This window comes from Eulemur rufifrons, chromosome 15, assembly GCF_041146395.1.
Source record: "Eulemur rufifrons isolate Redbay chromosome 15, OSU_ERuf_1, whole genome shotgun sequence".
Lineage (NCBI taxonomy): Eukaryota > Metazoa > Chordata > Mammalia > Primates > Lemuridae > Eulemur > Eulemur rufifrons.
This window is the reverse complement of record NC_090997.1, coordinates 9,886,924-9,957,610: the sequence shown is the minus strand read 5'-3', so window position 1 is coordinate 9,957,610 and position 70,687 is coordinate 9,886,924. Positions and strand designations below refer to the sequence as shown.

Sequence of the window (70,687 nt, the reverse complement as noted above, 5' to 3'; positions counted from 1 at the left end):
GAAGGCATCACCAGATGGTGCCAGCTCTGCCTATGACAAGGGTAAAAGTTGCCAAATTTGGGGAAAGAAGAGAGCGTGAGAGTGAGACACATTTCTGAGTCTGGGATTCGTGTCATAAAATCGTTGCAATTTTAAAGATGATTAATGTCCGCGCTGACACAGGAGAAACTGAGGCAAAGAGTGGGGGCGTGCCTTAGTTGAGGTTGATGAGAAGGTCAGTGGGGTCTTTTGCCTTGAACAGAGAAAGTAGAAATACAGTGTTGGAGAACGAATAAATAGTATGATGAGGGAATATAGGGCCGTGTTATAAGGAACGCCCAGGCTGGGCGGGGGAGGGTGGGGACACAGCCATGTCCTCGGGGAGGTCTAATTTAAAGGAGAGGCAGGGCAGATATTGCTTTTGTCATTTGTCCCCCGCCCTGATAATCCTGTGTCTTCCTTCTGCGCTGGCTCACTCTGTCTTGCCTTTAATAGATTGCAGTCTCCCAGAGGACAGAAAGGAAGTATTTACTCAGAGTCTGTATAGAGCTCAGAACAGCAGGTGCTCCATAAATATTTATAACCACTAATGATTTAGCACAATAAATAAACTTAACCTCCGTTACAGAAGCCTGGTAAACACAGTGTGCAGCAGCTGTGCTGGCAGGGCCATGGGTGGGCGGGATGCTGCTGGGGAAGGAGTTACCAAAATGCCTACAGTAATCAGAGAGGACTGGGCAGGGGACCCCTTCTCCTCTGTGGCTCCCACAGAGGGTGGCAGAGAGAACCCCTGAGCAGGGCTGCATGGGCCCCAGCCAGTTCTGCCTTAGAAGACTCCTTCCTTCCTTAGAAAAAAAACCTGTCATCACTGCTGGCCACCTTTTTCCCGGGCAAGGAGGCATCCTGCACCCAACTACAGCCTAACCCTGGATTCGGTGCAGCTGGGCTGCAGGGAGATTAGATTATCACAGCTCTGCTTGCATTAATTCCTACCTAACCTAGAACAGAATTTCCTAAACCAGTAGCGAGGTCCCCTGGGGGTGCTGAGTTCCATGAATATGTTTTACATTTTAGCTTCTTATTTCAGTAGCAATCTAAAATTCATTTTTTTTTTTTTTTTAACCAAAGCTGCTCCTTGAGAACAGCCAGTTGCAACTTAAAGACAGTGAGCAGAATAAGAACTATCATGGAGAACGCTGTTTTGAGGTTTTACTATGTGCTCAGCCCTGCTTAAGGTTTTTTTATTTTTATAGGATTGAGTCCGTTAATCCTCACTCTGTGAGATTATCCAATTTTACAGATGAGGAAACCGAGGTATTGAGAGGTCAAGTGACTTGCCAAGGTCACAGGGCCGGGAAGAGGCAAGCGGGGATCCCAGCTGAGGTGAGTCTTCATGTAGGAGGTGGCTGGACCGGTGGCCGCCTTGCCGCTAAGTCAGACTTCCTAAGAAATCACTTCTCAAGCCAGAGCCCCCGAAGAAGCTTCCTTTCAAAGGTTTCTGTCGTTGTCCACCTGTCTCTCCACTCACAACACCTGCAATCTTTGTTTTTCCTTCTAGAATATCCTCATGAAGAAACTAGCCCTCCCTGCTGCAATTCTACCACCTGTCAAGGCCACAGTCAGCACCACTCCTCCAAAAAGCGTTCCCTTTGCCTTTGGTGGCGGGAGGGAGGGAAGTCTTTTGCAGAATTCCCACGGCATTTTGTCACTTTCTTTTTTCTCTACCTTGAGATCAGTGTCTTCTGTGAAGGGGGTCACATCCTAGCGTACCTGGGCTGGGATGACAGCTCTGACTTTTGTTGTAAGTTGTTGAGCAAGTTATGTAAGCTTCCTGAGCCTCAATTTCTCCACCTGTAAAATGGGTAGAGAGTATTGCATTATTGAATGGTTCAGATGAAATAGCATTCGTAAAGTGCCGGACACACCGTGGACACCTCCTTCCCCCACTGGATTGTAGTTATCCAAGTATGTGTTGTAAGCTCCTCCTGAGAAGAAGGGACAGGTCCCATCCAGCTCTGTCCCCCAACCCCGTGACCTGCACGCCCATACGCAGCAGCGCTCGACAGAGGCCTGACTGAGTAGTCGCGTCACGGTTGCTGGGCAAAGCCCGTTGCCATGTCTGTGGGGGTAGCGGGGGGCAGAGGGGCTGCAGGAGGGAGGGATTCACTGCCATGGTCCAGACCTTGACTCCAGAGAAAGTCTCCAGGGAGGAGGCCAAAGGCAAAAAAAAAAAAAAAAAGATGAAGAAGACAGGGGCAGAGGGAATGGGAGAGGCAGCAAATTGAAAAGGACAAAAGCAGCTCTGTTTAGACTCAAGGACCCAGAGGGAGACAAACTCTGTCCTCCCCAACACTTGAAGGGGCCGGGGTTGGGGGGCCAGTGTGCTGCGGTGATCCCAGTCTTCACTGCCCCCCTCCCCAGATTTCATCCACACGGGGCTAGAAAGAAACTTGAATTGGTCACCCTCCAGCCACATTGCCCAAATGGGGAAACCGAAGCACCAAGAGAAGTGGCTTGTTGAGGCTGAAGGAGGTCCAAGGCCGGTTCAGGGCAGGGACCCGGCAGACAGAACTGTCCCACGTGGTATCAGCGAGGGTGAGAGCCAGGAGGCCCCTTCCAATCTGAGGACAGAGGTATCGGGATGCAGAGAGCATATCTCAGGATAATGGAGCCTGGTGTTTGCAATAAAAATTTAAATGTGCTGTCCTGGTGGCAGGGCGGCTTTTATCTGATCGGCCTGCCTGCCTTAGAAGGCTGGGTCCTGCAAATGGGAAACCAAATTGAATTCGTATTTACTGCTCCTGAGTCTGTGGGGTTTATTGTTTCCAGTGGATTAGTCTGTCTCCTTCTCTCCCATCCTTTCCTTCTCCCCTCCTCCTTCTCTTTCTTGTACTTCTAAGTGTTGATCCAACAACTCACTGGGAAAGTTGACAAGGACGAAGGCTCTCTGTCTGTGCTGGTTATTTTTCATGTGTTTTCTCCTCCAGATAAAGTCTCCGGCTTCCTCTGTCCTGCTCTGAGCCCTGCAGGCCCACCTGTGTGGACCCCTGCCTGCGGGCCTCTCACCCGCTGGCCTCTGGTTGGGTCTGGCTGCTGGGGTGAGAGGGCGGGTGAGAGCGACACGCTTATTCCGCGCCCGGCTCCCTCCTGGGCTGTAGTCGTCCACGGCTTGTGTCTGTCTACCCAGGGTCACAACTCCTGTTGGCAACTCTTCTCCCAGGACAGTCACCCGGGCTGGGTTCTTGAAATTAACATCTGTCCTTGCCCCTCCAGGCCTGGGGGTGAAAGGATGAAAGGCTCCCCTCCGTTGCCAGCCCCTGGGTACGACACCACCCTTCTTAGTTCCCCTAACGCTGCCACACCTCTATGAATAGTCCCTTCTTTCCGTTTCCTTTGGTTCTGTCTTCTGTTTCCTCCCAGGACCCTGACTGACCATGTGTCTCTGCCCCTTTCTCCCAGAACTGGGGGCCACGGAGAGCAATGTAACATGGGAGCAGCCGGGGGCTTCCGTGCCGTTGCCTTTGCTAAGGGGGAGGGCAGATCAGGGACTCAAGCTGCCTGAGGCATTTGCAGTCTGTGCATGGGCTAGAGACGGGACGTTGGCCTAGCACCCCTCTGCCCACCGAGGCCCTGGCAGTCCTGCCCCATATCCCGTGCTGCCCCTTTGGGGCCGCTGGGGAACACCACGTGAGAGGGAAGCCTGCTGTGAGGTCCCACACATAGGCCTTTCCCTACTGTGGCTTTTTTCTATGACTTCTGTCTGCTGGGGGAATCTGGGGGGGCTCAAAAACAGCAGAGGTAGCCCCGGCTGAAAAACCCTCTTGCCTTTGTGTGTCTTGGTTTCCCACAATTCCAGGTTGGCCAGCAAGTGAGGATTCTGTTCCGAGGCCGAGGCAAGACCAGACCCTGGGGGTACAACGTGGGATTGCTCTGCCTGTAACCCTGTTCCCCACGGTGGCAGCCCCCCGCATGCCACCCATGAACTGGCAAAATGAAACATGCAAATAAACACCCTCCGGGAAGGAAATTTGATTTTCTAAATTTTTTTTTGTTTTAATAATCAGAGGTGTTATTAGGAGCCCAAGATTAAATATGCCATGCTCAGGTCCTACCAACCGCATCATAGCTGGGCAGGGTGATAACCACAAGCCTGCGTACTGAGACTTGTCCTCAGAGCAGTGGGAGGATGTGATTCTCATGATGCTCAGCCTGGGCCTGCCCTGCAGGGGCCCAGCATTGCTCCACAAGAGGGGCTTCCAGCCAGGCCCCCACCAGGCCCCCTGCAGTGAGAGAGGGGGCTCTGGGGAAACAGCAGGGCATTGCTAACATCAGCCGCAGACCTGGGAGGCAGAACTTCAGGCTGATTCTGGGTATAAAGAAAGAAGACATGGCCCCATCCTCAGGGAGCCCCAGTCTGCGGGGGGACACGGCCCTGTCCTCGGGGAGCCCCAGTCTGAGGGGGGACACGGCCCCGTCCTCGGGGAGCCCCAGTCTGCGGAGAGAAATACAACCCCAGCCTCCACTGACTTTCAAGCCTGGTGTCAGGGTCGGATGTCAGCCCATCATTACCGTCTTGCCACAGTGAAGTTTACTGCTACCCAGACTTTGCCAAGCCCCTCTCCTGGGTGGCTTGAAAAAGAAAAGTCAATTTTAATTTCAACTCCTGCCCCCTGTAATGAGGACAGTAAATCACAGGGTGAGCACCCAGCAGCAAATGGAAATGAGTTTGGGATTAACTGCCTCTTCGCATTGTCCACCCCACTGCTCCGTCATCAGCCCCGTCCCGGAGAGGCCCGGCCCTGGCGCTCCCTCGAGTGTGGGGACTCGGGAAGGGCCAGGGGGCACCTGGAGGGCGGGGTGCAGGAGAGTCCGCGAACGGGGTGCTCTGTGGTTTCCAGGAAGGGAAGAACGTGTGGGGTTGAGACAGCACGGCCTGGGCCTGACGCTTCGATCGCTGGGGAAGACTTTGGGCAAGTGAGAAAGGCCTGGAAACGCCCCGGCCACGGGAAATGCATCCCTGTGTGTCCACTTCCTCCGCCCTCCCCCTCCGAGGGGAGAAGGGAGGGAGTGGTCCGCCCGGCTCCCCGCAGCCGGGTCCTTGCTGGAGAACTGGAGATGCTTGAAATAGGAGCAGGGTGGGGGAGGTCTGGAGAAAGATTCGGGAAAGTCAGGACTGAATCAAAGCTAAAGTCTCGCAGTGTGACACCAGGGCTCCCCCCGACACTCACACCTGAGGGCTGGGGTGGGGCTGACAGGTGGGAGCACGGGGGACATCCAAGGCCTAGATCACCCCATGTGGCCTTCTAGATCCTTAAGAGCAGCCTTCTTCTGTAAAATTTAGATTTTAAGACTGCACGTAAGGATCTAGAAGGCCACATGGGGCCTTAAGGCTGCAGGCTCCCCACCCCTGGGCTAGACTGACGCTGAGAGCTGCCAGCCCGTGGGCTGTCTGTGTCCCCAAAGCAGGGACAGATCCCAGGCAGCCACGGAGATGAATGCATTTGGAGCTGACAACACGGCAGCAAAATAGCATTTGTTTCCATCAAAGCTGAACAAACAAGCCATGCTCCCTCTCCCTCCTCGTCAGCCTCGCTCACATCCAGGCCCCACTGGTGACACCCGGCCCCCACCCGCACAGCCCTGAGTCGGGAGGCACCCCGCTCACCCCTCGCTCACCTCCGTTCCGCGACACCCCTCCGGCAGTCGCACACGCCTGCTGCCACACACACACCGCTCCATTCACGTTCCCACCTCCGCGGTCACACGCCTCGCCCCACCCGTGCAGGGCCTCCCTCCATTCAGACACAGACACGCGTCACACATTGGCTCACACGTGTCTCCAGACAGCAGACGGCTGGTGCCCGACAGCCCAGGTTGTGAACGTGTTGGGTAGACGACGTTTTCCATGAAACTATTACGGCCAGTCGTTTGCATGCGAACCGACGGCTCCTTCCTGGGAGAAGTGGCCAGCGTCGCTGGTCATTGAGGAGAATGCGGGTGGTTTTCATCTCGCTGTTCATTCCCTGCATCTCACATTTCCACGGTGGCCCAGCCTCCGTTGGCACCTTACGTAATGACAGTTATAATTAAGAAGTTTGCCTGGGGCTGGATTTCCCAGAAGCGGAACAGTGATTTGAAACAGGACTGGAGTGTAAGTGGTTGATCTGGGGGATGATCGCAGGGAACGAGGTAAGGGAAGTGGGGAAAGGAGATGAGGAAGGGAAGGAGGCCCGTTAGGGTGTGTTCAGGAGCAGGGGACTACGAAGGGAAACTGAGGCTCAGCCTCACTGGGGGCCTCTAAGAGACCGTGTAGGATGTACCTCAGCATTGTCCTCCCTCCTAGGGGGTGAGGAAGCTGAGGTATTTGTCCTCCATCTCCCTCCTTGGCACTGGAGGGGGACTGCTCTCCGGGGCCATTGATTCCGCAGCTCGGCTGGCCCGCCCTGCAGGGGCGAGCCTGCTCTTGGAGCGAATCAAAGGGCACAGGGCGTCAGACGCGCCAAGGGCTGTGACTGCTCATGCTAGAGCACTAATTCATTGATTCATTCACTCACTCATTCCCTCCTCAAACGTATCCCGGGTGCCCACTTAGTGCCAGGGACTGGGTCTGCTACTGCCAGTTCAGAAACGAACGATATACAGTCCCTGCCAAGAAGGGGTTCCCGGGTGAATGGGGGTAGAAGGCAGACAAACAGGTAATTATACAGCAACACAATCAACGCTATCATGGATGCGTTAACACGGAGGCATAATGCTGTCATTGAGAACAGAGATGAGGAAGCAGTTCTGAGCTTAATAACTTACTTACGATAACAATTGCTTATCTTGCACAATAGAAGTTTAAACAGAGCCTAAATGGGCTCATTCTGCCCTTTTGATGTTTTAGACATCATCCTCCCCGCCTTCTTTCCTGTCGTCTGTGCCACCAAAGACTGCTCTTTTACCCAGTTTATGAAGAAGTTTGGGGCTTCGGGATGTGGTTCTTGTCCCCATGGCTCTGTTTGGAGACAGCACCGGGAACGCTCTTGCCCATCCTGCGTGGGTGTCTTTCTGCAGCAAGCAGACTAGAGCCATTTGAGGACAGGGGGCTCCTCTGGGGATTCTTTCTCTCGCTCTCTCCCCCTCCCTCCACAATCCCCATCAAATTATAAGCTGTGACTCCAAAGTCAAAATAGTAGTTCCCTGAGATCAAAGGCTCCCCTGCCAGATCGGAGCTCTCCGGGGTCAAGTGCTGTCTCCTTCCCCAAAACGGACTCATTGAGCTTGTCCCCCTTTGCCTCTTCTCAAGGTTCTAGAAGGATCCTTAGGGTGGCTTTGGGGAAGGGGTTTGGGAAATCAGCTGCCTGATGCGAACTTGTTTTCCTCATCCTTAGAAGAAGCCCCGGACTGTCACTTCCTGAGGGTCTGTGGGCACCATGCAGGGAGGTGGATGTAGTGGACACGGGGCTGGGCAGGGATGGAGGCTTTGCGCTGGAGCTGGCCCGGCACTGGCGGCAGAGTCACCCCCTGGCAACTCCCCCACCAGAGAAGCAGCCCCACCCCTACCCAGTGGAAGCCAAGTTTCCCTCCCCACCCCCACCACCCAGGGCTCACCTTGAGCGTTATGATTTGGGGGAGCAGCCACGCTCCCGCTCCCTCCGCTCCCTCCGGGTGGGGAAGTCTGGAAAGAAAGCTGCTTCTCCCTGGCAGATCCCGCCCCCTCCCACTCTTATTGATTCACACTTCCCAGCCCAGAGCACCCTGGAGGGGCCATTTCCTTTCACCTGAAGCAGAGACAGGCATCTGACTTGATTTACAGGCTCCAGGGGCGGGTGGCTCTGTGGCTGGTTGCTAAGGTGTATTTTAAATGGAAATCAGGGTGGAGAGATATCACATATATCGTGCCAGCCATCTGCTAAATGTTGCTTCTTCTGTCTGGAACAGCTCGAGGTGGTTCTGACAGGGAGGCAGAGCCCAGGGGTGGGGGAGAGGGGAGGGAGGAAGGCCTGGCTGGGAGGAAAGTCTGTGGTCTGTCCTCTTTGAGCCAAGGAATAGAACATTTCCTTTTCTGCCATGTCCATTATTTTCCCACTCTCTCCGCATCTTTCCTTTTCCCTTTTGTTTTAAATATAAAATCCCATCTGGAGATTCTGATTACAAACCAACAGCCTAGTTCCACAACTCTATGTTTATTGGCAGTACATATTTATGAGTGTGTGTGTGTGTTTGTGCATTTGTGTGTGTGTGCGCATGTGTGTGACTCTCCACCATCAGGGCCTGGCAGGTGGGTCTTTCTAAGCCAATTAGGCCTCTGCTTCTGAGAATACCAGCGTTCCCTCCAGCCCGTCCCCAAGCAGGAAACACACGTGCCCAAATGTAGTTGAACAGCTGGGTCGTCACCAGTTACTAAGCAATCCTGTAGTGGAAGCAGCCAGTTTCTCTGTGCACACACAGGCTCCTGGAAGCCTCTGGAGGGGACATCTCTACTCTGAGCATGGCCTGGAGCCAAAGAATCCTCAGTTTAAATTGTGGCTCTTCCCAGAGCAGCTAGAGGAGTTTGGGCAGGCCCAAACCTCTTTGAACCTTACTTCCTAGTAGTTCAAATGGGGATAACGATACTCAGGGCTACAAGGGATGGTGGGACAGGCTGCTCACTGCACAAGGTTGCTCAGTTAAAGATCCTACAAATGTCCAGCAGGGATACCTCTTTCTACCTGCACAAGGGCACCTTGTGCACTAATGGCAGAACTTACCTTGCAGAGTTGTGAAGACCACATGGAGAAATCCAATCAAGGGAGGGAGGCCATACTGTTCCTATTCTGGGTAAACACCTAAGACTGGGCTGGATCTCTGGGACACTGTAGACTTGGGGGGGAGGGAGTGTGTTTCTCTTCCTCTCCCTACTCTCCTGTTTCTGCCTCTCTTTGCAAGCCCCTCTCCCTCCTTCCCCCTCCCCAGTGCAGCCTTGCAGACATTCTGAGCAGACAAGCTCTGGCTCCTGTGCAGATGGACTCCTCCTTTGAAGGCTGATTCTGACATTTGATAGCAGCATCCATCTCACGGCCTGGCTTCTGATCCCCGCATACCTCTCCGCTTTGCCCACAAGTAGCCCCTGGCCCTCCCACTCACTTTCATTTGTCCCTTTGCTCCTGGTCCTGGACCTCTTCCAACTGCCACCTCTCCGTGTTGCCCTCCACCGCCCACGCTGCCCTTAGATAGTGGGAGGATCTAGGCCTGGGGCTCCTCCTTCCAGCGTTTGTCTGAATTCCTGACAAAAAGAAAGCCCCTCACCCCTGATATGCAATCATTACACCTATTCATCCTGTCCTCTTGTCTCCCTCCCAACTTGGGGTTTAAGCCGCCTTTTGTTTGGCTGTTAGAATAATATATAAAGTGACAGTCCTCAGAATACAATTTTAATTAAGATTCAATAGTCACTTCTCTGTCAGTAATCTTCTATGCTGATTACTTAAAATATATTTACCCAGCTCTATTATGTCACAGATTTGAATTCATTAGACGTTTGTTAATCCTCAACAAACTTTTTCTTTTAAAATGTGGTTCGTTTAGCATAATTTACAAGGACGCAACCGTTTGAAACCATGGGCCCCGTGCCTCTGAGGCTCCAGGGTGTGCGTCCCAAAGTGTCCAGGCCTTCCCTGCTGGCTGCCACCACTGCTGCTCTCCACCCGAGGGCACAGAGGGCAGGCGACAGAGCCCAGGGTGGAAGAGCCGGAAGGACAATGCAGGCAGCCCATCCACACTGCACCTATGCGGTCCACACGGGCCAGCCTCCCAGGACAGAGTGGGTGGGGGAGGGTGGAGAGAGGATCTGGAGAGACAGAGGGAAGGCGGCCCACACATGGGTAGCCTTGGCCCTGGACCCGGGTGTGCCCGACTTGAGAATGTTGGGCAGTGCTGCGTGGCCTTAGCACACTGCAGCGTTTACTGGCAAAAGTGCATAAGGAAGATGGCCTTTCTCATGGGGCCATAGAACACTACCCCCCACAGACATGCACGCATAACCACCTCCTGCTTAATTAGCAAGGGACGTCCGTGGGTGTGGCTGTCCCCCTGCACCTGTGGGCACGGGGGTACCACTGAACTCTATCTGAGCAGTCACAGTGGCCAGTCACTCTGGACTATGATGAGTCATGGGAGGTGTAGCTGGAAAGTCCGAGAGGGCTCAGTGCAGATGGAGAAGATTCCCGCTGTCTCTATTAGGCCCGAGCTAAGCAGGGACCTAGACGGCCAGAACAGGTTTGAGCGCAGAGCAAGGTGGAAGGTGGAAAGATCCCATATATCCATACCTGGGACCAGGTGGGTCCGGGTTTAGGGTGGGCTGGTCCACCTCAGGTAGGGGCTTGGTGGGAACCAGACTGGCAGGGTGGGCGTTGGTCACGGGGTACTCAGAGCAGAACTGTGTGGGACTGGGCACAGTGGCAGAGGCTTTGCAGGAGGGTGCCTGTAAGGGAGAAGACGAAAAGAAAAAAATATCCTCTAGAACAGAGCTCAGCAAACTTTTTCTGTAAAGGACAAGATAGTAAATATTTTAGGCTTTGCTGGCCACATGTCATCTGAGGTGACTACTCTCCTCTGCCATTGTAGCACAAAAGAAGCTACAGGCAAGTAAGTGAATGAGCATAGCTGTGTTCTAATAAAACTTTATTTACAAAACCAGGTGGCAGGTTAGATTTGGTCTGTGAGCTACACGGTTCACAACACTGTCCAATACGGTAGCCAATAGCCCCCTATGTCCACTGAACACTTGAAATGTGCTCTCAGTACAGAATAGACACCAGATTTTGAAGGCTTCATGCAAATAAAAGAATGTTAAACATCTCATTAATAATTGTATTAATGATGTGTTGAAATAATATTTTGGATATGCAGGTTAAGTAAAATAAGTTATCAAAATTAATTTTACCTGTTTCTTTTTACTTTTTTTTTTAATATGGCCACTAGAAAATTTTAAATTACATTATGGCTCACATTATGTTTCTACTGGACAATGATGCTCTCTCCAGATAAAATATAGGATAAGTCTTTGGCTCTTGAAGGGTCTTGAGTAGGAGATTTAAAGAGACACAATAATGGAGTTCAACTGTGTATAATAAAGTATATGTTTGAAATAGGTTTTAAAATACACTACATATCTTTTTTTTTATCAGTTAGTTGTTTTGTCTGCATCTGTGTTCCTCAAACTGGGAGCTATGGAGCCCTACTTTCTCAAGATGTTAATAATTGTTGCTCAAAAAAGGGTGTATTCATAGTAAAAACAATGGGACTAATGCAAAATTAAATGTTAACCCAATGTCTTTACCTCAGCAGAATTTTCCAACTCTTCTAAACTTGCTAATGTGTATAGAGATTTTGTAAGAGTGGGGAGCACTTCCCCCAACTTATGAGCATTAGAAGCCATTTTTGCAGAACCTTAATTAGTCCTCCCAGAAGGCGATTTGAGAAAAGCTGGTCTGCACGGGGCTACACAACCAGTGTGCACGATTTTCCAAAAGTCCAACTCAATTGGTTGTTTTTAGCATTACATAAATAAAACCACATTGAGTAGAACATGGAATAGTGAGAAAACCATAAGATTTGGAAGGACAAAGACCTAAGTCAAATTTCTATTCCTTCCTTCCCTGGTCATTCATGCAAAAGCACCTACTGTGTTCTAGGCAGTGTTTTAGGCCTTGGGCATATATTGGTGAGTAAAAATAAGTCCCTTCCTCTTAGGGCTTTATTACCAGAGCAAAAAAAAAAAAAAAAAAAAGATAAACAAGACAAGGAGATAAAATATAGAGTAAGTTAGATAGGGATAAGTTCCAAGGAGAAAATAGAATGCAGAGAAGAGGGCCACGCAGAACAGGGGATTGTGGGAGAGGGGGTCTGGGAAGGCCTTGGTGAGAAGGTGACTTTTGAGCAAGGACCAAAAGGAGGCTCTGAGGCCATGAGCATGTCCCCATCTGTGTGCAAAGATAGCTCCTTCCTTGTGCAGGGTGTTCCTAAAGCCCACATGAGACGATGTGTGCGAGGGTCCAGAGGGCACCTAGTAAGTGCTCAGAAGTTCGTTCCTTTGCCTCCTGTCCTGCCCATTCTTCATTTACAAAGCTCTCAGAGAGTCATGAATGATGTGGACTCTCCTTAGTGAAGAATTCATCCAAAACCAGCTCCCCACTAACCTTGGCATTTCTCAGGGCCAATTCTCTTCTTGTTCACAACCTTGTTCTTAAGGAATGCTGGTCCTATTAAATTTCATGCTAAGCCTAAACCAATTAAGAAGGTAAAACTGTGCTTCAAAATACTGTTAGAACATCCTTTTCAAATACAATAATTATTGGATGATAATAATGGCATGGTACCATCCATCCAACCCTCCATCCATTTAACAAATAGTTATTGAGCATCCAGCATGTTCCAGGCACTGAGCTAGATGCTTGGGATAGCAATTAATAAAACAGGCAGAAGTAGCTGCCCTCATGGAGCTGACATGCTAGTAGGGGAGACAGGAAACAGCCAATAAACATCATAAATGAGTAAATTAAGTAGTATGTTAGAAGGTTATAAGAACTGGGGGAGAAGGAAACATGGAACTGAAGTGGAGGGGTTGGTGGAAGAGATTAGAGCTGGCATGAGCACAGGCCACTCCCTGCCACCCACTAAGGCGAGTGGTGAGTGTGAGGGAGGAAGCTCTAGGTGAGGACATTAGGAAGTCTCCTCTTGACCCTGATCTTGTGTCCCTCCCTTTCAGGCACCACGGCCTGAGTGACCAGACCATGGAGACCCTGCTTGGTGGCCTGCTGGCGTTTGGCATGGCGTTTGCCGTGGTTGACGCCTGCCCCAAGTACTGTGTCTGCCAGAACCTGTCTGAGTCACTGGGGACCCTGTGCCCCTCCAAGGGGCTGCTCTTCGTGCCGCCTGACATCGACCGGCGGACAGTGGAGCTGCGCCTGGGCGGTAACTTCATCATCCACATCAGCCGCCAGGACTTCGCCAACATGACGGGGCTGGTGGACCTGACCCTGTCCCGGAACACCATCAGCCACATCCAGCCCTTCTCCTTCCTGGACCTCGAGAGCCTCCGCTCCCTGCACCTCGACAGCAACCGGCTGCCCAGCCTCGGGGAGGACACCCTCCGGGGCCTGGTCAACCTGCAGCACCTCATCGTGAACAACAACCAGCTGGGTGGCATCGCCGACGAGGCCTTCGAGGACTTCCTGCTTACGCTGGAGGACCTGGACCTCTCCTACAACAACCTCCACGGCCTGCCCTGGGACTCCGTGCGGCGCATGGTCAACCTCCACCAGCTGAGCCTGGACCACAACCTGCTGGACCACATCGCCGAGGGCACCTTTGCCGACCTGCAGAAACTGGCTCGCCTGGATCTCACCTCCAACCGGCTGCAGAAGCTGCCCCCAGATCCCATCTTTGCCCGCTCCCAGGCTTCTGCTCTGACGGCCACGCCCTTTGCCCCGCCCTTGTCCTTTAGTTTTGGGGGGAACCCTTTGCACTGTAATTGCGAGCTGCTTTGGCTGCGGAGGCTCGAGCGGGACGATGACCTGGAGACCTGTGGCTCCCCTGGGGGCCTCAAGGGTCGCTACTTCTGGCACGTGCGTGAGGAGGAGTTTGTGTGCGAGCCACCTCTCATCACCCAGCACACGCACAAGCTGCTGGTTCTGGAGGGCCAGGCGGCCACGCTCAAGTGCAAAGCCATCGGAGACCCCAGCCCCCTTATCCACTGGGTAGCCCCCGATGACAGGCTGGTGGGGAACTCCTCAAGGACTGCTGTCTATGACAATGGCACCCTGGACATCCTCATCACCACATCTCAGGACAGTGGTGCCTTCACCTGCATTGCTGCCAACGCTGCCGGGGAGGCCACGGCCACGGTGGAGGTCTCCATCGTCCAGCTGCCACACCTCAGCAACAGCACCAGCCGCACTGCACCCCCCAAGTCCCGCCTCTCGGACATCACCGGCTCCAGCAAGACCGGCCGGGGAGGTGGAGGCAGTGGGGGTGGGGAGCCTCCCAAAAGCCCCCCCGAACGGGCTGTGCTTGTGTCCGACGTGACCACCACATCAGCTCTGGTCAAGTGGTCGGTCAGCAAGTCCGCGCCCCGAGTGAAGATGTACCAGCTGCAGTACAACTGCTCTGACGATGAGGTACTGATTTACAGGTGAGCGAGCCGCTGTGGCAAGGGCAGGGGGGCGCCTGGCTGGGGAAGGAGCAGGTGACAGGCAGGTTTTGGAGCTCTTCCCTCCTATGCCCCTCTACCCTAAAGGTGCCTGTGGGGATCCTGGGGCACACTGAGCCATCTGTGCAGGTAAGAGGGGACGGGAGGAACATCAGCCACAGGTTAAGAAGAAAAGAAGCCACACCTGGGCGGCCTGAAGAGCTGTGTGTGTAGAAGCACTGTGCCTCCCAGGTGGGTGGCTGTGGGAGATGGTCGTGTAGCTAACGGCCTCCTAATTTTCTGTTCTGAGCCACGTTCTCACGTAAGAACAAGGAATAGCCCTCCTGGCCAAAGGATCTGACTCCTCCAAGGAGGAACGCGTTTGGCCTTCACCTGGACTCTGATGCAGTCGTGGTGAAGGCTTTGAGGTCAGAAAGAGAGGGATTCACATCGTAGCTTTGCCACTTGCTAGTCATTTAATTCTCCTGGCCTGCCTCAGTTTCCTCATCTATGAAATGGGGATAATTCATACCTAATTTAGGGTACTTGGTTGCAGGTAATTGAATCAAATTGGCTTAAAACAAAACCAAAAACAAAAACAAAAAAAAAAAAAAAAGAAAAGAACAAGGGAGAGTGTGCTGGCTCATGTCACTGAAAGTCTGGAATCTGCTTCAGGCTCAGCTGGATCAAAGGTCCCTAGGAGCGTCCTGTATTCTCCCAGTTTCTTACCTCCCTAAGGTCTGTCTTCCTCAGGGTTGGCTTTACCCTCAGGAGTCTCTGTCTGGGAGACCTCTGCTGGGTCCTCCAGGCAGCCCTAGAGCCCACTTAGAGCTCTAGTGAGAGAAGAGAATCCGTTTCCCACTTGAACTCTGATTGAGTCAGACCAGCTTGGGTCTGAGAGGTAGGGTCATCCTGTCCACCTGTGCTGACCTCCCAGGCCCTCAGTCTCTTTATCTGGAAGTGGAGACAATGATGTTGATTTTGAAAAGTTGCTGTGAAAATCAAGGGGTCATTTCCTAGGTCTGGTGGGAAGAGAGGTTGAGGGTGGAAAGCTTCAGTAGAATTGCATAAGTCACTCAGAGGGAGGAAGGAGGTCACAGGGTGACAGCGTCCCAGGGGGCCAGGGTGGTGATTGCAGACATGTTCCCTTCCCACGCTGGCCCCAGTTTATATGGAGCATGAGGGACACGGCCTAGAATCTTACCGCTCAAAGAACCCTGGTGTCCTCTGAAATCCCGTGTGTTTTATGGTATGCACGTAGCATGATTATTCAGAGAAGTGGTTCCACAGGCTTCACCAGGCAGCCAGAGGGTCCTTAGTGCAAGAGAGGTCAAGAACGCTTGGTCCATCACTGAGGTTTCCACTAGCTCTGACTTTCTGAGTTGAGGAGTCTCTGGATGGGAAGCCGTGGGGAGGAGGGCACATGAGGAGGAAGAGGGTCGGTGTGAGCGAGGGTGGGCTCGCCATGGACACTGCCGTGGGGCTGGGAGCTCCCTTCCCTGGCAGGTCTGGAGAGCACTGTCCCCTCTCAGGATGGAGAGAGAGCGACATCGGAAATTAAACACATGCGTATATGCACGTAAATAGAAGTATGTAGATAGAGATAAATAATTAAACTTAAATACACATAAACGTGTATTTCTCATTATAGAAGTCATAGTCTTCGAGAAAATTATAAAGAGAGAAACAAAAATCACCTGTAATCCCACCATTCAGAGTTAATCAGAGGCATTTGGAGAGTGCCTCTCAGTTTTATATCGATTCAAAACGATATTTATGATCAGCCTATTGTATACTTTTGTATCTTAATTCTTTCCACTCAACATTACAGCTTGCTCAGTTCTCAGGGTGTTAAAATATTTTTTGTTTAGCTGTACTGTAATTTATTTACCCAATCTTCTCCTGCCGGACATTCATGTGGTTTCCTATTTTTCAATATTAAAAGTAACAGTGATGGATATTTTTGTACATAAATATATTTGTGGAACTTCAGTGATTTTAGCATATTTCCCTACAAGGTGAATTACCGGTTTATGAGTAAATTATAATCTTTATACGTGGCATATAAATATTTATTTACCCTCTCACTAGTGGAAGTGCCCATTTGGACCACACTTTTTGTCAATCCTGAATATATAATTACTTTCATCTCTGCCAATTCTAGAGGTGAAAAATGGCACTTGTTTTAATTTGCATTTCTTTGATAACTTGTGAGGTTGACCTTTTGAAAATAAGTATGTTTCTTCACTTGCGAATGTATTATGTGGTCTTGACTTTGATAAAAATTGTAAGAGTGAGAAGCTACAGGCTCTGAGGCTCGCACAGGCGTGGGGCGCGGGGAGACGCAGCCTGCGAGGGGACAGACGCCGGCATCAAGGGGGCCACACGCGAAAGTCGTCAGCGTGCGCCACTCCCAGGGGTCTCAAAAGCACGGGGAGGGGCAGCGAGGGCTGGGGATGTGCTCTGGCCGTCAGCCAAGGCGGGAACTGAAACTGCTTTTGTTTGGCGATTGAGAACCCGGAGATGCTAGATTTATAAATATATAAATAAAACAGCAGCATCAGAAACCTCACAATAAAAAAATGCAGCTAACAATGGTGACTTCCTCTTAGAGCTGGCCATGAAAACTAGAAGAGCTACAGCACGGAAAATTCTTCAGATAGTGTGGGCACTAGTAAGCACTCGAGGAACGTGGGTTATTGCCATCAGCGGTCGTGGCAGCAGTAGCCAGAGTAACAGTCGTATAAAGTAAGACCCTTACCTTGTCCACCATCCTGGGGAAGGAAACAGAAGGTGAAGATTAGATATCTAATTCAGTCTTTACTGCAAGAAGACAAATTTCCAAAATTGTACGGAACAAGGTAAGCCTGAGTCTGCAGCCGTGAATAGTAACAGCAATCACTATTGTTGCAAGCCTACTGTGCGTTTTACAGGCGATACCTCATTGAATCCTTCTGGACATAAAAGGCCAAGAGAATTTTTTTTAAAACCTCTCCCAAGGTCACACAGCCAGTTAGAGGCCGGGCTGTGATTTGAACCCAGGCCTCTGGCTTCAGCACCCAGTCTCAGCCACGGTGGTCATGCCACCCACTGTCCTAAAAGGCAACATGGCTTGAGAGAAATAGGAGACGCTAAGAAAGACCCTGGGGTTTTAGAGAACGACTTGCCCCCGTCAGAAAGAAGAGATGGCAGGGGGCCCGCGGTCCCCTGCTGCACTCAGATTTTAGCAGGGAGGGAGGTGTGCAAGAGAGGGGAGGAAAGGCCTGGATCTGAAGGCGAATATTAAAGAGGAGCACGTGCCGTACAAAGAGAGCGAAAGGCAGCTTTTTTAGCTTTAGCTTAAGTTCACGGCCAGAGAGAAAACGCTGGTTGGGAATGAGGCTGCAGTGAGAGTTAGACGAGAGGCGGAGCCTGCGACCTCGCCTCTGTCTTCTGGCAAGGCCGGGGCAGCAGCAGCTGCAGTGGCAGGAGCGGTGACGGCACAAACCCGGGGCGACTCCTGCTGGGCACCGCTCTGAGGGTTTTATGTGTACTGACTCGTTTCCTTCTCACGAAGCCCGAGGAGGCAAAAACTATCATTCCCCTGTACATGTCAGAGACTCGCCCAGGGCATTCCACAGCGGGTAAGTGGCAGAGACGGACTCCGAATCCGGGCAGCTCGTATGTTTGCCCAGAGCCTCCGCCTGGGAAGGACAAGGCCAATCCCGCGGAGAAGGATGCTGAAGCCCGACAGACGTGCCTCGCAGTTCCATACATGAGTTCGGGTCCCCAGGCCCCGGTGGGTCCCACATAGGTCAGTAAGGACTAAGGAAACAGGTAGAGAAGGTTTGCAAGCCTGTGGTGGTGATCCTGGGGTAGTATAGACAGAGAGACGCCCAACATGGGAAAAGGCCAGATATTCTGCTTTTCAAAGAATAAACTTCATAATGCTTAGTGTGCTATGCTGGACACGGAATCCCTGTGAAATTCTAGAAAGACTTTCTCAACATGGGTGGCTGTGAGCCCGTGGGAAAGAATGCCGACCCACTGTGGGTTCAGTAAGGGCAAACGCTGCCTAACTATGAAGCCATGTCTTCAGGAGAGGCTGAGGACCCGTAGTCTCAACCTTTTATCTGCCCACGTGTCATTCACGAGGGCAGCACTCCTCAGGGACATCCCTCCTTGCCCGGTGATTCTCTACTTGACCCCCCACCATCTCCATGGCGGAAGTGGACCAGCATCTCTGGGGTGACAGCGACACTTGGAAAATGTCCTAGGAGTTTCCACTGGCTGTGAGTCACTACCATGAACAGAACATGTCACAATTGCATAGGACACTTGACAAACCCTCATGCTGTCTTGGAGACAAAAATGGAGAAATGTAGATTGATGAAGTGGACTAGAAACTGGCCAAATCACCAAGTTAATTGATAAATTGATGTGAGCATGCTAGAAAGCCTTTGGCTTCTGCCTCAATGTCTGTCCCCATTTCTGTAGGGTTCAGTGTGTTTTCTACCCGACGTGGATAACCACGTTGAAAGTGTGCTTGGCAAATTGCCATGTCCACAGATCTGTCTGTCTGTCTGTCTGTCTATCTGTTTATCTTCATTGTGGTTCAAGGAATCAATTGTAAGTGCACAAGTTCAAGGTGAGGAAAATATGGCTTGACTAGAATTTTGTGTGCAAAGGCTCAGAGTTGTGGTTGATCTCAAGAACATCACAGCCACGAAGTGACGGAGCTATTGAAAGGCTCCTGTAGTTTTTAGTTGTGTTAACAGAAGTATAGTGCTCAGAGCAAAGGAGGTTATGGTTCTACTGAGTCACTAAAACTGGTCAGAGCAGAGCTGTAATATGTTTAACCCAGTCTTGGTACTCATGTTTACAAACTGCAGTGTATCCAGAGGGCAGTTGATGAGAATGGGATTCTGGGAGTGCATGTGAGATGGGTAAAGTTTATCCTGGAGATGAGAAGACCTAGAAAAGAAGTCCTAGCACCTTCAACTTATTCAAAGAGTTTGTGGGTGGAGAGAGAGAAACACACACACTCACACTCACGTGTTGAAGAAGGCATCGGCCCATTACAGGAACAAAATTCCAACAGCAATAGCTTTATATACCTCTTTCATTGCTCTCCATCTGGCTGTGAAATGATCTGGCTTCGTATCTATCTTCCTCTCCAGCACGTGGTGTTCACGTGTATTGATCTCCATGGGCCTAGCACTTAGTAAGTCTCGGCCCACAATGGCTACTGAGTCAACACTTGGTCACCTGGACAGATTGGCAATGAGCACCAAAGCTGCCCAACAGCAGAATTAATAAGAGCTGTCACAAAGCAGTGAGCTCCCTGTACCAAAAGGGTTCCACAGAACCTGGCTGGCTCTATCCCAGGGGTGCTGAGCAGGCAGCCTGACTTCCAGGCAGGAGGGGAAACATTCGACTTAAATGATCCCAGTCCCCACAGTCTATGAATCCACTTAAGACTTTCATAATCCTGTGACCAAGACAATATGGCTTCTACAGTTGCTCAATCCACCTGCTGTTGCCAGCTGGGGCCACTATGGCATCTCACCTCCCAGGGTTAGGGTGCCCTGGCTCATAGGCATTTGAGCTCCAGGGCCTGAGGTCAGAGAAAAAGACCTTGCCAGAGGCTTAGAGAATCCAACCAGACCTGGACACAGGTCATTGGCAGGTCACCAATGACCTCAAGGTCCCACAGAAGCCCTGAGGAGCTATCAGCAGCATCTGAAAACACCAGGCTCTATTCTACATAGCAGGAAGAAGCAGAGGTGTGGGTAACCCCAATCATGGAAAACTCAGCAGGATTTGAATTAGGCTATGAGGTTGTGTCTTGGCCTTTCATCAGACAGTAATCTCCCTCATCATCTAATGGCTCTGGCTGGCCTCCCAGAGCATTGGCCCTCCCGGAGTGCACGCGCTGAGCCCTGCAGGCAGGCACTGGGACATGCTGGACACAGACTGCACTTGGGGCCTGGCCTCTTTCCCATGCGGCTGGGGAAGGCTGGCGGTCACGTCCCTCAAGGCCAGGGCCTGCCCTTTCAGGAAGGGGCTAGCATTAGTGGGTACAGTGTCAGAGGGGAAAGGAGTGAACAGGGGAAGGAAAAGGCTTGGAGAGTGCAGTCAGAGGGGCCTCCTCGACCCCCCAGAGAGAGCAGCAACCCCTCCCAGCGTGGCTTCATCCCTGGTGTGACACGGAAAGTTAAGTGCCCTGCATGTCATTATCAGCCCAAGTGACATTCACAAACACTTGTCTTTAAGAGTTGTCAAGAACATCTGTCACCAGGCGCGATGTTGGAATGGTCCCCAGGCGGGCTGCTCCTACAACACAGCTTGTCAGGATGCGGCCTTGCTCTGTGAGGCTTGTTGTGCCACCCACCCTTCCACGCAGGAAAGCGAGGGACCGAGAAGAAAGACCCCATCCCCAGCCCGGCCGTATCTGCAGGCCCCCACTTCATGCTGACATAGCCCCCCACCCAGAGGAAACTGGACCATCCTACTGAGTTTTTGTGTGTGGGGGGGAGGGGGGTACGTCTTTCACTGCTGCTCTGTCCCCCATCTGGGGAAAGGGCAAGAGGGCAGATTCAGCCAGTTTCCACCCCATCGGGATCTTATCAGTCGACACCTCAGTGGAGCTGTGCCCCCGCCATGAAAATACAGCCATCTCTACCATGAGGTGAGGGAAACTTACTAATGAACTGGCATCTCGGGATCTGGGGCTTCCAGGGACAGATGTTCCCTAAAGGAAGAGGGGTTATGCCAGGGACAGGATCTGCCACCCATGGAGGGAGAAGGTTCTTTGACTCAGCTGCTTCCCCAGACAATCTGGATTGTCCTAAAAGAGCAGGTTAAGCCCTCGCAGGCAGGGGAAGAGAAAGGTATAAAGGAGGAAATTAGGGCAGATGGGGAGGGAAGGCAACTCCTTGGTCAGAGCCAAAATCAAAACCGGCCCTCCTTTCACTTTATATTTCTCTAACGTTTCTCAGACTGTTTAACTATTGAAGCATGATATCTACAAGTGGGGATGGACAGCACGAATAATATTGGACCCATTTCATGGATGGTAAAACCAGTCTCAAGCGAGTTGAGTAGATTTCCCCAAAGTTTCCCAAAGACTAAGAAATGTCGTCTCCCGTATACAGGGCCCTTTCTGCCACGCCATGCGCCATGCTGTGGGACACATCTCTCTCAGGACACAGAGAGTTTTTGTGAAGGCTGGAGACTCAGGGTGTGGGGGAGACACCAACTGTAACTCTTTCTGGGAAGTTTGGGGTAACATGCCGGAAGTCCACAGGGATTTTCTCCGTCAGCTTTAGTTAAGACTCACTCAGTCCCAGCAACATTGGAGCAAACAGGCAACGGGGGTGCCAGTGAGAACCTTTACTCCACTCAGCCACCTGGGACCAGCCAGCAGAAAATATGGGCAGGATGAAGATTTCTGGGTTCCACACCTCACAGGTGAGCCACTGCGAAGTAATAAAGTTACTAGAGGCATCACAAGGAAAAATGAATCTGCAGTTAGAAGTTCAGGGTGGCAATTAGGACGAACAGAAAACTCAACCTAATATGACTTAAACTCATAAGTGTTTATAGGTCCCTCCTGTAAAACAAGTCCTGTGGAAGAGAGTTTAGGTCTGGCTTTCTCGGTAGCATGGTCATGGGGGGCTCCTTCTGTTTTTCTGCTCTGCCATCCTCAGCATACAGTTTCTGTCCTTAAGGTCACCTCATAGTACAAAATGGTTGCTAGAGCTCCAGCTATCACATCTCCCTTTTATGCAGCAGGCAAGATGAAAAGAAGAGGGCAAGAAGGCAAAGTAGGAGGTTTGTCAGAAGCCCCACCTAGTAACTTCTGCTCACATTTCATTGGCCACACACTTCTGCAAAGGAGGCTGATAAATGCAGGTTTTTTGTTTTTTGTTTTTTAAAGCTAAGCACAATGTACCCCCAGTAATATAGAGAAGCTAGGAAGGCAGCTAGTACTTCCACAACCTGGGTTTATAACCCAATTCCATCATTTTCTAGTCCGGGAAATCACTCCACTGCTCTCAATCTTCAATTTCTTATCTGTAAAATGGGAACAGAGATTCCTTTCTGCATATTTCATAGGATTGTGGTGAGGACTGAATGAAATCACATATTTGAAAGAGCCTCCTTCACGGTCAACTATGAAGTACTGGATGCCAATAAGTATGTGTTTTTATTGAGAGCCTGCTCACTTTCCCTTCTTCTCGTCCCAGTTCCCCAGGCTGCCTCTTGTGTTTCCATTTGTCAAAACCACGAGAGCTGTTACCCTAGAAAATAATTTGATAAGGTTTTAAAGAATCAAGGTATAAGGTATAACCCCTTTCAGAAATATTTGCTGTTCACTTGGGAGCTCTGAAAGACCCAAAGGAGTGAATCTCTAATGGTAGAGTTTTTAAACCCGCCAGAGGCTTGTGAATAGGGGAGATATTTGTCAGGGCACCTCTGAGAGTGTCTCAGGTCATATCACTGTCGTCTCATCCTGCACCTATCGCTCTGCTCAAGAAGGTGAGCAGATTTGAAAACCTTCAGGGCATGTGTTCAGAGGTGGCTAATTTCTCCACATGTCATTCCCTCCTCCCTCTCCAAAAGTTCTGGCTGGAGACAGCTCTGAAGATACAGATTACAGCATGCATCAGGCATCCCTCTCGTCTGAAATGAGGCTTTTCCCTCTCCAGGCAGAGAGAACCAGAGAACTGTCCCCTGTTCATTTTACGTGTACTTGGTTAGTTTGGAGGTGGAGGTGGGGATATTGTTTATTCCATACCAGGAAAACACCAAAGAAGGTTTGCAGAGGGAGGGGTTGGGGACCTGGGGACGGTGCTGCTGGTGGTGGCCATCAGAGCACACCAAGCACTCGTCTGACAACTGGACTTTCCCAAGCGTGTTCACAGGACCCGGCTCCGTTCAGCCTCATAGCGGACAGGGCTGGTGGGGGGAGTTGTACCCCCACCAGGACAGAGATTCTGAGTCAGCTGGGGCTGGTGCCTGGACACGCGTGGTTTGAAGGGTCCCCCAGTGATTCCAATGTGCACTCAGCGTCAGGCCACTGTGCCCAGTGGCGTCAGGAGTTTGGGCAGCACTGGTAGGCACAGGTGTCAATCCACAGCTAGGGGTCTGGTCTCTCCACCTCTGGTGAGGGAAGAAGCCGGGAGGCCTGCGTTCAACTGCAGCTCTGCCACGCACGACTCATCTCACCTCTCTGAGACTTTGCTTTATCCTTCACATCGGAAGACAAATCTCTTCTCTGCGGGGTTATCGCCAAAGAGATAACGTATGTGCAAACGCTTTGGAAACAAACACGCCACGTGCATCGCAGTTGCTGGAGCCATTCTTGTGACCCGGCACTGAGCCTGAGTGATTAATACAAGGAACATGGGATCAGGGGCTCCAGGTACGGGCTCCTGTCATCTCCCCTCTCCCTCCTTGTCAAAGCCTCAGCCTTCCCATCTGCTGAATGGGTAACAAATAACTGCCCTGTCCACTGCATAAGGTTGTTGTGAAATTGTGAGATGAAAGAAGGACATTTTGTAAAGTAGGAAGTGCTTCTAGTAGCCGAGATCTGACCGCAATGGCTTTTCCAGATCTGAGGGTTGTTTCTGTCGGTCTGTCAGAGCATTCCAGAGGGAGGCGTCCAGGGCTGGATGGGAGCTCCGCGAGCTTCAGGGACTGAGCAGGCCGTTGGCACTATCCCTCCTGTGTGGCTCACTGCTCCTGAGTTTGTCTTCCCGGACACGTGCTCTCCACGCCCCACCCCACGGGAGTTGCCGACCCCAGGAGCAGCCCTCCGCCCTTAATGGAATTGGAGGATCTAAGCCCCAGCGTCCTCGCCCTTGGGGAAAGGAGGGGGGCAGCTCTGGGGCAGGATCTGTGCTCTCTCCCAGGGCTCCCCAGCAGGGTGGAGCCCCAGTTGCTTAGCAGAATACCCTGTGTTAGCGTCCTTCCCCGCTTCCTCACCTGAGCTTCCTGAGCCTCCTCCAAAGTAAACTACTGGCGCTCAAAGCCTTGTCTCAGGGTCTGCTTCCGGGAAGCCCAAACTAAGACAGGGACCAACCTCCCGGATGACTCAACCCCTTGACAGAACCCGCAGAAGTCCCACCCGCTGACTTCAGCTGCTGCCTCGGTGGAGCTCCCCGTGCACGCTGGAGGCTGCGGAGGGAGATATCTGCCCGGGCATGCCACTCCCCCGCCAGATAAAGCCGGTGTTCTGCCGGGAGTTTGGGAGAGGGGAAGCGATGCTGGACAGGCGTACGACCGTCAGAGCTGCATGGGCGAGAGCGTCGTCGTGGCTAAAATGTGGGCACCTGCCCACACGCTCCCAGAAGCCAGTGGCCCGTCTGGAGCTGAGGCCAGCCGGGCAGGGAGCTGACGGGGCCGCCTTTCTGTTGCCCCGTGAGTGCTCTTTTCTCATCGCTGGGACACCAAGACACCAAGCGACGCGGGGGAATGTCTTGGTGCCTGCCAATTAGGCCTGTGGTCTGGCCTGCGCGTGTGTGACGGGAGTGGGCGCCTTGCGGGTGACAGAAGAGTTCAGACGAAAAGTCAAATTAGTGCCCATCATCTTCAGAGTCTCCGAGGTGGGGCGGGGAGCAGGAAGAGTGGCACAAAGCCACCGAAGGTGACGTGCCACCCCCGGGTGAAAGCAGGGCCGTGCCGACGTGCGGTGTGGACGAGTGAACTCATTAACTATTTACTAAGGAGAGCTCTTTCCAGCCTGGGTGGGCTGCAGAGACGGGCCGTCCTGTGGCTGTGGGGCTGACGCTGTGCTGGCAGGGCCAACCCCACCATGGGGACGGCTTCCCCGGCACAGCAGGAAGGTGCCCGTCGGGAGACCGAGCCTCACCGAGATCTTAAACACTTTTGAACGTCCCAGCTAGGTAATTAGTGATGGCACTAAGTGAAGGAGCTTTTCAGTTTAGTAATTGGCCCCCTAAAAGATTAAAACGTAAATGGATTTCTTGGTGAAATCTGTCCACTTGAGCGTTTTCGTGAGCTAACTGAAGGGCATGCTCATGCCTGGGTCTGGAGGAGTGTGCCGGGGGCTCTGGGAGCAGGTGAAGTGACGTGAAGTGTAAGCTGTGTCCTGGGGCCAAGGTGGGACTTGGAAGGAAGAGGGAAGGGGTGACTGTTTAGGGGGAACCAGTGAGGAGAGAGGCAGAGGCAGGACCGATCAGGCCTCGCCAAGGCCCTGCGAGGGCCCCCGTGCATCAGTCAGCTGCTGCCACTGTGGTGCTGCGTAACAACCTCCAACTCTAGGTGTCTTAGCCCCACGCATGGTTAGTCTTCTTTAATGTAGTCACGTGTCTGCACGCTGGGTGGAGTTGAGCTGGGCTCGCCCGGGCTGGGCTGGGCTGCACTTGGCGTCAGGCTCCAGGCCTGATTTACATCTTCTAACTGTGTATCTCGTTCTGGAGCCCTGGGGGAGGGACAGTGGCTATCTGGGTATGTTCCTGTCATGGCAAGAGCACAAACGCAGGAGGGCAAGCCCAAGTGCAGAAACAAATGTCCAGCTTCCATTGATACCACATCTGCTAAATCCTAGTGGCCGTGGCAAGTTACGTGGCCAAAGTCAAGGTGCAGGTAATGCAAGTTACTCACCGTCAAGCATGGCGAGGCTGTGGATGCATTGTTTTGTCACAGGCAAATGAAGAAACAGGGCCAATAATTCAATTTGCCACCCTTGACTTTCCTGGCAGAAAGGCTGTCTCTAGGGCAGTGGGTCCCAAACCTGAGCATGCGTGAGAATCACCTGGTGGGCTTGCGACAGGACGCTGCAGGACGCCACCCCTGAGTTTCTGGTTCAGCAAGTCTGGCGTGGATCTGAGAATCTGCATTTCTAGTACATTCTCTCAGGGGCGCTGATGCTGCTGGTCTGGGGACCATATTTTGAGAACCACTGTTCTGGGGCAGTGATGGGAGTTTATTCAGACAGATGAGAAGAGGGCAGGATGGGTGGCCGTGAATGTCACACGGCGCAGCTATGCTTACCAGGCCCTACTCCTGTTCTAAAGATGCTCCGTGCGTGCTCTCGTTTGGTACTCACACAGGCCCTCTGAAGTGTGACCCTTTATTGTCATTGGACAGATGAGGACTCGGCCATAGGGAGTGATATAGTTTGGATGTTTGTCCCCTCCAAATCTCATGTTGAAATTTGATCCCCAATGTTGGAGGCGGGGCCTGGCGGGAGGTGTTTGGGTCCTTGGGGCAAATCTTTCATGACTGTCTTGGTGCCTTCCTTGCTGTGATGAGTGAGTTCTCTTTATTTGTTCAGGAGAGAGCTGGTTGTTTGAATAGCCTGGCCCCTCCTCCTCTCTCCTGCTCCCCCTTGGCCTCCTGCCCTGACTAGAGACTCCCTGAAGCCCTCAGTCGATGCCAGCACCATGCGTCTTGTACAGCCTGCAGAACTGTGAGCCAAATAGACCTCTTTTCTGTATAAATTGCCCAGCCTCAGCTATTCCTTTATAGCAAGGCAAACGGACTAAGAAGAGAGGCGATGTGACTTACAAGGTCCCGCAGCTCGGAGGCAGAGGAGCTGGATCTCGAAGCCAGTGCTTTGTGCTCACCTCGGCTTTCCCCTGCTGGTGGGGGGAGCCAGGGTCCAGTTCTGAGGGGAGGAAAGACCGTGGTGGGGAAGGCTCTGGATTTAGAACCAGATATTCATTTCTTCAGTCAACAAATATTTATTGTCTAGCCAAGATCCCATGGTTGGAAAGAGATGGGCAAACGTCCTTGTCCTTGTCTGTAAGGAGCTCACATTCTTATGGGGGAGAGAGACAAAAATTTAAAACTGTGCATTAGAAAGAAAAATAAGCAGTATAAGGACACAGAGACTAGAGGGCTACTGTTGTAGATGGGTGGTCAGGGACGGCCTTGCTAAGGAGCGACATCAGAGCAGAGACTTGAATGCAGTGAGAGAGAGCCAGGCAGGAGAAACAGCACATGCAAAGGCCCTGGGGTAGGAATATACTTATCCTGCTGGAGAAGCAGCAAGGACTCTGGTGCATCTGGAGAAAGAGTGGCAGTGAATGCATTAGAGCAGTGGTCCCCAACCTTTTTGGCACCAGGGACCAGTTTCATGGAGACAATTTTTCCAAGGATGGGTGCGGGGGGCGCAGAGCTCAGGCAGTGATGTGAGCAATGGGGAGCTGCTGTAAATACAGATGAAGCTTTGCTCACCTGCCGCTCACCTCCTGCTGGGCAGCCCCCTATTCCTAAGTTTCATGAAAGACAATTTTTCCATGAATGGGGGTGGGGCGGAGCTCTGCAGATCAGTCTCCAACAGGCCTTTGACCACTACCCGTCCGCCGCCCGGGGGTGGGGACCGCAGCCTCAGAGGACTGGGCAGGGCTGGGTCGTGGAGCCCTTGGGGGGCATGGTGAGGCCTTGGATTTGATCCTGAATGAGATGGGAGCCACTGGGGGGAGGTAAGCAGGAGAGTGGCACGATGCGATGAAGAAAGAAGATTCTGGTTGCTGCGGGGGGCAGGGGTGGAAGCAGGGAGGCCAGTGATGGTTGCAGCGGTCTTAGCGGTGCCTTGAGACCCTCCTGCTCCTGAACGTCCACATCCATAAAATGGGACAAGGACCTCTCGTCCCTCCCCGTTTGGGCGGGGGAGATCAGGGTGTGGGTGTGTGACCAGGCAGGAAATGCTTGGGTAGGGAACAAAGCAGCGTGTTGTGCCGATTTTTCTGGAAGAATCCTTGGGCCTGTGTCTGCCTGGCCTGGAAAGAAAACTCCCCGAGGCCCAGCTCGCGGCCTCGCGTGGAGCGGAGGGTCCGACCTCCCTGCGCAGAGCAGACCCCTCACACCATCCCGCCCAGCTCCTCAGCGGGCACTGCCCCAGCGCCCAACCCGCATCCTCGCGCTCTGGAAGGGAGCAATTATTTATGTTCTTGTTTAATTAGCTCGTTAGGCGTGTGCTGCAGTATTTCTGATAATAAATCACCTTCTCCAGTGGCTCCTAAGTGCATTTTTGCTGGTGCCTGGCCCTGGCCATGAAGGTGGCAGTTGTGGGTGTCAGGGTGGCCTGTGGTCAGGGGCTTGGTGACTGGGCTGCCTCCCAAGGTGGTGCAGACAGCTGGAGAAGCTGCCGAGGCACCGGGCACGGAGACAGGGTCTTAGAAGCTGAGGTGGCAGCAGCAGCCGCAGCCGGCACGGAACACCAGAGAGATATTTTTACCACCCGTCAAAATGCCACTGCGTGTGAGCCCGTGCCAAGGGCTGCTTCCCAAGGCTGCCTTGCTCTCCTCCCTAAGCTTTGACTGTTGCTAGGAGGAAGGTCTGAGTGGAACAGGGAGGCTTGGAAAATTCCCGAGTGGGCTTGGCTGGTGCTCAGCAGTCCTTTCCCTCAGGGGCAGGAGCAGAAAGGAACCTTTCATCCTGCGGCAAGAGTGCATAGGGTGGGGGCTACCTCCCCCAGGCCAGGAAAGCAGGAGCACCTGGGTTTAGACCCAAGCCCTGCTCTTCCCCTCACTGCCTAGAATGGGCGCAGGAAAAGGACCCTGTTTAAATATTCTTCCTTAACAGATCAGAGGGCCTAAAATTCCACCATTAGAAATGCACTTCTTTGCATCTAGAATGGGCAGATACCTGGAATATGTTGAAGTGGTTTCCTCTGGGATTGGCTAACAGGGATGGTGACCCGAAGGAAGGCACAGTGGCAGCCCAAGCAGCAGCAGGAGGAAGTGAGTCAGTAGGGTCCTAAGGCTATCTCAAAGCCCAGTTCCCCTGTGTGGACATGTTGCCAAGGGTATGAGAGAGCCTAGGGGTGGAAGGGCAGAACCAAAGTCCTTGGGGACCATTCCAGCTGCTTATTCATTGCAACTATCTTGAACTCAGTTCTTTCGTCTTTAAAATGGGGCTAGTTCTTGCTACTCTCAGACAGAAAAAGAGTCTATAATGAGAAAGGTCAGTTCAATGTCATCCAGGCCATCCCTTTCCTTTCTCTGTGACTCTGTGTGGTGCCCACCATGCCTGCTGCCCATCCCTCCTCATTCCCGCCACCCCCTCAAGGTGTTGGCAGGCCCTGTGGGGGAACAACTTCCAGAGACGAGAAACCTCCCCCCTCCTCTTTTTCCAGAGCCCACATCACTGGTGGGTGCCACTGGCTAAAAGGTTTTTCCTCATTACGGCCCCCTAATCCATCTCCTTCCACTTCCCACGCTTAGATTCTGCCTCGAGATCTTAACCAGGAATAAAATCAATTCTTTTCCATAATGGGGCCATTTAATTTTTGAAGATAATTCTCATGGTTCATGCTATTTTTTTGGATTCAACATCCTCCTCCCCTGCCTTCCTCCATTCTTGCCTTCACCTTTAGTCGATCAAGAGGTGTTTATTTTGTGCTTATAATGTCAGGTCTGGGCCGCACATGGGAAGGCGGCTGTGTGCAGGGCACCCCTGCCCTCCTGCAGCTGGCATTCCCCAGGGAGACAAACATCAAACAGCTATGCCAGGAGACGTCCACTGATTCAGTAGCTACGGTTGTGATAAGTGCTACACAAGCATATGTGAGACCAGGTCCTGGGGGACTGACCCAGCCCCAGGAGGTCAGGGAAGGCTTCCTGGAGAAGGTGGCCCAGAAGGTCAAGTAGGAGCTCAATCAGTGAAGAAGAATGAGAGGGCTTGCAGGTAAAGGCTGCCACGTTTGTTTGTCTCTGGTGCAGGACAAGGTCCAGGGTATGATCTGTGGTGCATCTCCTGGTCCCTTGCTTCTAATCCGTAGCAGGTTTTTGATGTCTCTCTGCCTACACAGGGTCCAGCAGTGGGCAGTACACTGGATGTAGCCTATCCAGAGCCAAGAAGACTGAGAAAGCCCCTCCCCAGGCAGTGACACCCCCCCCCAGTCTGAAGGCAGCCTCCGCCCACCCTCGCTTCCTATGGTGCCAAGTCCCACATAGACAAGGTCCCCCCCAACAAAGCCACTCCCCTCACATTGTTCTGCGCCATCTTGCCCCTCCTCCCTCTGCTGTTCCCGAGACAGAGTGGTCGGGGCTGCGCTCAGCTTGGTGGTCCTGTGGGGCGTATAACTGAACTCAGAGCTTGAGTGTCACAACAACCCATCCTGGGGGGCCAGGCCTTCCAGCTCAAGCCTTTTTATTGATTTTTGATCTTCAATAAAACATTAACAAATTGTACTTGTCTCATTTCATATGTTTTTATGTTGCAAGTCATCTGTATCTTTGGTTGGAAATAAGTGGATTATAAATCACGAGGTCAATTGATGGAATTAAGTCAAAAGTACCAAGTAAATGCAGGTGGTTTCTGCTCCAATAATGGTGGAATTATAAGAGTCAACCTTTCTGGGAAATTATTCCATGCCATTACTTCTCTGAGTGGTTTCTGTTTATCTGCTAACTTAATTCTTTCAACATCCTGACCAAGAAAGTACCGTTACTACCTTGATTTTACAGATGAGAAAACCGAGGCAGAAATTGGTTGAGAAGCTTGCTGGCTCCAGGGTCTGCACCTTGAGGCCTTGGCAATGCACAGCTAGCACCTGTGCCAGGCACTGTCGCAGCCCCCTGGGAGGCAGGCGTTACTCTTTTGTCTGACTTACAGCGTGGGAATCTCAGCGTCAGAGAGGGTAGGTGAGCTGCCCAAGGTCTCCCAGCTAGGAAATGGCAGAGCCAGAATTCAAGCCCAGGCCTGTCAAGCTCCAAAGAGCTCCCGGCCACTCCTCGTCCTCCCAGGACACGAGGTAGGAGGGAGAGGAGTGAGAGGGGTGTCTGGGAGGCACAGGTGATGTCCTCAAATAAAGGCCAGTGATGCCATCCCCTTCTATACCGTCCCCTTCCGAGTCACCTAGTCTACTAACAACCCCAGAACCCCCAGCCCATTGTCACTCAGAACCACCAGGAGGAAACAGGGGCAATATGAACCAGCCTACAATCAGGAGAAACAAGAGGAAACAGGTGAATGCTTCAGGTGGGGTCTCGGTTAGACAAGTGGAAGAACTTCCGGCAGTGCTGGTGATGTCTGTTCTCTGAAGGCAGAAGGAAGCCGGCTGCTGGAAGGGCCTGGCGGAGTGCATCCGCGACCGGCAGGCTGGTTGCCTTCTGCCCTTTCTCCACGCGGGGAAAAGCGATGGCCTTGTCTTCGAGCGTCCTAATTTACAACTCGCCATTTGAACCACGGCTGCTCTACCTCCCATTGCTGCCTCCTCCCAGGCTGAAATGAAACCCGGGTCACGCTGCAGCCCAGTGATGGGGCGGGCTTGGGGGAGACAGGGAGATTTATGGCTTGGTTTCTGCCCTCAATGAGCCATCATCCCCCGGAGCCACTGTGGCCGCTGCCTCCCTGGCCGGGCGAGGCCTGGGCCCAGTGCCGAGGGGCAGGCGGCGTGCGGGTCTGGAGGATGGTGTCATGAATCTCTGACAGCCATGCGGCCCCCTGGCTCGGGGACGTCCAGTGAAGGCAGCAGCCGATAGATCACAGCTGGGCTGTTGACCTTGAGTCTTAAGCAAAGTGAAGAATAAAAGGTCATATTTATTCCATAATAGCCACGGGAGCTGAGAAATACCGAACGTGAAGAAAGGCAGTGGTGAATCAGTCGCCACTCCTGGGGATTTGGGAGGTCTGTCTTCCAGGCACATCACCCACGGGCCGCTGGGGTCAGTGTGCACAGAGACGGAGAAAAAGATGAGAAGGGGCTCCCGGGACCCCAAACGGTGCTCTTTCTGGAATACAGCAGTGCTAAGAATCACTGAGCTTCGTAGCTTCCCAGAATGTAAGATCTCCCCATCTCAGATATCGCCTGCTCGGCGAGGTTGTGCCTGAGCACCCGCTTAGAGCTGAGCAGCCCCCGACTCCCAACACACTCTCCTCCGCTCTCACCGGCTTTGCTCTTCCCTCTTGCCGCAGCGCAGCCCACCGTCCAGCATTCTAAATTCGTCACTGTCTGCCCTTCCCCCACCAGGGATGTCAGCTCCACCAGGCAGGGACTTGTGTCACTGGTGGTCACTGCTGTCCCCCAGTGCCTAGAGCAATGCCTGGCACATCATAGGTGCTCCACGAAAATTTCTTGGAAGAATGAAGGAGTCTGGAAACTACCTAAGTAATGGTCTAATTCCATTTCTTCCTCTTCCCTCCTCGTGCAGAGGAAGGAGAGGGGCAGAGGCCCAGAGCAGGGATGGGAGCTGCCCCAGCCTCAAGCCTGTTAGGGGCTGCAGAACTGGAGGAGGAATCTGGGCTGGAGACTCTGGGGCCAGAGCTCCAAGTCCTGCACGGTCTGCGCTGCCCTTGAATCCATCAGAAGATGTCCTTGTCAGTCACAGTCTGTTAACCACCTATGGGCCCAAGAGTTACGTAGCCCAGGGCTGGGCAGGGGGAGGGGCTCACTAGCTTCCTCCCTTGATTTAAAAAACAAAAAAGAGAATAAGTTTACTGATAACTCACTCCCCAACTCAAAAGGGCCCCAAAATATGGGATCTCATGGCTGAGGAAGGTCAGGGAATTTTCCTTCCTGAGAATTTTTGGGTCAGGATTGGGGGTGGGAAGTTTACCAGGCACCATCACCCCGGGTGACTGCCACCCTGCCGAGTCCTTCACGCAGATCACTCGTGCCGTCCTGGCTCTCAGGCTGCGAGGAGCATGATAATGATAGGAAAGCTCTACTGAACCGTGTGCCACCCTCTATTCTCAGTGCTTTTACTATTCATCCGTCTAATCCGTCCAGCAACCCTATGGAGTGGATGGCTTCTGTGGCCGTGCCCATGTTACAGATGAGAAAGCTGAGGCAAATATGCCGCCAAATAAATGCTCCCGTTCACTCATCGGTGAGCAAAACAACTGCAGAACCTGATCTTCACGGGGGATGGGCAGCAGGCACAGTGAGGGAGTAAGTGACACAGCTGGGAGGCGGTTAGGGCCGTGCAGAAAGAAACCACAGGGCAGGATGGGGCGGGTCCTTCGGGTGGGGGGTAAATTGCAATATTAGCTAGGGCGGCAGGGCGGGCTGCACCGAGAAGGCAAGACTGAGCAGAGACTTGGAGGAGGTGAGCCCAACACAGCAGTGTGGGAAGGGCATCCCAGCCAAAGGGAACCGCCAGTGCAAAGCCCCCAGGGCTCCAGCTTCAAGGGAGCCACCAGAGGCTGGGTTGGCTGGAGCAGAGCACATGCAGGGCGGGGTGTGGGAGGTGGGGCAGAGAGGGAGTGGGCCTGGGTCCCGCAGGGCCTTGTGGGACCCTGCAAGGACAGTCCCAAATGCTCATCCCTCAAGTACATACTCACAGATGCTCACAGCCTCAGGCCAACACCTCCCCCCATCTCTGCCCACACACAGGGCTGCTTCCACCCTGGCCAGTACACGCCCACACAAACACCAGCCAATGGGCGTGCACTCACACTCAGGTGCTCACACACTACACACACACACCGGCCAATGGATACACACACAGCTCCCCCAGCCCCCAACTGGGCTCCACCCTCCATCCCACCTGAAGTGCAAGAGGAGCAGGTACACATCCTCCTCAGCCTCACTCCTGCCTGCCACCCAGCATGGCCTCTCCCCAGCTGGAGCAGGAGAGGGAGGACAGTAGGCCAATTTCTGGGGCTTCAGACCCATGTACCCCAATAAACAGTGCTGGAGAGACTCCAGACAAACTACAGATGAGAGTAAGTCTGTGATTTACTCACATGATTACTTCCAGACTGAGAAGATCACAGGCCCATATGGTCATCCTCTGGGGACACCGAAGTGCATTTAGTAGCTCTAGTCTGTTATTCCCAGGCAAAATGAGGATGGTGCACCTCTAGGCCAGGCCAGCCTCCCCTTAAAGCTCCTGGCTAATGGAGAAATGCCACAGTTGTCATCTGCCCACTCAGCAGAGACCCCAGCCCCCAGGACCAGCTGTGTCCCCAGATGGCTCACCTTCTGCCACCATGCGAGGTCCTGCTGGGGGATGGGTGCACTGGACGCTGTTAGTGTTGTCTATCAAAAAAGATAATAGATTGACAGGCAGACAGAGGATCCACAATAATAAAGTAGGTAAGCAGTCACTATATACACAAATGATTTATTGAGTATACATTGTATGCCAGTGCTTTACATACATTATTTCTAATTCTCATATGACTCTGCAAACTGCTTTTACAAATGAGAAGACTGAAGCTCCAGAAAGTTAAGTAATGAAGTAAACTTATAGCCAGTCAGTTGTGCAGTCGGCATTTGAGCCCAGAGCCCAGGTCACTTTGGTGCTAACTCCTATGTGCTTTTGGGGTTGGAGACCTGGTGCCCCCACTCCCATAGCCCTTTGATGCTGTGCACCACCCACCTCCTGCCTGCCCTTGCTCCTGTCTCCTCTTTCCAGTGATGTTCTTGTGGCATTCTAGAATGTCGGAAGTGGGCACTGAAGCACAGAGAAGGCAAGTGACTTGCCCATGTTTGCACAGCAAGTTGTGACAGAGTGAGAGTTAGAACCTTGTCCATCCAGCCTGGACGAGAGGATGGTGGGTGGGGACAGCTCTGCTCCCTTGCCCTCCCTCCTGCTGACTCCAGGGTTGGGATTGTGTCAGGATCTACCATTTGGCTGGACAGAGTGGCCTCCCTGCTGCCCACCTGAGGTCATTACTCTCTCCGCCCTTAATTAAATCCCTTCCCGGCCAGCCTGCTTGTTAGAGGCAGAGGTGTCGGGGGAGAATCAGCAGAATCACAGCCCAGAGAAGTGCTGAGTGGGAGCCTCCTGGCCACTGGGTGGAAAGGGCATCTCTTCACGGGGTGAGCCCATGGGCAGGATGATGCAGCAACTCAGCACGCCGGTGTCTGGCAGGCAGCTCGGAGCAGCCCCCAAGGAAGTGCCAGGAAGTCTCTCCGTCACTCATGAGCGGGTGCTGAGTGTCATTTGTGGATGCTTTACCACTTGCATACTGCATCCAAGTAGCCTCACATCTTAGTAGGTTTTCCCAACAGTCCTGTGGTATAGCATCGACAGAAAAATCCAAACTCTAAAATAATTTAAAGGGGTTTATTCTGAGCCGAATGTGTGTGACCACAGCCCAGGGGACAGGTTCTCAAGAAGTCTTGAGAAAACGCTCCTGAGGCAGCCGGATTATAGTTTGGTTTTTATACATTCATAGGGACAGGAATTACAGGTAAAACCATAAATCTAATACAGGGGTTCATCCCTAAAAGGTGGGACATCTCGAAGCGGTGGGCCTGCAAGTCGTAGGTGGGTTTTAGGGATTCTTTAGTGGCAATTGGTTGGAAGAGGTAAGCTTTGTCTGAAGCCTTGGCGTCAGTGGACAGGATGGTAGCGGTCACTAGGAAGGTGAGTTAAGGTGAGGGGGGCTTCTATCTCTCATGCGATGCTGTACAGGAATCAGGTTAGAACATAAATCGCGTTATTTCGGGTTAATAAAACCCATGAAGTGAGATTTTATTGTTTGTAGGCATGACTCGCCAAGCCTCTTGGAAAGGAATTTGGGCAAAAGAAAAAAGGTCCGAGTTCAGTCCTCAATAGGTAGCAGCGGTACCACTCCCGTTTGACAAAGGAGCGAGAGCTCCTTGTTCAGGATAGCTCAGCTAGCAGATGGCGGGGCCAGCGCTTGATCCTGCTCTTCAAACACCAAATCCCGACTTCACCATGGCTGCTTTTCATTGCATAAACATATTCTAAGCCCTGTGTTCAGTGCTGAACACATATCCTTGTACTTAATTTTCACGAAGACACCATATGATCAATATTATTAACCCATTTTTCAGCTGAGAAAACTGAGTGAGGTTTGGAGTTGGGAAGTTGGGAAGGGCCTCAGCTGGCATGGCACAGTCAGTAGGCTTTCCTCACTACGGCACAGATTCCACCTGGGCACTGACACAGTTTCCTTCTTCAAAGAGCTTCTGATCTGACAGCAGGGGAGGATTGTAACTGAGGGAAAAGGTGAGGCCCCAGGACCCATCCACGACATACCGAGGGCTTCGTTTCACCGTGATTTGCCGTGTTAAGGGTGCTGTGGTTTGAATGTCTGTGGGGTAAAACCTCACCCCCAATGTGACCGTACAAAGAAGTGGGGCCTTTAAGAAGTGAACCAGTCATGAGTGCAGAGCCGTCTTGGGTGGGATCAGGGCCCTTGGGTGGGAACAGGGAGCTCTGTCTTTCTCACCCTCCCACCTGCCGCAAGGACGCAGCGAGAAGGCCCTCGCAACGCCAGTGCTTTGATCTTGGACTTCCAGCCTCCAGAACTGTGAGAAAATAAATTTTGGGGTTTTTTTTAATCAATTACTCAGTCTGTGATATTCTGTTAAGCAGCATGAGTGGACTAAGACTAAGGGTCACTGCTGACTTCACTATTGTCATTGAAACAAAACCTAGTGTTTTCTGTTCACTCCTTTGTTCCCAGGCACTGTGCTAAGTGTTCAGCACACTTGACCTCATCTAACCTGACGCTATTCCTGCAAAGTAGGTGCTAGTGTTCCTGTTAAACTGAGGCAGAGGAGGTGAGGCAATCTGCCCGGGGTCACACAGCTGGTCAGTGCGGGAGTGGGACGTGACCCCCTGCGTGCACCACCACGCTTCGTCTTCGGCAGCCTCTCCCCAGGTCCTGCTCCGGAGCTGCCCTGCTCTTCGAGCCTCAGGACGCAGGCACAAGAGCAGGCAGACGGCCAGGCGGCCCTTCTCCCCCACCCAGGCCCCCTCCCCAGGCGCTGCCCACTGCCCCGGGTGAGGCAGGGCCAACCAGGGCCAGGACAACATAACCAGGAAGCCCCTGCGGTGGTGGCTGCCCCCCAAGCATTCATCAGCCTCGCTGGAGTGACAGATATATTTCCAACAACCTCTGCTCTCTTGCCCACCAGGCAGAATTTGCTTTGTGATAGGATATTTTTTGTCATTTTTTATTGTGGTAAAACATATATGATGTAACATTTACCATCTTAACCACTTTTAAGTGTACAGAGCAGTAGCATTAAGTACATTTACAACGTTGGGCAGCCATCACCATCTAGGACTTTTTCATCATTGCAAACTGGAACCTTGTACCCATTAAACAGTAATTCCCATTTCTCCCTCCCCCAGCCCCTGGCAACCACGTTTCTGCTTATGTCTCTATGGATTCGACACCTCTAGGTCATTTACATTAGTGGAATCACACAGCATTTGTCTGTTTGTGCCTCATATCTTCAAGGTTTATCCAGGTTGTAACGTATCAAACTTTCATAAAACTATGGAATGCTTCACAAATTTGTGTTCTCCTTGTGCGGGGGCTATGCTGACCTTCTCTGCATGGTTTTACTTTTAGTATAAGTGCTGCCCAAGTGAGCACTGTGATAGCATTCTTTTTATTTTTCTTTTTTTTTTTCAAAATTTTTACCGGGGTACAAACATTTAAGTTACATATATCGCATTTGCACCACCTGAGTCGGAGCTACAAGTGTGCCCATGTAATAAAGACATCTGCACTCAAAGGTGATAGTATTTTGAAGGAGGCTGGCGCTGACTTTGCCCTGTGATGCCCCCATGAAATTATGGATCTGCCAACTGGGGTGAATGATCAGATCGGGTTCACCCTTAGGTGGTGTTGACTTGGCGTCTGCTGGTTGTTCCAGCGCGTCTTGATGCAGCTGGTGGGGAATCTTCATTTTGCACACGTCTATGTTTACAACAAGGTATAATTGATCTGACACCTTCTGCGTTTTTTCTCTAAGTGATGAATTGTTGTTGAGCAAGCTCTTCTCAGCTCCTCTAGGAGATAAATGACAACTATCATCACCGTAGCCATCATTCTTGTGCTACCAAATGGCCCGGGGAAGGAGTAGACAGTTGATCCCTACTGCACTTAATTTCTCACACTTAGCACAGAAGGTTGGCATTACTATCCCATTTCACACATGAGGAAACTGAGGCTTGGAGAGAGGAAAGAAATGGTCTAGAGCAGCAGTGCCCAACCTTTTGGCTCCAGGCAACCTGGTTTCATGGGAGGCAATTTTTCCACGGATGGGGGTGGGGGATGGTGAGGCAGAGTTCAGGCAGTGGTGCACGGCACAGCTCCTAACAGGCCACGACTGGTACCGGGACGTGGCCTGGGGGTTGGGGACCGCAGGTCTAGAGTCACACAGCTGGTCAGGGCAGAACTGGCCTCCACAGAGATATTTCTCTCTGATTCCAAAGCCCATACTCTTTCCTCTAAGACATGCAAACCCAGTCCTTGGGGACTGGAAGCTAAGGACAATTTAATACAGAAAAAAGTTCCATATCTGTAAAGACTTGAATGAGGAGACAGAGACACAGAGAGAGGTTACATGGGCTGGAGAGCTTGCCCGGTCCGGCTCCGCCCGCCATGAAGGGGACACTGCTTGAGAGCAGAGTGGGAGTCGGGAGGCCCAAGGTGGCCCTGGGGGAAGCACAGGGCCATTGCACTGACAGTCCGCTCAGCCTGCGCCACGGTGGGATACATGAGACTCCGCTGTACTCTCGGGGAGGGCGTGCTCACGAGAAGGGTGATATTCCAGTGGGGGAATGTGGGGTCTGACTCTGTCCTCTGCTGCCCAGACCCCTCTCACCCGCAGGGAAAAGGGCCAAAGACAAATTGGCGTGCGATCAGACGGGAGCAGCCGGCAAGCAGGCTGGACTCTGTGTTAAAGGGAAATGGTCGGGAGAAGTGAAAACCCGAGGTGGGGTGACAGAGCTGCCTCACAGCTTGTCCGGGCGGCCCAGGGGGCGGCGTTAGGGCTGGCGGGAGGAAGTAGTGAGCTGTCAGACCACAGCCTCACGTGAGCCACTCAGGGTTGTGCGGAGCTGGGGTGATGGCCTGGCAGGTCCCTGGAAGTGTGTGAGCGGAGGGTGCTGACAGCCTGTAAGCCTGTTATGGAGGCGCTGATGACCGGGGTGGCTCTCAGGGCCACTCCCAGCCCAGAGCTCCTGCGGTCTGTGGACGGAGAGGGCAGAGGGAGACCTGGGACTGGCCAGTGGACACTGGTGAGTCGGCAGGAGAAGGGCGTGGACTGGAGGGAAGCGGTCCCAGTGCCCTGCACCAGGACAGACTGCAGAGCTCGGACAGCGGGGCCGCCTGAGCCGGCCGGGTACCTGCCCCGCCAGCTGGCACCTGGTCTCATGCCCGGATTCCGTGCTCTGTCCTCACTGGGGCCATGGACAGCGCCCTCGGTCACAATCACTAGCATAAACTGAGCGCTCACTAGGGATCAGACACCGTTCAAATTACAGGGATTGACTCGGTCCCCATAGCAACCCTGTGAGGGGGGGTCAATCATCGGCCCCCTTTGACGGGGAGGTTAAGTGGCTTGCCCGAGGTCACGCAACTGGTCAGTGACGGGGCCAGGGTCCACTGCCAGCGCCTGTACTCTGATCTCCCGCTTATCCTCTGCGTGAAGGAGCCCCACGGAACAGGGCAGAATGCCTTCCCCGACAAGCCATCTCCACCAACACTGGCGCTGGCGACCTTCCCAAACCTCTGCCAGGCAGCTGGGTCTGCCATGCTGCCCATGCCAGGGAGCAAAGGCAGGGCCTCCCCAAGCGTGATCCTCACCTGTGACCAGGTGAACTCTGGGGAAATGAGCACAGAGGCAGCCTGCTGGGGCTCAGCTCGCTTTGGCCTAATTTCCAGTAACCTCTGCAATCACTCAGCCACGTGTCTTCTGAAAAAGAGTCAAACTGGGGGTGGGGGTGGGAGGGAGATAGAGAGTTCAAGTGTTGAAGCCAAGACATCTCCCTGCCAGCCCAGCCAGGACCAGGCACTGCCCAAGCCGCCCAGGCTCTAGCTTGTGTGAGGTTTACCTGCCTCAGATCCCCGCGGCCTGGATCTCCACCATCAGAGAGACATTTCTTTTGGGCTAAGTGGGTTAAGCATGGCCCACTCCTTTATGTAACGGACCCCCACGTGGAGCTCACTCTGTGCCCGACACTGACCTGGGTGCTTTGTGAATCATGACTCACTGAATCCTCACAACAACCCTCTAAGGCAGAGACTATGAATGCCCCGTTTCACAGAAATAGGATATTTCTAAGAAACTAAGACGCAGAGAGGTTCAGAAACTTGCCCGAGGTAAGGTATTGCTGCTTAAGTGGCAGAGCCAGGACTCGAACCCTGCGGTCCGGCTCCAGAGTCTGTACGCATGAACACCGCACCCTGCCGCCTCTTCAGCTGCCCTTTCTAGTGGTCACGTTCCTGGGAGGGAGGGCTGACCTCTGTCATTGTCATTGAATTTATCAGGGATTCTTCTTAATGGAGACGCATCAGAAGTGGAAGGGGTGCTTGAAGGTGGGAAGTGAGAAAGCAGGAGCTGGGTATAGAAACAAAGGACCAGAGGGAGCCCGACGTCCCAGTGTGGCCACGGGCTGGCCCTGTCCGAGGATCAGGGGGAAGGGAGGCAGCTCTGCCAGGGGGACTGAGCCGTGGGGAGAGGCTGGGGTGCAGGCTGAGTGTGACAGTCAGAGCACTCCGGGGGCAGATGAGCTTAAGCCAGGCCTGGGGGAACCCTAGAGAAAGCATGCTGCACCCAGAGGTCCTAGGAGTCGAGGGAAGCTGGAAGAACCACAAAGAAGGGATGAAGCCTCCAGCGCCTGGGAGAGCATGGAGAGCAGCTCAGGGCCTGGGCTGAAGCCTCCGTGACCAAGTCCTCCCTTGGCATGAGCTGCGCCTGAGCTGGACAAGCTCCCTGGACTGGCCCGGCTGTCTGCACATATAGAACATTCATTTTATTTACCAATCCAACAAATGTTTTCAAGGGCCTGCTATGTGTCCAGTGTTGCTCTAGCTGCTGGGGAAATATCAGTGAACAAAACAGACAAAATAGTCCTGACTTCAGGGAGCTGACACGGAAGAGAGAAAGACAGACAGCTAACAGCACAATAAGTAAATTACATTGCCTATCGGGCAATAAAAGCACAATGGGGAAAATGGAGCAGAGTGAGAGGCTTGGGGAGCCCCAAGTGTTAAACAGCGTGGTCAGGGCTGGGCTCCCTGAGAACGCAGCACTGGAGCAGAGACTTGAAAGGGTGAGACAGTGAGCACAGGGATATCTGGAGAAGAGCATCCGGGCAAAGGGAACAGCCAGTGCAAAGGCCCTGAGGCAGGAGCACCCTTGACAGGTTCAAGAAGCAGCAGGGAGCCCAGGTTGCAGAGTGAGCCAGGGGGAGTAGGGGACAAAGAAATCAGAGAGGTGAGGGGCAGGTGTGGGGTCTGTGGGCCACGTGAGATGAGCTTCCCAGAGTGCGGGGACGGGTTGAGCAGAGGAAGGACAGGATCCCTCCGACTGCAGAGATGAGTCTGGGGGAGGAGGCAAGGAAGGATGCCCCAATTCAGCAGGGGCGGATGCCCGACCCTGCCTGCCCTTCCAAGGGCTGTGGGAGCAGATGTCTGGGCACACCTGAGGATTGAGGGGCCGGGTGGGCACTCTGCCTCCTAATCTCAACCATGTTGACAGGAATGTGGCTCCTTCACTGGCTGACAGGGTGAAGTCACTGGCAATAAGGCAGGGGAGCCCCATGCTCTCAGGCATAGCAAAGGCAGAAGACCAGGGACAGGTCCTGACCCCCAGCCCCCAGCCCCTGGGCCCTGGCCTTTGGCCACCAGTCCTACCTTGGAAGTTGGTAAGAGGCTTCTGATCCTTGGAGCCCTCACTGAGTCACACCAGCTCCATGATAATCCGGTTCTAAAGAGCAGCCATATGCCTGTCCTCCTTGTCACTCAGGGTGTGTGTTTAGGGAAGGACACCACTTGGCACCAGTCACCAGTAGAGGGGACTCTACAACTTGTACTGGTAATTCTGGTAATTCCCTCTAACAGCTCTGATCCCTAGACCAGAAATAGCAAATCTAAGACACAGGTTCGTCCAGACCTATAGCAATCTGTCCCACTGAATTTGAACACAGCCTCAGAATCCTTCTTAACTCGGGGACCCAGCAGCTAATGCTCAGAGTTGGAACGTAACAGTGAACATATTGGCAAGCCCTCCAGAATCTGGCTTCTGGCCACTACCTTGGTGACCTCTTTTCCTACTGCTCTGTCTTTCCACCTCTCTGTTCCAGCCATGCCATCCTCCTCACCAGTCCTGCCTTGAGGCCTTGGCACTAGCAGCTCCTCCTGCCTGGCAACTGCCCACAGATATCCACGGGCTGCCTCGCTTCCTTCAGACCTCCCATGGCATGGGTCCTGAAGTAGTGAGACCACCCTCGTCACTCACGGGGGTCCCATCTCTGACCCTAATTAGCTATGTGACCTCAGTGCAGTTCAGTTAACCACTGTCTCTACAACGGGGAGCACAATTACTAAATGTACTTGCCAGGGTTATCGTGAACTTGAATTGAGGAAATGTGAAAGGGCTGGGTTCAAATCCTAGCTGAGCACAAACCTCCTCTCCTGTGAGACCTCAGTCGCTTAACCTCTCTGAGCCTCAGTTTCCTCATCTGTAAGGTGGGGATAATACTAGTACCTCCTTCATAGGGTTGCTACCAGGATTAAATTAGTTAATACATGGAGGGTACTCAGAACAGTGTTTGACATATAGTAAGTGCCCAATAAATGTTAGTTGTCATTGTAAAGTAATAGATGGTTTTTGTTTTCCTTTGAAATTGCTGTCAAACAGCTGGCCTCACTCTAAGACTTGCTAAAACCTGATTCTGCTGGATTCAGTTCCGTGTGACACAGGACAGGGGAGATCATGCTCAGTGGCCCCGAAGACCCGGCTTACAACGCTGGCTCAGCTTCTTTCCAGCTGTGTGAACTTGAGCAGGCGTCCTACCTGCGCCTCAGTTTCTCTATCCGCGATGTGGGGATAATTATTCCTGCCTCGTAGACTCAGTGTGCAGAATCAAAGAGATCCTGCCCTTCTAGGGCTTGTGCCATAATAAGGACTCAGTAAATTGCAAAGAACCAGCCACGTCTCCTCCAATCCTTGCAGCTCGTGCGTGGAAGCAGACAGGCCCTTTGGGGCTCGCAGCAAGGAGGAGAGGCTGGGGAGTCAGGGCCGCCTGCGTGGGTGTGATGGGGCCGTGTCATGCGACGTGAGATCTGGTGGCCAGCCAGAGAGGTTGGCAGGCCTGGTTCTGTGACGAGCCAGTAATGAGGTTGCAGGGCCGGGAGGAGGAGTGGGAGATGCTCCACGTGGCTTTTCCAAATTAGTGCTGGAGCCCAGCAGGTAGCAGTGACACCACCACTGGTGGAGGGGAGAGGACAGAGCCCCTAAGAGTGTGGTGCGGGGCGCCGACGGGAGGATGCAGGCTGGAGGGACAGTGCAGATAAATGTTTGGTGACCAGTGTCAATGTCTTCCTCTGACACAAATACACACACACACACACACACACACACGCACACACGCACATACGCCTGCCCATAACAAACTCCCCAGGCTCCCTCATCTCCCCTGCAGGGCTGTGCTGGTCGGGGCTGCAGTGCGGTTGCAGAGGTTGCCAGTGTGTAAAGGCTGGAGCGGGACAGATTCCCGCCGTCCTCACGGCCCCCGGGGCGGTGCACCGGCTAAGGCAGGAGACCTTCCTTCCCTAAGTGGAGACTCAGCACCGGTTTCCACCTCCCCTCAGGCCCGGCTTTCATCACCGCCCCAGGGTCCCCTGGCAGGAGGGGAGGAAGGCCTGGGGAAGGCACTCCCGCTCTTGGGAAGGCTTGGCCCGAGGTGGCACACGCCACTTCCTCCACATCCCATTTGCCAGAAGGTGCCGCTTGGACACACCTCACTGCAGGGGAGGCCGAGGAATGTTGTTTAGGCCGGAGGCCACGGAGGCCACGAAAGGGAGAGAGCAAGTCTGATAGTCAGCCCACAGGCTTTGCCACGAGTTGCAGGAGGAAACTCTTAGACTCCCCTCCCATCCCCATTCCCTGAGGCCCCAAATGCTGTTTATGGGGGCGAAGTCTGTTCCATCAGGAAAGAGTGGGCCTAGCCTGCAAGGGTCTCTGGAGAGGTCACACAGGGGTCACCTTAGAAGTGTCAGGAGATGTGGGAGCCTCTGGGGGAGCGGGGCTGGGCAGTGGGAGAGGGAAAGAACAGTGGCTAACATTGCCTAGGACCAGGCTCCTACACGTGTCACACACGTCACAAATGCCCACACGTTCAGCTGACAAATGGGATTCTCAGATACATAGACACAGCACACACATCTTCTCCAGCGCACACACACACACACTGCACTCACCCACCCCACACGCTTGTTGCTTATCTGCGTCATCCTTGAAAGGTCTTCAGGAGCCCTTGCCCTGAGCCTCAAGGGTATAGAATGACACCTCTCCAGAAAGATCTCAGGAGCGGCCAGGACCTGAGAATTCACCTCTAGCTATCCTTTGCGTTGAAATAAGAATCCCTCACATTTGTCTAGGCCTTAACATTTAACAAAGCACTTTCACTCACTGCTCAGCCATAGGGTAAATATTTACTCAGCATCAACTCCGGGCCAGATAGCATGATTGGCAGCAGAGATACAAAGATGTCCTCAAGGGAAAGGGAGAAACAAACAACCCCCACGGAGAAGGGCTCTACCAGGGGGACTGATGGAAGGAGGTCTAGAGAGAAGGAAGAGAAGGAAGCTCTGGTGAGGTCAGAGGTGCTACATGAGTCAGGTCTTAAAGGACGAGGTCACCGGGTGGAGAAAGAGATGATGTTTCCAGAGGAGGGATGGGATGCTGTATGCACTAGGATCAATGGGCTTACTGGGGGCATGATAGTGATTCTGGGAAGGTGGAAAGGTGTTTCCTAAAGCTGGAGTTCCACCAGGTCCTGCCAAGATGCACTGCTGCTGACATGAAGTAATGATAATTTTTCCCCAAGTGCGAGGAAGTAATGACAAGTTAATAGAATATTCTCATCAAATTACGTGTTACCTCCTGTGACGTTCATGATTCACTCAGAAAAATAAAACAACAATTAGGGTTTTGCAAGAGGGAATTCAGTGCAGGGACTGCGTTGCAGAGATGACACAGTTAACCAGGGGATGGCAAAGTGTCACAGAGATTGGCAACAGCAGGGAGCCACTAGCACCTAACCACCCCCATCCAAAGCTGGAAGACCACGGGAGGAGATGGTGTGAACAGAGAGTAAGATCCAAGTGTATCTGGCAGGAGCTGGAATCACAGAGGAGACTCAAGGGCTGCCAGGGAGAAACCACTGGGAGAAGAAAAAGAGAAAGAGGTGCCTGGCCTCTCTGCCTCCCTCCACGGCCTCCCTCGGCCAGCTGTACCTGCAGCCCTAGGGCACAGGAGCCGAGCAACAGAGCAACAGGCGAGGAGCCTGGCAAATGTATTTCCCCACCGCGCATAGCAGGGCAGGCGAAGGGGGCAAGCAGATTTGAGAGCAAACAGTACAATAACCAGTACGCTCCTGTGATCTCTTAAACCTCTGCTACCAGCTGTAGATATGTTTGCTAGTGCTAAACTGAACAAACAAATGCCAAACGAGTACTAACAGACAGAGAGAAAGAAAAGACAAACAACTCAGAAGCAGCCGCTTGTGCTTGTTTTGTTTTTCCTGGGTAAGTGCTTGGGGTTGCAGTTTCAAATTGTCTTTTAGAGCTTGCGAGCTTAATTAAATTTAACACATTGGAGCAACTTAAAATAGCAATTCATGTTTTCTGCTAACAGAGATGGTGCTAGTTTCCATGACGGAAAGCAATCTATCAGGATTTCAGGAACATGTTTTTCGCAGAGAGGGCAGCGACCCGATGGCTGAGCCAGTTACTGTCCTTTGTCCCTTGGATCCACTCTCCTGTCCTCCACCTTGCTGTGTACCGTAGAAGGCAGACCAGTGTGCGCCCATGAACTTGGGCTTTTGGCTGGGTTCAGCCGTGGAGAGCAGCAGGTGCTTGGGGCAGAGAAGTGAGGTCGGGCTACTCATTTGTCTGCTTCCCACCCTGTGAGGTTTGCCCAGCAGCTTCTGTTCCTCAACCAAATTCTCTAGACCAGCGGTCCCCAACATTTTTGGGACCAGGGACCGGTTTCATGGAAGACAATTTTTCCATGGACGGGGGGTGGGAATTGATAGTTTCTGGATCAATCAAGCACATTATGTTTATTGTGCAGTCAAACCTCTCTGCTAATGATAATCTGTATTTGCAGCTGCTCCCCAGTGCTAGCATCACCGCCTCAGCTCCACCTCAGATCATCGGGCATTAGAGTCTCATAAGGAGCGCACAACCTAGATCCCTCGCATGCGCAGTTTACAGTAGGGTTCCTGCTCCTAAGAGAATCTAATGCCGCTGCTGATCTGACAGGAGGCGGAGCTCAGGCAGTGATGAGAGCGATGGGGAGCGGCTGTAAATACAGATGAAGCTTCACTCTCATGCCTGCTCCTCACCTCCTACAGTGTGGCCTGGTTCCTAACAGGCCACGGACCAGTACCAGTTCTCAGCCTGTGGGTTGGGGACCACAGCTCTCAATCAATGTGTATCAATGGCAGGGAGGGGTGATTTTGCCCCAGAGGACATTTGGCAATGTTTGGAGACCTTTGGTTGTCACACTGGGGGCGTGTTCTGGCATCTAGTGGGTAGAGGCCAGGGATGCCATCGACATCCTACAATGCAGAGGACAGCCCCACATAGCCAAGACTTGTACAGCCCAAAGTGTTGACAGTGCCGAGGCTGAGAAAGCCTGCTCTGGGCCAGCATTCCTCAAGCTGTTCTTTATGAAGGACCAGTTTTGCTTTCCCCCAATCTGTTGCAGACCAGTGCTTTTGTAAGAATAGAAATAAATTATCAGAAAAAAAATCATCATGCATTTCAATGTGACAACCAATGCAGAATTGGTATAAAAATTTAACACTTACTCTCAACTTCTGTACTGTTTGATCATGGAAGGGGGACACTAGTTCATGGACAGCATAGCATCCATCTGGGGGCCACACCATGAGCAATACTGACCTACACGAGTCTCTCTCCTTTGTGGGCCTGGGGGTGGGGAGAGGGTTATTGCATGTTCCCTGTTGTCCCCCAAACCCTATCCATGTCTTTGCAATTAGTCCCTTTATAAATGAGGTCTTCAATTATCCCTCTGGGAGTGTGCCTTCTGCCCCTGAGGGGCCTGGCTGATTCCGGGTGTTTTCCTACCTGAGCAAGTTTTTAAGAATGTGGGAAAAGTCAGAGGGCATGTGGCTGGGAGGACAAGAACGTGAGGGCAGCCTGGTTCGGGCGCCCAGCTAAGGAGCTTGGACTGTCTCTTGTAGATCGTGGCTAGCTCTTGGGGAGTGTCTCAGCGGGCAGGGGGCAAGGCCACAGTTGTGTTTTAGGTGGAGCGCTCTGGAGATGGTGGTGTGACAGTGGAGTCTCAGGGAGCACAGGCTGAGGCAGAGAGCCTGCCTGGGTGCTGCTGTGTCCGTGCGGACCAGAAAGGGAGCGGCCTAAGCAAAGGGCTGTATGCGGAGTAGAGGGCAGAGCGCTGTGCACACGGTGCAGCCTCCCAACCAGAGCGGTGGGTTGAAGGCAGGAACAAAGGGGCAACCCGGGCTCCCTAGATCCAGCTTAGGGGATAGTGGGTGGTTTGTTGGGGACATGAAGGGGGAGACAGGGGCACACAGGTGGAGATGAATTCCGTTTCAGTCACTAGAGTTTGAGTCCTGCCCACTTCGCGTGCTGTTCTTGTGCAGTTTGTCCACTGGCTGCCCGGAGCAGGGAGTGGTCTAGCTTTTGATTAAGAGGTGTGGGCTCTGGATCCCAGTGGGTCCCATCTCCCCTCAGCCCTGTCACCCTTCCCCCAAGGGGAAGTACAAACTGTTTTGCTTCCTCCTTCTCTAACTGGGAGTGATAATAACTTCCTTGCGGGGTTGGCGGGCGGTTAAATGAGATGATGCACGTAAACTTCCCAGCACAAGGTAATCCCTCAGGGATATGATTATTATTGTTATTAGGCAAACTGGACCTTGCCAGCTGGGGCCATTTGAGTCAGCTGGCTCTGGCTCTCCTGAAGTTCCCTCAACTCCTCCTGCCCCGAGATACACATACACACATCCTGGGGCAGAGGAACCAGGAGCTGCCTTCCCGCTCTTCATCTGACCCTGGGAAGCAGGCTTGTTCCTCGGTTTCTGATGGGCTGGTTACAGTGGGAAGCTTTTCCAAGCCTGGTCCTCCCTGGTGCCAGCGGCCTGCCAGGAATCAGCCTCGCCCTGTTAGACCTGCATCAGCAGCTTCATCGCATTGCCAGCTCCCCTGACTTGGGAAGCAGACAGGGCCCCACACAAAGTCACCCAGGAAGGACAGGAAGATGGGACAGTGTCTGAGATGCGGCATCGCTCAGTGGTCAGAAGCAGAGCCCTGGAGCCAGACTGCCTGCTTTGGCTCCAGCTCTGCCACGTACTAGCTGGGCATCCTTGGGCATGGAGCTAAACCTTGCTGTGCCTCGGTTTCTTATCTGTAAAGTGGCAAAGACAGAATAGCAAATACCTTCTGACAATTATTGGGAGTATTAAATGAGGTATCCCCCTTAGATATCTCAAAGTAATGCCCGGCACAGAGTAAGCCCTCATATTAGCTACTCTTCATCTTTTGTTGTTATTAGCAGTAGCAATGGTAATAGTATTAGAGTCTGCTTCCTAGGAGAAAGTGGCTAAACACTGAGACAACTTCTGGGCTTGTAGTGCATTTTTCTGTGTCCTGACATTTTTCGTGTTAAATGGAGCAATGAATGTGGAAACCCATGTCATGGAACAGGTATTCAATTAACAAACACGCCGGCCCCCTCCTTAACTGGATATGCTGTTACATTGCTCATGCCCAGCAAGGTGGTGGAGCGCAGTGAGGTGAGCCAACTGGAGCTCACTCCCGGGTCTCAGTCCCTGCTCTGCCATGTTATCTTTGCTCGACACCTCTGCACCTCTGTTTCCCCATCTGTCAAAGGAGGACCAGAGAGTTGCTGTAGGACCACGTTGACATAGGGCACTTAAAACAGAGCCTGGTACGAGGTTACCAGCTGATGTTTGCCCTGATTATTGTCACTGTTCTGGGTGTGCTTAGCTCTTGCCTTTCCAACTCACATCACTAGCCCCGAGGGAGAAGGAACTAGGCCTCTGGGAACTCAAGTGTTCCCTGCAGCACTGGCCACATGGGGCCCCTGGGGCGCTGCCCAGCAGATGTCCCAGCAGGCCGGGATCCTGATGGTGGAGGAGTGTGAGCCGCAGTGGGCTCTGAGCACTGCTCCAGGGAAGAGAGTAGATGACCAGCCACAGGCCAAGGCAGACTTTCCACTGAAATGAGGAAAAACGCCCCCATAACTGTTGCACGGTAAGGAATGAGCCCAGACTGTGGACCCAGAAGCTAGTGTTAAAAAAGTCCCAACTGCATCATCCTAGCGGTCCCAGCTCTGTGACAAATGACTTAGCCTCTCTGAGTGTCAGCCTATCCTTCCCTGTGACGTGTGAGCGCTGATCACTGCCCTCACAGGACTGCTCTGAGGCCCAGGTAAAAGTGTGGCTGTGAGGTCTTTGGATAGGCCTAAGGCGCTGGCCGCAGGGTCCTGGCTGGGTCCGCCCCAAACACTGTGCTGGGGTGGGGGTGGGCTTGGGGGCTCAGTTTCCTCCAGTGCGGCTCCCCCGGCAGAGAGGGCCGAGATGCTGAGGAGGGAGGCAGCGGCCCCCAGGGCTGCCCACTGACAGCATGTCAATATCTGCCTGTCAGCTCCAATCCTTCCCACGGTTGCCAGGTGGAAGTTTTCAGACTTTGGTATTTCCTATTTGAGATCTCAATTAAGTTGCCTGGCTCCGGGTTTGAGGGGTTGATGGGAGCTCATGAAGCCCTTTCATTCTGAGGCAGTAGGGAATGGGAGAATGGGACTTTGGGGGAATGGCGGAGCTCCCAGGAAAGCTACAGAATGGCACTCTCAGGCCTAGGTAAGTATTTCTGCAGGAGTGTTCATGGAGGTGACAAAGGCACCATCTCTGGAGACAGCAGAAGGCAGGATGCCTCGACAAGGGTCCTAGAGATCAGGGTTTGCATCCAGGCTGCAGGCAGGAGGGGCCCAGGCTGCAGTGGGCAGGCCCCGGCGTGGGGAGACTGCTGCCCGCAGACTCTCCCCTAGGGTGCAGGGGGCAGTCAACGCCCTCCTGACTAGAGAAACTCCCCCCAGGGCTCTTGGATGAACCTGGCTACTATGGATACAAGGAGAGATTGTCCCTCTCTTCCGGGATGCAGAATTGCCCTCCAGGCTTCAACACTGCACTGTCCCTCCCACTCTGAGCAGCGCGCCAGTCCCCTTGTGCTTAGAGCCCCAGCCGCAGGCTGTAGCAGCAAATGCTCTCCCTCCTGAGTCACGAGAAAGTCTTGGAGACGAGGGTGGTGGCGGCTCCTCCGGGCAGGACCTTGTCTCTGACTCAGCACAGCACCTGGCCCAGAGGGAAGGCTCAGGAGGGGTTGAGTGCGGTCCTGACGAACCTCAGAGGACGAGGCAAGGCTGGACCGAGCCCGACGCTGGAGAGGGGCCAGGCTGACTCGACTGTCAGCCTGCGCTCTCCAGAGGCTAAAGGGACATTTGCAGCAGATATGGGGGAAGGAGGGAGGTGGCGTGTCCTCGTTATAGTCTCTGCTTCTTCACACCTTTAACCTCTCTGCCTCTGGTGTCTCTCCCTCGCCCTCTGTGTGTCCCCCCTCACCTCTGCTTGAGTCTCTCCCCTTCTTCTCTTCACCTTCACCTCTCAACGCCTCTTGCCTCTGCCTCGCACTGTCCCTTTCCCGCTCCCTTCCTCTTCACGCTCACTGCCTTTTGGTTTGTGTATCTTCTGGGTCATCTTCCTCACCTGATCTCTGATGTGTCTTTTTCTGTCCACATCTCTCTGTGATGCTCCATCCCTGAATCGTTCTCTCTCTCTTTCCTTTTCACCCCAACCGATCTCTCTGTTTCCTGACCTGGGTCTCTACTGACATCTCCTTCGTCTTCGCTATTCCCTGCTCCCTATTCCTGTCACCTGCTGCCCCCTGCCTGCCTCCTCCCCCTCCTCTCTGTCTCTCCCTTTTTGTGTCTGTTCACCCCTCTGTGGCTCTTTCTTGCGCTGGGCCCCTGTGTCTCTCTGTCCCTGTGTCTGTCTGTCTCTGTCTCTCCCCTCCCTCTCTGTCACTCTCTCTCTTTCTGCCTCCATTCCCGTCCCATCACCCTGCCCTTCCCCCCCCCACCCCTCATGCTCTGTGTCCACTCCCTCCCCAGGATGATCCCAGCCTCCAACAAGGCCTTCGTGGTCAACAACCTGGTGTCCGGGACTGGCTACGACTTATGTGTGCTGGCCATGTGGGACGACACGGCCACGACGCTCACAGCCACCAACATCGTGGGCTGCGCCCAGTTCTTCACCAAGGCCGACTACCCACAGTGCCAGTCGATGCACAGCCAGATCCTGGGTGGCACCATGATCCTGGTCATCGGGGGCATCATCGTGGCCACGCTGCTGGTCTTCATCGTCATCCTCATGGTGCGATACAAGGTCTGCAACCACGAGGCGCCCGGCAAGATGGCTGCAGCAGTGAGCAACGTGTACTCGCAGACCAACGGGGCCGCGCCGCCCCCGGGGACCAGCACGCTGGCAGCGCCACAGGGCCCGGCCAAGGTGGTGGTGCGCCGCGAGCGCGCGGACTTCGGTGTCAGCCTGGCGCGAGGCAGTGACTCCTCCTCCTCCAGCTCCCTGGGCAGCGGGGAGGCGGCGGGGCTGGGACGGGGCCCCTGGAGGCTCCCACCCCCCGCCACGCGCCCCAAGCCCAACCTTGACCGCCTGATGGGGGCCTTTGCTTCCCTGGACCTCAAGAGTCAGAGAAAGGAGGAGCTGCTGGACTCCAGGACTCCAGCCGGGAGAGGCTCTGGGACCTCGGCCAGGGGCCACCAGTCGGACAGAGAGCCGCTGCTGGGGCCCCCCGCCGCGCGGGCCAAGAGCCTGCTCCCCTTGCCCCTGGAGGGCAAGACCAAACGCAGCCACTCCTTCGACATGGGGGACTTCGCGGCTGCCGCAGCGGGGGGCGTCGCCCCCGGTGGCTACAGTCCCCCTCGGAGGGTCTCGAACATCTGGACGAAGCGCAGCCTCTCTGTCAACGGCATGCTCTTGCCCTTTGAGGAGAGTGACCTGGTGGGGGCCCGGGGGACTTTTGGCAGCTCCGAGTGGGTGATGGAGAGCACGGTGTAGGCCGGGGGCGGGCGTCCTCCCTGCCCTGCTTTCGGGGTGGGGAAGAAGGGGGAAGAATCTTTACTGGCAAGTGTTTGTGGAGTTTCCATGGTGATGTTTACATCCAGAGACAGTTTTGTCTCCCTGTCAACGGCCTCTTGTTCCCCGCCCCCCCCCCTCCGACCCCCACCCACCCACGTCACCTCCCCACCACCCAGCCGGGTTGTTGTGCTCAGGGAACGCGGACTCGCTAAAATGTCGGACTGAGCCCTGAGTGTTTGGAAAGGCGAGACCCGCCTTTCTAACCACAAATGTAGCCTACAAGCAAGCGGCTTTGGATTGCTTATGGGTCCGGTGTTGTTTTTATTTCTTAATTTATATTTTCCATTTCCCAGACTCCTCCTCTTCATTCCCGTGGATAATCGAGAGAGTTTCCTGTAGACATGAAGGGTGTCCCAGCAGCCCTGGCTGTGGGTGATTGTTGCCAATTGACAAGAGAAGGGAATGATTCGGTTCCACACCTGTTTGGGGGAAGACTGTGGAGTCCCCTGCCCAGAGCCCCCATTATTCCCCCGCAAGCCCACACCCCACACTGGGAGGGGTGAGTGGCCCCTGACACCCCACCCGGTTTCCTTTGCTCCTCAAACATGAGCTCACACCCATCACAGCAGCTTAAACCAGAAGGGTAACTTCCGGGATTCTTTCTGTGGGCAGGGAGAGGGGCTTCATGCTGTAGGGCGGAGGGACCCTAACTTCTGGAGTTGCCTGTCTTTCTAGGAAGCTGGGGCAGAAAGGTGCTGGGTCACCGGGGCCTCTCGTAAGGAAGCAGTGTGGGGTGGCCGAAGGAGCAGTGGACAGTGTCCAGAGCCACATGAATTGAACAGCCAGCTCAATAACGTGGGCCAGACCCTTTTCTCTCCTAGGACCTTAGTTTCCTAATTTGTAAAATATTGGGATTCTGTTAGAAAGTCTCCAATTCCCTTCCAGTTCTAAAGATCGATGGACTCTTCACGACTCTAGATATTATTGTTTCAGGTACAGTGGTGCACAAGGTGGTAGAACAGTTCCTACCCTTACAGGACGCAGAGGGAGAATTCTAGAGGCATTGGAGAGGGAACGCTGAATCTTTTTAGAATGGTAGTGTTTTGAAGCTTGGGGAGGTGTTTGTAATCATCCCTTCCTTTACCCTCGCCCCACCTCTCCCATATAGGAACTTGCCCAAGGCCACGCAGTGAGTGAGTGACCAGGTAAGGGCGGAGGCCAAGGCCACCTACCTCATGGAGATGATATTTGGGGTCTGTGACTCTATCCTCACCCTGACTAGGGCAGTTCTGTGTCCAAAGTCTGTCCCATGTTTGTTCCTGAAGAAGGTGGCTCAGGCTGGGACATAGGGGATGGCTTCTCGTGCTTTCCTGAGGAGGATCCATCCTTAGAAATTGCAGGATGAGAATGGGAGGGGCCCGTGGGCTTCTTTCCATCTAGGGATTCATCCCCACGCCCTAGCCAGTGAGATTCATCCCCACGCTCTAGACAAGAGAAGGGGCAGAGGAGATATGCCCAGGGAGAAACTGCATTAGGCAAATTGGGCTGACTTTCCCTGCATCTCTGTCCCTCTGTATCTGTTTCCTTCTCGGTCTCTCCTCATCGGCAACACACTACCTCTCCCTCAGTCTTCCCAACTCATTCTTTCCTTTCCCAAGCCTCCTCCGTAGACCTCTGTCCTCTCTCTCGTTCTCCCTCCTTCCTCCACTTGCCAGCCATACAGCCCACAGAGCATACAGGTAAGGCCATTTGGGACTTTAAAGTTCTGATGGGCTTAGACCTAGAGCTGAGCTGCTGGCCCCCACTCCCACGCAGGAACATGCAAGGAGGAGGTCAGGAACGGCCTATGCAGGGTTGACGACTGGCTCCAGCCCAGGAGCCTCCGAATCCCATGTCTTCCCCATTCCTCACCATCCTCCTCCCCTCTCTGCTCTTCTTCTCTCTCCCCACCACCTCTCCGCTCTCCTGTCTTCATTCTTCATTTTCTTCTCGTTGCTCTCTGCCTTCCCCAGCCCTTTTCTGGTCCTGACAAGGTCATTTAGGGATCCATGACCCTGTCTTCTCCCTGGCTAGGGCAGTTCTGTGTCCAGAGTCTGTCCCATGTCTGTTCCTAAAGAATGTGGCTCAAGGTGGGACATGGGGGATGCCTTCTTGTGATGATGCGAGGCTAATCTTTCCCGAGACTGCAGTTAATTTTTCAGGCCAGTCCCAATGCCAGAGCACATCCCTTCCATGGTCACAGTGGCACCCACAGAATCGAGTGACTTGAAAGGAAATCTCTCCCACCCTTCCTCTTGTCCCTTCCCTTTTTTTCCTCCTCTCTTTTCTCTCTCTGCATCTTTCCCATTGATCCTTTCGAAATGTAGCCATTGTGGAAATGGTCTCAAATACCACTTTCTTTTTGCCTTCGGGTTCGGACACGCGGAGGGCAGGTGGTGGACAGCAGGAGGGGGCACCACCTCACTGTCTGCTCTCATCGGCAGCCCTGAGCTCTGTCGGGACACAATATGTACTTGCTCTTGTTTGTCATGGTTTTGACTTGGAGTTCTGGAAAGCAACGTCCCTGTGGTCAGAACATAAATGCCAATCTTCTCCTTTGCTTTAAAAAAATGTACAGTATGTACAGTTTTAAAAACAACTACCAACCACACTTCTTGGGAGGGAGGAAAAAAAAGAACATTCTCATGTCTGTGAATGTCTGCTGTTCATTTCTCTGGAAACTCTGGGGTTTTCTAAAGATGGCTTCGAAGTGGCATTTTCTCTTGCACCTGTGTTTGTTACCGCCTGGTGGGAGCCTGCCTCCTGCCAAGTTCACGTGTAAGGTGGGGGAATCTCGTGAAATGAGAGGATGAGGCCGTCCTCCCGGAGTAAAGGAAGGTAGAGGAATCTGGAATGAAGCTCCAGGATGAGAAGGGCCTAGTCCACCCCAGCTGCCCTGACTGTCCCACCTGACATCTCCATCCTCTGATACACCAGCCCTACCTGCTTTTCCTGGCCCGAGGCCACCACAGTGCCTGGCCCCTAGGGGCACACAGGTATCCTCCACCCATTTTGGTTGAGCCCTGGATGGCATTTTTCCCCCCAAAAGGGTCTTTTACTAGGACACCCCAGGAAAACAAACCAAAAACCCAACCCAAGGTATAGAAACAAATGAGCTTCTGGAACATGGTTTCCTATCCTGTCTTTATCTAATGTCTGGATCATCGCTGTCCAGTGGGAATAAAATATGATCCACACTGTAATTTTAAATTTTCTAGTGGCCACATTAAATCAAGCATAAAGAAACAGGTGAAAATAATTTGAATCATATATTTTATTTAACTCAAATGTATCCAAAATGTTATTTTAACATGTAATCGATCTAACGTTATTAATAAGGCATTTTACAATCTTTTTGTGGCACAAAGCTTTAGAAACCTGGTATGTATATCACACGTATGAGACATCTCAATTTAGACCAGCCACCTTTAAAGTTCCTGAGAGCCACATGTGGCTAATACTGGCCACTGTACTGGACAGTGTGACTCTAGACATACAACAATTGACTTGAAAACACAGCTTTTTAAAATGGGAAGGAAACTCACACTTACTGAGTACCTACAGCTTCCAGGTACAGTGCTTGGTGCTTCACATACATTTCTCACTGAATCCTCACTGCAGCCTTTTAAAGTAGATATGATTATGTCCATTTTACAAATGAAGGGACTGAGGCTCAGAGGGGTTAAGTAACTTGCCCAAGGTCACACAGTAAATCTGACTGCAAAGGCTTAGTTCTTTCCATGACACCACACTGCCTCCCCTATCCTTTCTTCCCTCCTTCAACCTGTTATAGATTGTATTTTACGTTGACTGAACTATTCAAACTTATAGCCTAATCTAGAAGCCCTTAATTTGGCCTCAGGTCTGATAGGATCCTCAGAGTGTTGACTCTAGGCAAGAGTACCTTGGTTAAGTGGTTCCTTCTGATCTCACACTGGCCTTTCTGGCCCTTCCTGGCTTATAACCCATTCCCTCCTCTGGCCAAGAAGATTCCTCCAGGACTCAGACTGCCCTTCCCAGACCACCCTGTGGTTATCTCTTCTCCCCTTTTGGTGACCCCTAAGGGGAGCCTTGTTCAATGAGATACAAAGCCTCACACGAGCTTAATCCAGTGTCCAAACCGATCTTCTTGCCTCTTCCTATTCTAAAACCCTTGCCAAACCAGACCCTCTTTCCTGATACAGGGAAGCCTTCAGCTCCTCAATTTTTGGTGGAGGTGAGATGGCTGATATAACATGAGCCCAGTTGATTACTAAGCTTTCTGACAAAGAGTTCAATCCCCTTCCCCATATTTTTGATAATGACATATCCCTCAGGTTCCTCTCAAATGAAATGTTAATTTTTTGATTCTTCCATGATTACAGTGTTGAAATTCTGAAAGACCTTAGGCACACTTTTTTGTTAAGGAATATAATTTTCAACCAGGTAAGAGGAAGGTCACTGTCTCAGATTTCCCCTTTCCAAAATGGAAAGTAACATTTCTCCCAAAGTTTGTGGGTATTGATTTTTCATAAGTACAGCCTGAGTACTTCTGTGTCCTCTGTTCTCAGTATGTCTGCAGTGAAGGTCTCAGAGCTTTAGCAAGCTGGGTGGTGCTTCCTCTGTTCTTGTAGCCGTAGAGATTTCTGCAAACTGCTGCTGGAAAAATAGACACACTCTTGTTCAAAAGAAAAGACTGTTGGCAGGCAGCCGTCAAAACCTGAACACGCAGTTTTAAATATCACACCTAGATTCTCAAACCCAGCTATTCCATGTGATTCAGTTGGCAGCCAGAGAAGTCTGTATGACAAGAAGGCTTCTCACAGGTAGATACCTGAGGTTTCCACCTTTGCATCATAGAATCAGCCCCTTTCATGTTACTCCCTCAATATCTAAAAGGACCATTGCCCTTCATAGTTTAAAAATATCTATTTGTGCTTTCAGACTTTAAACCAAAGATCTTAGTTTTTTAGCTTCCATCATCTGAAGTAATGTTCTCCACCTCACAGCCGGTCAATGTTTACAACAAGGCTCATGGGTTTCCCTTCCCTGAAGCTTCTAGTAGAGGGAAATTGACATGCTTCCTCCAGACCAAAGAGTGGAGCTGGCCTTGACCTCTAAGGTTATTCTGTGATCCCCATCAGAGCCATCTCGGATCTTCTGACAGGTCCAGTGATCTTTCCCCCGTCCTCATTGCGGATAATGTCTGCAATCTTGCTTCTGCTCACTGACTCTGGGGAAGTGGGCCCAAATTATGGGCTCTTCCCTAGTTATTTTCCTGTTCTTGTTGGGATAATTGATCTTATGGTCCCTATAACCAACAGCTAAATGTACTCCTGGTGAATCAGAGCCAGGATTCTCCTCCACCATCTCACGCCAGAGTCTGTCTGGGGCGGGGGCAAGGAAGATGTCATACTCTAGTTCTTTCTGAGATGTCAGTGGATCCTGCAGCTACACACTTTGTTCCCTACTGAGGGGGGTGAATGGAGCTGGAACTTCACCCATCTCCATGGGATCCCCAGAGCCATCCAGTCTACAGCCAGTAAGCCCACTGACCAGCCTCCCACGGCCTTGGCCCCTCCATCCAGGCTGTCCATCTGGTCAGCTGATGATGAGCACACCCCCTCTTCTTCTTCACCTCCTCTGCAACGTGTGTTCATTGGTGCTCCCAGGCACACCCGGAAGCAACTCTAACATTGATATACTTTGCAAGGGTGAGTTTTCTTTCCCTGAATCTCCTAGGCTACATCCAACATGTCCCCTGTGCCCCACACCATGTTACCTCTGTTAGCTGACCTGTCTGACATGGTTCCCACTTTCTTGTGAAGTAAAACCTCAGAGCCCCATACCTGTTTCCTCCATCACTTGGCATGTACTGGCAAAAGCAGGTATCCTGCTTACCATGTGAGAAGAAGTATTGCCATGAAGAAGGGATTTGAGTCCTCAGTTATAGCCATTAATCCTGAAGGCTTTTTTCTTGGGTGCCCTGTCATGCTCTTCCCGTCCATTCCTTTGGGGATCTGTTGAGGACACCGCTCTGCCTGGCCACCAAAGATGGGCAGGTTGCCTTACCAACCCAGACTACTTATGGCAAATTTCTTATACTTTCATTAGTCGGACATAAGGTTGGTGTTTTTCAGGTGGATATTGAACTGAAAAATTAAATTGATAATCATAGCTGACATTTATTGTGAGTTTCCTATGTGCCATGCACTGTTCTAAGAGCTTTATATAGATTATCTTGATTTATCATCAAAACAACACAATGAAATAGGTGTTATTATCATTCCCATTGAGGAAGCTAAGGAGAGAAGGGTTAAATAATTTGCCCAAGGTCACACAACTCTGAGGGACAGAGTTGGGTCAGCACCTGAGAAATGGATTTTTTCAGCGACAGAGCCGCAGAGCAGATACAGAGGCTGGGTTGTCTGGGTTTCATGTCAAAGGCCTGAATCCCAGCATGTGAACCTTGACTTTCAGAAGACTGAGCCCAGCAGAAAAACTGAGAGAGGTGGAGAAATTAGTCTGTGCTCACTCAGCAGCTTTCGCTGACCTGTTGTGTGCCTGGTACCGTGCCTAGTATCTGGGGAAATAAAAGTGAAAGACACTGTGCATGCCCTTGAGGGCCTCACACATTTCCCTGAGAGGCAGGAACATGAGCTAGTGTTTAGATTTCCAGGTATACAAAGATGGGTCTGTTGCCACTGATTTCAAGATAACTTATAGATCTGGGGAAACCATTATCCAAGAAGAGACAGACAGATGGATTGGCCAAGGGCTACACAGCCTAAGATGGCACCGCTGACTGGAAGAATTCACTGGAGTTTAAGCTATAAAATCTTGACTCATCTTACAGAAGAGGAAATTAAGATTTGGTATGGGGAAGTGAATGGCTTTGGGTCAAACGTGGGCCCAGCTGGGACTGGAATGCTGTCCCTGGACAAGCAGGGGCTGAAAGAGGCAACCCTAGCTGTCCCAGCAGCTTGTGAGGGGTGTGGAGGGTGTGGTGGAGAGAACAAAGCAGGCCTAGAGGGGCAGCTGCAGAGAGCTGGAGGGTCCCAAGTAACCCAGGGCAAGTGCAGCTGCTCCTGGCTGAAGAGTGTTTTGTGGCAGGACCTGAGTGGAGAGCCTGTTTCTGGGCCACAGTTTCCCTTTGGGGAAAATATCAACGGTAAGTATTGCCTTCAGTAAGTACACCTATGGAGTACTGTGTAGTTACACAGATCGCATATTGGATTGGAAAAGGCAGAGTGATTAAGAGTCATCATTATTAATGATACGCATCATTGAAAACATTATAATTTATTGCATATTAATGATAATATTAGGTATATTAGGCTCATGGAATCTCAGGGCTGACAAAACTGTCAGAGGTCATCTGCTCCAGCCTCCTTTGATAGGTATTAGAATCCCCTGTTCAATATCCATAAAAACTCTTATTAATATTATTATAAGCAATACCATGGGTGATGAATCTCAGAATTCACCCAAGGCAAGGAGTGGTTCTCTATGCTCTAATCAGACCAAGGCCTGATGGTTCATGGTTCTATATTCCTGGTGGGCCCATGTGAATCCATCATTCTTGCCTTCATGGTCAATCCAGAGCCCAGACAGAAAGCAGATCCCAAAGATTGCTATGGTCAAAATAGTGTTAGAGGCTAGCTACAGATCCTCGGGCCCAGCTGGGGAAAGCTCAGTGGAAGGAGACAGGAAAGGGGGCAGGCAGCACATGGTAACCTCAGCTGCCTGATGCCCTTCATGCTCTGAGATACACAGCAGTCCCAACGGCAGGTGGAATGACCTGGAAAATTCCAGACCTCATTGCTGGGGTGAGCATGGTTATTCTGCCCCTCATTCATGGGTTTCCCAAGCCTTGCTCACCCTTCATTCTCATTCCAGGTTTGGCTTAACAACCAAAATCTAACACCCAGCACTCTGTAATGACACAAATGCTACCACGAAAAACCTCCCACTGGTTTACTTCATCCCTTGGTTAACAGACTGTTTCCCTTCTAGGCTGGGGAGACTCTGCCAGGTGGCTGGCAAATCACCCCGTGTCAGCCTGGGTCTGTTCAGAGAGCTGGAGTGGGCCAGAGGTTCTCCACTTGTGATAGGAGGTGAGCACTTCCCCAGGGATGGTGGGATGGCCATAGGTAGCCCACCGACCAGTCCTCTCTGCCTCCCTCGAATACCCAGGTCCAGGCCTCCCTGGCCCAAACACCACCCACCTGTTTCAGGGGGGGAGATTAAAATTGGCTCCCATTTTGGTCTCTACTTCTGAATAAACACACCAGTCCCAACATAAATGAAGAAGGAATGTTAGAGAAATGGTTTCATCTTGTCTCAAGGTCAGAGTGGGTGGCTGGAGTGTGCATGGCAAGACAGGCCCCTTGGGTAGAGCTGATTCCTCACAGTTGACTTCAGGGAGAGCTGGGGTGCACCAGGACATGTTGCCAGGGACGAGCTGCCTGATCCACATGAAGAGGTTGGCTTCTGTGTTGCAGGTCACTGGAGAGGACCGTGGGTCACTGGGGCCTGGGAGAAGGTAGGGAGCAGTGGAGTGCAGGGGCACAATTCTTCCTTGGTCGTTACACTTTGAAGAGTCCTGGTGAGATTCCATCTTCTGAGGAATCACACAAACAGCTTGGGGTTAGTTCCGCCTTGACCTGTGGGGGAAGCAGAGGCTGAGACTTTTCTTGGCACTTGTCTTTTGAGCCTTAAGGTCTTCCACCCTCCCAGAGTATATGGAAAATGAGGGTCTGTGCCCAGCATGCGTAAACAGGAGCAAGGTACCAACTTTGCTTTCCCAAAGATGGAGGGGCTCAGGCCAGAGCACTGATTTAGGTGTGGTCAGCTGGGGTTCCTTCCCCGCCTGCACCCAGCCTGGTCTGCAGAATAGTGGAAAAGACACTTCACTGGAGACATTTACACGTAGGGGAGACAAAGGCAGCAGCAGAGTCAAAAAGATTGTACAGCATCTCAGTGTGCCAAACATTTCTTTAGCATGGATTATTATTCCTTCCATTCTTGACCAAAACATTATACAGGTTTTACAATCTGAGGATCAAAAGTTGTTTATTTGGTTTAGTTCTTACAGAGCTTATGGAGCAGAAGTGGGTCTCAAACTTCATATCTTCTGACCTCAGAACTAGAGCTCCCTTCACACCACACCCCACACTCGGCCATCACGCTGCTGGCTAGCTGCCACAGCAGGGAAGAGGGCAAGATGTGAGGCTGAGAAGGCAGCCAGAGCTAGGAAAGACAACGCCCACAGGACTAGAGGAGTCAGGCTGGGAGAGGTAGGCAAAGGGCGCAGAAGCCCGGAGAGTTGAAAGGGCAGCTATGCCAGAATTTTCCACGGATATGAGGCTTTCTCAGCTCTCCAGTGCCCATCTAGCTGGGACAGTGGTCGGAGACTGTCGTCCATTGTTGACTAAGTGGGAAAGAAGGGGTGAGGGGGTCTGGGCAAGGATAAGGAAGGGGAGAGGGGCAGAATCAGCAGAATCTGGTTGCAATGACACAGCTGTCCAGGTCCAGGGTGTGGGTCCAGCCCACCCACTGTCCATGTGTAGAGGAGGGAAAGGAGCAGAGTGCTGGGGTAGGGCTTGCCCTGGAGTGTCCTTGTGGGCCCTCTACCTTGTGAAGCCAGGAGGCAAGTAGAGCCCAACCAGGGGTCGTGGTCATTTTCACAATTCAAATGTTTGTCTTGTCTGCTTTGAGGCTCTAGTTCTTTCCTGCAGGAAGGCAAAGACTCCTGACCCTCCTCTCCCATGTAGGAGTAGAGGCGTGTTGGGAATTCTCCGCTGTCTGTACCTGTGTTTCAAGGCTTAGTGAAGGGAAAAACGACTGGCTTCTCCATGGATACTGGAGGCTTTGGGGCATAGCCCCATTCATCAGATCCACTTGTCTCTTCCAAGTCTCCATAAGGGGATGGCTGGAGACTAAATGGGCGGAGCATGCTGAGGGTAATGAGCCCAGGACTTCCAGATAGTTCCAGAGTGCATTAATCAGTTACATCCAGTCTCCTTGGGAGGGAGGCTGTTGAACAGAAGGGCGGGAATCTTCCAGAAAATGTCATGGAATCTAGATTGGCCTTGACCCAGCTAGAGAAAGAGGAAGTCATGAGGATAGGACTCAAGACTCTTTCTCCTTTTGGTTGTGAGGCAACATGAACAGAAAAGATCTTAGTAGAGTACAAAGAACAGTCTAAACAGGGAAGAGGAAACACATGTTATTTGCCAAACACTATGGGAAGCATCTCATATATTTCATATGTATTATTCCTCAAAGCCTAACCCATCCCTGTGACATAGGGATTAGATCCTCCATTTTACAGCTGAGAAAAAAACTGAGACACACAAAGGTTAAGTAGTCTGCTATAGGTCATACAACTGTTTAAGGGAAGAGCTGGGTAAGCACACAGTCACTGGAGCTGCTCCTAAGTTACTTAAGGAACAGCAAGGGGCATTAGAATTTCAGTGAATTTTCTGGAAGGAATCATAATGTGAGCAATGTGGTTAAAAGAGTGAACCTAACATTAAAAAGTAGAAGCCATGGACAAATGCATTGAGCAAATATTTAGGGATTTCTCTGTGCCTGTCCTAATGCCTCATATGGTGAGAAACAAAAGGCTTCTCATAAGGTCCTTAAAATTTGTCCTGACAAACTATGCATTAAATAATTCCCAGGTCACTGTTATTTTTTTCTTTGTAAAGTGTGGGGGTTGGATAAAGGGGAGGAGCAAGAGGGCGAGCCCCGAGGAAGTATTAGCTGCATGGGACAGGTGGTTCCCTCCCCAACCAGGGCAAGGGCACTGCACACCACCTCCTTCAAGGGAGTTGAGCCTTTTTCCTGGTTTCAGCATCCTCAAACGTAAAATGGCTGTGCTATCTATCTACCTCAAAGGATTGTTCTGTTTGTAAATCAAAGAGCTCTATATAGTTACACAAATAACCTGTAGGATTTGAGAAGTCACCAACTCATGATGATTAATGTAATGGATCACTGATAACACTGTTATAAATTATAGGACATTAATGATCATTACATGCATATTAGGCCCTGAGTCTCAGGGCCAGAATAGATCAGAAGTCTCCAAATAAGCCCTCCTTTACTCATCAGTATCCCTGCCAGGTGGTATTACTCTGATTACAAACTATTGCATAGCTTTAAGTCATAAATCCTCCAAGGAAGAGAACACATGAGAATGCATTCGCATGTCCTGTGCTCCAGAGTTCATTACTTGATTGTGGCTCCAGGTTTGTACAGACTCACCATTCCTGCTCCTTAAAAGACCCCAGAGCGGTAACAGAATACAACTCCCAGGATCTTCTATAAGCATCACTGGTGTTGAATAGCAGCCAGTCAGGGTCCCTTCTAGTCAGTCATAGGGATGTCTGTTCTCTGACCAAATCAGCTCTGGTCTGCATGGCACAGAAGGAAAGTAAGGGGACAGGAGTACTGGGCAACTCTGAGGTCCCAATAAGTGGATGTTGTGTTCTGCTATGACTTCCACTGACAACTGAGAGGTCCAGGAAAGCTGCCCACCACCTCCCAGGTGCACAGCACAGGCCCATAATGGGACACCAGCACTCTCTTCACACTCTAAGGACACCACCACCCTGCCACTAGTAATTGTTCCCGAATATTCTCCCTTTACCCTCATTCAAGAACTGGAAGAACAAAGTAATAAAAATAGTAACTAAGAAAACTTCCAAGACCTCAATATGAATCACTACTTACCCCCCTCACATGCTTCTGAATGACCTGACATCCTTGTAGATACATTTGTTCCTTTAGTTCTCGCTCTACGACAATGTAAATGCTCAGAGAAAATTCTGCCGGCTGTCTATTAAACCAACTGGTTCCAGGGCCATACCTAAGCTAACAGGAAGCATCATTCAAAAGGGGAAGTGGAAGGGCCAAGGACACCCTTTAGAGACAGCCCCCCTCATTGCCCATCTCCTTCTAGCACAAACACAAATTCCCCTGGTTTGGGAGGGAAGGAAAAACAAGATCCAGGTCTTTGTTTCAGAATCAGCACACCAACCACACATCTAGGCAGTAAGAATGACATGAAGCCTTTATTGAACTTTCCCATTCTTTCCTGAGGCATGAGGGACTTCATTGGGGCCTGGGTGACTGACCAGGCTCCTTGAGCTCCACAGGCCTTTCACAGAAGGGCAGTTTTGAGGCAAAAAGACAATGCAGAAGAGAGGGAGACTACAGCCACGTGAAGAGCCAAGTTTCCACGTTGATGGTAAATGGAAAAACCTTTGGGTCAGAGCTGAGCTCGGGGGACAGAAAGGAGAAAGAAGAGTAATGAAGGGAGGGGACTCATTTCCTCTTTACTGATGTTAGAGCTCATAGGATTCCAGCTCACAGCCTGCCCTCTCCACTAAGGAGTCATGTGAACCTTGTCCTCCCAGGGAACCTACACCTGTGAAGGCTGAATTTGTCTCTTGCTTCCTGAAGCTCGAATCTCCTCCCTAAGGTACAGTATAGGATGTTCTGGGGTGTGGTGCAGGGACCCGGAGTCCCAGGTCTACTAGCAGATCCTTTTCCAGATAGCTAAAGCTCAGGCAAGGCTGGGAAGCCTGGGCAAGGTCCCATGGGACGAGTCCTTCTGAAGGGTGTCTTCTCAGTTCCTAGAAAAAGGCAGTGTGAACAGACAGACTGCCCCCATGCTCTTTGTTGCAGCTTGTCTGAAGATCATGGGCAGGTACCATTTCTGTAAAAGAAAAAAAATCAGAAGACACTTGATAGACAAGACAGCAGCAGGGAAAGCAGACAGTTAAAAACACAGTAAGTAACTGGTGGCACACCTGCTTTTAAAAGACATTCACATCATCACTCCCATTCTCACAAGAATTCTGAATTGGGCATTATTATATTTTGTCACTTTTCAGGTGACAGGTAATCTCACAAAGGGTAAGGTGTATTTCCCATGATCACAGCCTAGATGGAAGCCCCTGGAGTTGGCAGTGAGATCTGCGGGCCCCAGGTGTGGAGTGCCACCCACCCCAATCTTCACCGGTCACAACAGGGAGGGAGGGAGCCCCAGCACCGAGGAGCCGGCGGGCCGAAGAGAGAACACCCGCACCCTGCGAGGGGGCCAGGCCTGGGAGAGGCCGGCCAGGCGCACGTACTTGTCCTTAGTCCTGGGCTTTTTCATGGCAAGCGGGAGACTGTCCTGGGATGGGAGAATGGAATCCTTCTTCCATGATAGAGAAAACAGAGAGGTGAAGGAGACTAGAGTGGAAAAGTGCGAGGGCTGAGGCCCGGGCAAGCGGGGAAGAGCTCAGGAGTGGCTTCGGAGCGGCCCGGGGCGCATCAACCCAGAGCTGGGAAACCCACGCGGGGTAAGTCAGGGGGCGCCCAGGCGCTCTACATCCCGGCCTCAAGGGGTTTCCTGCATCCTCAAGGCAGTTCTGAGCTTCCCGGCCGTCCCCACCAACCGGTTTGTCAACTGGAAGTCGGCTTAGAGGACCGGCTTAGAGAACCGCGGAGAAACAACCGACCGCGGTGCTGCCATCACAAAAATAACTGCCAACGGCTTTCCACCCCACCGTTAGCCACGCCCACCGCCCCGCCTCCCGCAGGCCTCCGCCAATCACCTGCCCTGCCCCGCCCCCTGCCCCGCCTGCTTTGTGGGAGGGGAAGAGCCCTGGGCCTTCCAGAAAGTTCCAGACCTCTGAGGGTCCTAGAGCGGCCTACCAGGGCAGGAGTTGGGGCAGGGCGCTCCGGGGGTAGCTGGAGCGCGGGGCTTCTGGGGAGGCTGGTGGGCCAGGGGCCGCGCAGGCGGGGCTTTGCGGAGTGCGGGTCAGCCGTGGTGTGGCCTGTGTGGGGACGTGCGGTGCTGGCGGTGCCTTCGCTGGATATTCACTGGGCCCCTGATCCACGGATACTCCCCACGTCCCTTTATCCTCGCACAAGGCTTTGTCTGGAAGGAACACGGCTTAAGGCGGCACAGAGTTAGGGGTAGGGCTGCAAATCAGACCCGCCTAATACCAACTTCCGACCTTTTTCCACCAACCAAAAGCCTGTCACGTGAAAGAAACGCTTGCTCGTGGTGGACCCAGAACCCTGCCTGGCATTTGAGCCACAAACCCCCACTTTCTCCCGCCCAGTTGCAGTGCCTTGGAAGACCCCTGGTTCTCTCTCAAAGCCACCGCACCAAGGATTCAGCCAATGGGAGAGGTTTGCTGAGCAGATGAGACGGCCGCTGACCAATGAGAAGGGGAGACTGTCTTAAGGCCTAGTTGAGGCTCAGCCCTACAAGGTCTAATCACGTCCCAAAGGCCACACTTCCTAATACGATCTCTTTGGGGGTTAGGATTTCAATGTGTGCATTTGGCGGGAGGACACGTTTAATTCATAGACAGAGTACATGATTTACAAATATTTTCTCTCAGTCTATTTGTTGTTTTTCCACTGTTTTGTAGTGTTTGTTGCACAAAATTTTTTATTTTGATGAAGTCCAACATATTTTTTTTGTTGCTTGTGGTTTTGGTGGACTCTCATATGTAAGATTCTGTTAGGTAAAATTCTTACATCTAAGAATGCATTGCTAAATCCAAGGTCGTGAAGATTTATACCTTTTTTGAAATAGGAGTTGTTACAGTCTTAGTACTTAACATTTGGTCTCTGATCATTTAAAATTAATTTTTGTGTGTGGTGTGACTAGGAGTCCAAATTAATTCTTTTGCACTGGATATCTAGTTGTCCCAGCACCATTTGTGGAAAATACTGTTCTTTCCCAAAGGATCTTAGGACCATTGGCAAAATCAGTTAACCATAGGTGTATGAGTTTATTTCTGGACTCTAAGTTCTATTCCATTGATCTGTATGTCTGTGCTTTGCATTTATTCATAAGTTTTTGGCAGTTTGTGTTTTTTCTAGGAATTTATCCATTTCATTTAGGTTATCAAATTTATTAGCATACAATTGTTTATAGTATTACCTTACAATCCCTTTTATATCTGTAAGTTTAATGGTGATGCCCCCTCTTTTTACTGATTTTAGTAATTTTTTTTTTTTTTTTTTGAGACAGAGTCTCGCTCTGTTGCCTGGGCTAGAGTGAGTGCGGTGGCGTCAGCCTAGCTCACAGCAACCTCAAACTCCTGGGCTTAAGCAGTCCTCCCGCCTCAGCCTCCTGAGTAGCTGGAACTACAAGCATGCGCCACCATTCCGGGCTAATTTTTTCTATACATATTTTTAGTTGGCCAGATAATTTCTTTGTATTTTTAGTAGAGACAGGGTCTCGCTCTTGCTCAGGCTGGTCTCAAACTCCTGACCTCGAGTGATCCACCCACCTCGGCCTCCAGAGTGCTAGGATTACAGGCGTGAGCCACCTTGCCTGGCCTTAATTTTAGTAATTTGAGTCATCTTTTTTTGTTGTTTGTTTCTTGCTTGGTCTAAAGTTTTGTAAATTCTGTTGATTTTTTTTTTGAAAGAATCAATTTTGAGGTTTGTTCATTTTCTCTATTGCTTTTTTATTCTCTATTTCATTTATCTCCACTCTAATCTTTATTATTTCTTTGCTATGTTTGCTTTGGGTCTAGTTTGCTCTTTTTTCCCCTAGTTCATCAAAGTGTATAATTAGGTTATTGATTTGAGATATTTCTTCCTTTTTAATGTAGCTGTGTGCAACTAAAATTTCCCTCTGAGCATTGCTTTTACTACATCCCGTACATTTTCATGTTTTAGTTTTGTTTTAATTTATATCAGAGAATTTAAAATGTTCTCTTGTGATTTCTTCTTTGAGCCATTGGATTACTTGAGTGTGTTGTCTGATTTCCACATATTTGTGAATTTGCTAACTTTCCTTGTTATTGATTTATTTTGTGGTTTCACTTAGTTACTTTTATTAAAAGTATTTATTAACATGGAAAATGTTATCCTTTAAATATTGACTGTTACCATTTTCAGATTAGTCAAATCCTAGATTACTAACTCTGAGAGACTGTATAAATCCATGAAAGGAGGAGTCATTTCTGTCTTGTCCAAAATATTCCCAGGGCCTAGCAGATAATTTAAAATGTAGAAGGCTATAAGTAAATATTTTTAAATAGATGAGTAAACTTGAAAGTATGAACAAATCCAGGTTGTCCCCCAAATCAACAAAACTGATACAATGGAGATCATTCTTTTCTGGTGTTAACTTTTGTGCACAAATTCTATCCTTGAACTGGTTTAAGAAGTGTTAACTTGCAGTAGTTATTTTTCAGATAGAGGCTTTTAATTTTCTGAGGTGTCTGTGTTCCTTCCTCTGTCCTCCCCCATCCTTCTCCTTCCTTTTTTCTCTCTTCTTTTTTCTTTTCTTTTATTTTTTTTCAATTTTTAATTTATTTTCTTTTTTAAAGAAAATTTCAGGATATTATGGGGGTACAAACGTTTTGGTTACATACAATGCCTTTGCATCGCCCAAGCTAGAGCTACAAGTGTGCCCATCCCCCATTCAGTGGGCTTTGCACCCATTACTTAGGAATTTACCCATCCCCTCCACTCCCCTCCCGCCTGCCCTGCACCCAGTGAGTATTACTTTCATGTGAGCACCTAAGTGTTGATAAGTTAGTATCAATTTGATGGCGAGTACATTTGGTGCTTGTTTTTACATTCTTGTGATACTCCACTTTGAAGGATTTTTAATTTTATTCCATTGTGGTTGAATAAGACCCTTTGTATGATTCCATTATTTTTATACTTACTGAAACTTGTATTGCCAAACTTATGGTCTATACTGGAGAATGTTCCATGTGGACTTGGAAAGAATATATATACTGTTGGTGTTAAGTGGAGTGTTTTATGGATGTCTGTTTTGTCCAGTTGTTTTATAGTGTTGTTCAAGTCTTTTTCCTTGATGATCTACTTCTAGTTATTGTATCCATTATTAAAAGTGGTATACTGAGGTATCCAAATATTATTATTGAACTGTTTCTCCCTTCAACTTGACAGTTGTTACATATTTTGGGGCTCTGATGTTATGTACATATAGCATATAATTCTTATAACTTCTTGATTGATTGGCTCTTTCATTATTATACAGTGTTCTTCATGTCTTGTAACCATTGTTATCTTAAAGTCTATTTTGTCTTCTTTTTGGTTACTATTGGCATGGAATATATTTTTTATCCTTTCACTTTCAACCTGTTTCTATATTTGGATCTAAATTAAGTATTTTGTAGACAGCATACCACTTTTTAATTCATTCTTCCAATCTCTGCCTTTTAATTTGACATTTTAATCCATTTAAATTTAATGTAATTATTGATAAGGAAAGACTTTTGCTATTCTGTTTTCTTTCTCTGTGTTTTCTTTTTGTTCTTCCATTTCTGCCTTTCTTTGTGTTTAATAGATATTTTATAATGCATTCTTTTGATTTGTTTCTCATTTATTTTATTGTATTTTTTAAGTTATTTTCTTACTGGTTGCCTTGGGAATTACAATTAACATTTTAATTTATAACAATATGGTTAGAGTTAGTACCAACTTAGTTTCAGGTGTATATGAAAACTTTGCTCCTATATAACGCCATCCCCCTTTATGTTATTGTCACAAATTATATCTTTTTACATTGTGTGCTCATCAACATAGATTTATATTTTTTATGAAGTTGTCTTATAAATCATATAAAAAAGGAGTTTCAAAAAATATAGTAATACTGACTTTCATCTTTACCTATATAGTTACCTTTACCAGTGTTATTTCTTCATGTGTATTTGTGTTACTTTCTAGTTTCCTTTCATTTCAACCTGACAGACACTCTGGCATTTTTTGTAGGGCAGGTTAACTAGCCACAAACTCTCTTAACTTTTGTTTACCTGGGAATGTCTTAAATTTCTCCTTCATATTTTCAGGATAGTTTTGTCAGACATAGAATTCCTGGTTTATAGAGTTTTTTTTTTTCTTTCAGCATTTTGGAGGACTTTTGGCCTCTATGATTTTTAATGAAAAGTCAGATATTAATTTTATTGAAGACTGCTTGTGACAAGTCACTCTCTCTTCTACTTACAAGACTTTTTCTCTGTTTTTGTCTTTTAACCATTTGACTACAATGAGTCTTGGTGTCGATGTCTTTCAATTTATCCTGCTGTCATTGAGCTTCTTGGATGTGCAGATTTATATCTTTCATCAAATTTGGCAAGTTTTTTTCTGTTATTCCTTTAAATATTCTTTTAACTTCTTCCTCTCTCTCCTTCTGAAACTTTCATTATGCACATGAGGGTATGCTTGATGGTGTTCCACAGGTCTCTAAAGCTTTGTTCATTTTTATTTAGTTTTTCTTTGTATTCCTCAGACTATATAATCTCAATTGACCTATCTTCAAGTTCAATAGCTATTCTTTTTTCTGTGTTCAAATTTGCTGTTGAACCTCCCTAGTGAATTTTCAATTCCTGTTATTGTGCTTTTCAACTTCAGAATTTCTTTTTAGTTCATTTTTATAATTTCTGTCTCTTTATTGTTT

General features: G+C 51.2%; 1 protein-coding gene and 1 non-coding gene across 2 annotated transcripts; one reads left to right on the top strand and one right to left on the bottom strand.

The window, feature by feature from the left end:
• The first annotated feature begins 12,734 nt into the window (after positions 1-12,734).
• LRFN2 (leucine rich repeat and fibronectin type III domain containing 2) lies at positions 12,735-52,182 on the top strand. Its single transcript, XM_069488864.1, has 2 exons — positions 12,735-14,134; positions 51,219-52,182. Exons 1-2 carry the CDS (start codon positions 12,735-12,737, stop codon positions 52,180-52,182), a joined length of 2,364 nt encoding a protein of 787 aa, XP_069344965.1.
• Positions 37,298-37,402, bottom strand: LOC138396142 (U6 spliceosomal RNA). The gene has a single exon (XR_011235618.1). It is a non-coding gene; the product is annotated as a U6 spliceosomal RNA (small nuclear RNA).
• Positions 52,183-70,687: the final 18,505 nt, after the last annotated feature.

Excerpts from the sequence above, each read along its gene's own strand:
- LRFN2 (XM_069488864.1), top strand. The coding sequence starts at position 12,735 with ATGGAGACCCTGCTTGGTGGCCTGCTGGCGTTTGGCATGGCGTTTGCC. Across the intron at positions 14,135-51,218 it reads GATGAGGTACTGATTTACAG|GATGATCCCAGCCTCCAACA; the intron begins GTGAGCGAGCCG and ends CTCCCTCCCCAG.